This window comes from Daldinia decipiens (assembly GCF_022478715.1).
Source record: "Daldinia decipiens strain CBS 113046 unplaced genomic scaffold F4813scaffold_19, whole genome shotgun sequence".
Taxonomy (NCBI): domain Eukaryota; kingdom Fungi; phylum Ascomycota; class Sordariomycetes; order Xylariales; family Hypoxylaceae; genus Daldinia; species Daldinia decipiens.
In genome coordinates this window covers 154,159-205,862 of record NW_026054562.1, presented here as the reverse complement: position 1 = coordinate 205,862, position 51,704 = coordinate 154,159, and the positions used below count along the sequence as shown (strand labels likewise).

The window sequence follows — 51,704 nt, the reverse complement described above, 5'->3', positions numbered from 1 at the left end:
ATACCACATCTCCATTAGCGCATAGCTCATCGCTGGAATCTCAAGTGATGCAGAGGCCTCGCTCGCGCCGCCCAAGCGTAGTAGAGACAGAGCCCAGCCCGCGACTAGACGGGCTCGAGCTCGAACCCGTGATTACTAGCTACTCTCTCTACAGCGAATCGGCTCGAGGTCGTAAACGCACCGCGTCGGGAGGATTGTCTCATTCCTCGAATTCTCCGAGTTTGCTTTCACGATTCAAGCCGAAGAGAAGGGGAAGTGATAGCCGTCGTCATAGGTCGGCAAGTGGCCGACTAAGTAGTTTAACTAGGATCTCCAGAATAAGTCTAAGCCCGGATCCAGACTCGCCTAAGGATGCTGAGCCAATGTCGCGGTCTGGTTCAGGTGGGATTCGACTGGTAGACGGTAGAGTTGTGGAGTTTGGGTCACCACAACAGGAGGGAGAGACGTCGTCTGCTCCTGTAACGAGCAGCGCTAGGGCTAAGGCCGGTAGTGGCAACGGCAATAGCCCGTCCATATACCCAAGCCCTTCCCGAACATTGTCCAGGTTCAGCCCTCATAGGCTGAGTAGAAGAGGTAGGAAAGGAAACTTGAAGGAAACAGCCACTACTTCCAACGTCGGGCTGGGGATCCTGCAACAGCAAAGACAATCGCCGTGATTTCTCGAGAGCTAGCAGCTCTGTATATACCGTATCAAGTTAGGAGCAAGGGATATTGGCTACGTTCGCTTACCACCGGAACTAGACTGTACATAGACAGACATTTGCATAAGCATGGGTACGTCGTGCATATTTGGCTTGGAAAAAGAAACTAAAAAAAGTCGAGACAAATTGCATATCTAGGATTTTTCTTATACAGCATTATAGTGGGCGAGCATCGGGAGGGGAGAGTTAGAAGGAGCGGAAAGATTGATACCAGATTGGAGCTTTGGGGAGAATAGCTATTTATTTGCTTAGCTTTCTAGATGTTGGGAGGTGTGTACGATATAGGCTGTTATATTAGATAGCTAAGTGTTGAGCATGGGGGAAATATACGGTGTCCCATGTAGAATGCAATATGAACAAACCGTGCGGGTGACGAGGGAATTTGTGAGATCAACTGTATGTAGTAACGCAACATAATACTGGTTCGTAGATGGGATATACCGATATGAAGTCTATGGTACCACCATCTGCAATTCATCTCACGCTACTCAAACTTGAACTCATTTCACAGAAACGATAACAGGTAGTTGATCCGAACAGGTACTGTCAGTAGCGGATCCAAATTGTCAGAGCATACAGTCACGTAGGCCACCACTTGATGACAAATAGGTGCCTATACAGCGGCAATACTTATAACAGCCATAAGGTGGTCAAGAGAAATCCGAAATCCTCAATCATCCCCACTCGCAAAGATAGCCCACGTATAAGATATAATATAAGATATAATATGTACCGACGATCCCGTCTCCCACCCTCATCTCAGCCCCCCGTTTTCGCGCATCGCGTAGAACAGATAGCAGGGCCGTCTAAGGGCGGGAGGGCAAACGGTCAATTCGCATAGAAATCCGAACCAACCCGAGCCCCCTCCCAAATGTTCCCTCCTGGAACCGTCGGCGCGCGCCATGTGTAAAAAGATAATGGCGCTTGGGACACTGGGGCAGAGTGTCCCGTTCAATGTACCGCATGGATTACAGAGCTTCAAGGAAGGTTCTCGCCTTGTGCTCCACCTTGCCGCGCGGAAAAGAAAAGGGGTTTAATGAATGAAAATAAAAAATACGGGGTAATGTCAAGACAGAACTAGTGGCAACGTAATAGAATAATAGACAAAACAAAAAAAGATGACAAAGACGAGGGACTGTCAAAATCTAGATCACGTTTAGCGAACTTCTCATAGATCAAATATGATGACAGAATGGGGACCTTGAGTAATGCTCCTGATTTACTACCTTCCATGAAGAATGACATTCCTAACCTCCCGGTAAACAAACTCCCGGGCGTCAGCGGGGGGTATCGCACATCATATCTAAATCCAACCCCCTTTTAGTAGTACCGGTGTAGGACGCGTTAGTCGATATGGAATGTTTGGACTTATGAGTCAAAGATAACCTTCTTACGGCCTCGGCCTCGTCCGTTATCAAGAGCATCCAATTCGCGGTCGATTTCCATTATATCCAGCATTTCCACCTCGACATCTCTTTCGGCTTCCGTTTCCTGTTGCTCGACGTCGGCTGCAGCATTCAAGCTGTCTGCGAAGGCGAATCCACCTCTTGGCCTTGTTGGCAATTGTAAAGACCTTTGTTCCGTTTGGGCTTGCGCAGTAGTATCGTTCGAAGGCGATTCACCAAATAGACCCTCCATCCCAAGTTTCGAGAGCTTCCTTCTAGGACCGACGGAGAGGTTGTAGGTAACACTACCCGGCTGTTGTGGGCGAGGATAGACAACGATGGCGCTGTTCTCCTTTACGCGATCGCTTGGTCTCTTCCGACGACCGATGACTCCGCCAATCTTAGTGCCGACAACCGTCTCGCTCTCCCTAACAATCACAAGTCTTCCCTCGCCACATACTAATAATTCGACGGGTAAGCCTTCGTTTCCAGATAGGCTTGCGCCGCCATTCTCGACAAAGCGGACGATGGCACCAACACCGGTGCAGCGTTCGCCCATTAGTCCAACGCTCAAATCGTTTAATCGTACCATACGGGTTGGTTGCGCTCCACTAAAGAGGTTGACGCCACCACCAGCACCCTTGCGAATTTGTGCATCCCAGAACTTAAGAACACCGGGTATGACGAAAATGTGTTCAGCACCTCCGATCCACAAGGCAACGCTCTCGTCAGCTGTCGTAGTTGTACTGGCTGGTAGCGGTGTCACCGTAATGCCTCCCCTAACTGGTGCAAAACGTTCAGGTCCATGGGAAGTTGTGAGGGCATCACGTCTAGAATGAGGAGTCATAGGTACGAAATCAGAACTACCGCTCGAGCCCCGTTGGGAGGCAGGGTTTCGTAGAGGGCTTGTGCCTTCGACATATCCAGAGACGTTGAATTCTGTCAATGCATCACCGCGAATACCAGAACCGGGCTTGCCAAACAAAGCAGGTCCTTGAGGGGAAACACCATCGATATCCCAAATGCCCCATTGGCCATCCGCAAGAAGAACGAGAATAGCACGACCATGGGCAATCCACGAAGCCGCAAGTATCGGTTTCCGCGACGAAGAGGGTCGGGCAAAGGGTGGATAGAACGAAATGAGCCAAGAGCCTTGCGAAGGGAATGGTCCCTCGGATAGATCGTCAGGGGGCATCGAGGCAAGCGCATAGTCGTATATCCTAACGGCTTCAGGCGACGCATTACATAGAAGTTGGGTTGAGTGAGTAGGGTTGAAGGAGATAGAAACAAGGGGTTTAGGTAGAAATTCAGTTTGGAACGGCTCGACCCGTCGACCTGTTTTATATGAATCCTCAAGGGGCACGTCCCATAGTCGTAGGGCGCCAGAAGCCTCGGGGGAGTGGGCGGCTACTACGACGCGAGGTAGCGCACTAGACTCTGAACGCGACCGTTCGCTCGACTTGCTACGTTCCGATACGGTCTTCGGTCTAATGAGCGTCATCGCCAAGGAATCGCTGCCTTTTATTTGACCGGCTAGCAGTGTCATCGTCTCACCCCATTTGCCATTGCCAGCCTTTCCGGCTAGGAGAGTCTCTTGTAGCTCGGCTCGGGCTTTGCTTAGGGGAGATGGTGGAACAAGGGGCAAGGTAACGAGGAAGACCTCGCGAGTCGCACACGAGGAAGCGAACACCATCCTATCCTTTAAGATATCCGTACCTCCCCATGCAGCATCTTCTGCTATGCAAGGTGTTAAGGGCAATGCCGCAAGATGAAAGACGGCAGTGCCGAATTCTAGGTCAAGGGTTTGAATAATTTCGGGGTATGGCGCGTCTTCATCGAGCGATTCTTCGAACTGCGGCGTATCAACGAACGATCCTCCCTTCCCGGGGGGCGCAGTATCTTCCTCGTCAGAATCAATGATCATAACGGCATCTGCAGGGGGTTTGCCATTCTGCTTAGTTGTAGGGCCACGCTCAGCTTCTTTAGACACTTGGGGTTTAAATCGCCGTCCTCCACGCCATATTATTGTGATTCCACTCTCGTGGCCATAAATTAAGATGGTCGCGCCCTGGGGCGAGAGAACAGGGTAGGTCTGAACAGCATGGATGCGACGGGTAAGGGTATACCTAAGAAGCCAAAGTTAGATAGAGAAAGGGATGTGGGCCTTATTGGGGAGATGTACGTATACTGAGTGTTCTGCGCAGTCCGGCGGACACGAGGCACTGTGGTCGGGGCCATGATAATGGCGAACAGAGCTTCAAAGGTAGTTATTTCCAAAGAGTTCAAGTTTGTTGAGAGGCAGGACAACAGGGAACCGGATATTTCAGTAGGCCCAGGTTGATACCCACCTAGAGTTTCATCACGTCATAAGGGATCTTTGATTAATTAAATTAAGAATAAGACGTGATGTCGGAAACTAGGTACCTAAGGTATGTAGACAAGCAGATGTTGTCAGGACGATTGCGGTTGTTGGAATTGAAGTCGCGATTTGGATAAATTGACTAACGCGACGAAGCTATGGACAGCTCGAAAAACCCGGGACCACGTGACTTTTAGCTGTACTGACTAAGCTTCATGTACCTACCTGTTCCATACAGACAATGTACTTGGGTACCGTACCTAACATCAATTAGGTACCAATACCTATGGAATGACCTAAGCAACATTATGTAACACTTACCTACCTAGGTACATTACATCACTTACAAACATGACATAAACAAAGTCACATTGAGATACCTAACTAAATACATAATTATTCTGCCATTCTGCCGACACGAAGAATACCATGAAGCAATAACCGAAAAGACGACCCCCTCTCAGATATTCATTCGCCCGGTTTCAGAATTGACGATCACCAGCATCATTCGCGCTTAGCCAAGTTGATCGACATTGCCAGCCGGCTGCCTCTCAAACATACCCAGCGGATAGATCGCCGAAAACCCATCTGACTTAAACTGCTGATAGCAGTTACGTGTGACTGACCAAACATGGGGTATAGGTATGGAGTTTAGGTAAAAACTAATGTTGACCACCACCCCGGATTCGACGTAATACTACTAATAGCATGACATCCACAACCCCTAAGTTAATTATATACCAAACAGTGTTTCACGAGATCCTATAACCAATCTTAATAAACGTCATTAGAAAAACTCATTAGAAAAACTTACAAAGTAACATATACAAACAGAACTACAATACACGCGTATATACCAAAGTCCACGAGCAAATGCATAGTCATTTGGACTATCTGAATAATATACAGCAAAGTCCTCTCAATGATCACTAATGCTTAATCCTCTATCAAAACGCTTCGCGCACAGGGCGGTCACATCCGCTCAAAATTCCCCTGGGCCGCCGCTAGACCTCCGGCTTCATTTTTTTAATTAACTATCTCGCGTAGCACAGCACCCAAAATGCATATCGCCCTATGACGAATGCAGCCTATCTTCCCTTTGGGCCTGGGCCTGGGCCTGGGCCCTAATAGATCTCGCGAGAAATTCCGAAGTTAATGTCAAACTGCAAATTGTGACACGGCCAGTCAACAACGTGCAAAAGAAAAAGGAGAGGACGGCGTAGGAAATTTTCGTCGGTAGTAGCAAGGCCGAGGAGTATCGCCCTATATTGTAACCACCCAATATGTTATTCCTTACACCTCAATACAAATAACGCCAGGGATCGTCTAGTCTGATCGATCATCCAATGACGAATGGCCACCATGAAACGCCGTTGATGCCGATGTGAATAAAAAGTGTTACAAGCGGAAGTCGTTCATCGTGATATCTGCGATGGGTTCAAGCATTGGTAACCTGGAAAAATAAGTTAGCCCGCGTTACTACTTTAGAGCCGACAAAAGCTCATACCCTTAGAATTCTTCGCGAGTAATCTTGGTTGTCGGCGATGCTACCGTCGCTCATTCGTCTGTTCATAACAGGGTCGAGACGAGAGTCGGTCATCGAAACACCGCCGCTGCTACTGGGAGGCTTTCCGCCACTAATGAACGTATTGATAGCAGCATTCCGTCGGTGTTCTTCTTCAATCTCGGCGTTTCTCTTTCGCCGCAACCAGAAGAAAACTGCACCGCCAAAAGCAGTTATCGCAACAACACCAACCACAACACCAGCTGCAATACCGGCTACATTGGTTCCGGAGCCCGACTCGGGCTCACTAGAGGCCGTTACGGTCTCGGTAGCATCTATAACACAAATTAGCACAAGTTCATGATCCGACGAGGAATGGTGAATAGACACATACCAGAAGTGGTGGCTGGAGCGTCTGAAGCGCTTGTACTAGTCTTCGATGGAGTTGAACTGGAAGAACTGGAGGCCGGTGCCTCACCAACTGATACCTTCTTTCCAGTATTGTAAACCGTGTAAGTGTCAAGACCACCGCCTATCGACAAATTAGTACCATACTTAATTGCAAGATCATTAATAGCACATACATGCTTGCGAATCGAACCCGGGACATGGCTCTGTACATTGAGAATCATCAACTAGGTCGCCCGAGTTAGGATATTCGTCGCCGCAGTAACACTCTTCCGTATTGGTAGCAGCAACGAGGTTACCCTTCTGGCGGCATAGGTTGTTACATGCACCCTGCGTGTTGAATGCGATCGTTTGCTCGTGCTGCAACGTTCCCAAGGATTTATAACATCCGTGGACGGTATCTGTCCCTGGTATCGGGGATGTTGCCGGCGACTGTAAGTTCTTCGCATCGGCAAGAGGACCTAGGGCCATAATAGCCGCGACGGCAATTTGACGAAGTGACATGATGTCGAAAATTATTAACGACGATGTTAAGTTGCCAAAATCTTAATTCTCTCAACCCGATCAACGACTGGAGAGGATGAAAATCTAATGTAGGTTGGATTCAATCTCCTCTAGGGAGGGGGGGGAGCCGATAATGTCCTTGTCGTATTTCGTACTGTATCTCGATCTTCGTCGGTTAATACTTGTATACAAGCCTGGATGGCAACGAAGTCGTCCAGATCATGTAGATGGAGATAGCGAATCTTTTGATTACAGTATTCGTGGCAGTGACGTCGGGTTGCAATTGATTTGTACGTTGTTCTTTGTGGTCTTTCGGCGGTAGCAAAACCAATTGAACAGGTGAAAAGAACGTATAAAACAATAGCCGACTAAATCAATAGCTTTTGTTAGAATCCCTTATTTATTAAGTAGCGCCTCAATCTCCTTTAGCAAGTCCTTAGGAAGTTCAGTGAAATGTTGAATGATAGGGAACAAAGTATCTGTTCTCGGGATAACGGAGGTGTATTCGGCAACGTGATAGAATCGAGAAAGGCGAAGGGAAGTGTCGCGTGGCAGTTCTACTCACCCTCTTTTCTGTGTTGGTTGAAGAGGTCAATGTCACGATGACCTGGCGAAAAGGACCTATGAAGGTGCGGTGTAAAGGTGAGGAAAGGGAACAAAAACGACGAATTCAGAAGATGAGAAATGAGAGACACGTCGAGATCGGACGAGGAAACGAGTGGACTGACTGACTGGCCTGAGTAACTTAGGGAGTGTGGGAATGGGGGTTGTTTTGCTTTGGAGAGGCAGGTCGGGGTGTAGGGTCGGAAAGGGAGAGAGGGAGAGGGAGAAAGACACGAGGATGCAGAGGTGAGTTTGTGAGAAACAGAGGCTAAGAACCCAGAACGGGATAGACCCCAGTCACACAGGAACAGAACCCACTTTACTAAGGGTACATACGTTATGTACCTACGGTTAATGTATTTTAGAATATGTACATGTACGTACCTGATTATAGTACTTGCACTTGGGGGGACTGGCAGCTTTGACTGGCTGGTGACTGGTTAGTGGTTGCATTAGTGGTCGCATGCAGTGTAGCCAGGTGTGGTAGCAATCGCGCGGTCTTGAGAAAAAGCTGGCAGGCGCGGCCAGCAGCTCTCGGTGGGTGGTGGGTTATGTATGTACAGTGGAACAAAACTTGGATAGCTGGATAGGCGGCAGGCTCCTTGCGCTCTTTACTAGAAGGAGAATGTGAAGCGAGAGGATGGGAAATTACATCGGACAAGGGGGGTGGTAGAAGAGGAAATTTGTCCAAGTATGTAAATACGCTGCAGCACCGTGCTTAGTAGCTATGCTTGCACAGTGCCCTATTTTTTATCCGTCGCTTACGTGCTCCAAGTTACACAATTATCTTCAATTTAATCCCTTCTTCTTATGTGCCCAATCCTGTAAATACCTTTTTATTTTCCAACCGTTTTTCCTTTAAACCTTTTTCTATTATCACCTTAGAGTTTCGTCTTTTTATTTGCCTGTCTGGCTAATCAATTGACGAATTGACCAACTATTTCCCCCTACTTATCCGCTTTTCCCATTGGGCTTCTCCAGACCCCTTGCAGTAGTGTCAAGCCACTCAGCTGTAGTATGTACTTCAGCTACTTTAGTACTTGAGTTGTCACTTAACCCCTGAAACTTTCCCGGGAACGTTTTTGTACTATGTACCTACGTATTTCCCCACATGTTTTGTTTTATTGGTCTGCATAATGATAGAAAAGGAGAAGACTATGCCTTTTATGGGCTTATGAATTATCCATACACGCACCGTCTTGCACTTATGGTCGGCTTTATGCGTTCATAAGCTTTAAGCTGGTTTATGGATTTATGGAAAGTGCGCGGATATTCCAAGACAAATTACTGTTCCTGATGCTTACCCTATGTACTTCGTTCGCTTAATTGTGTATTATAGGTTAGGTAGTGTATGTGGCGCTACACGTTGTGAAACTCAATTACGCACGTACATGATATGCATCGCATCGGTATATGAAGTGCATAGCATCAATAGTTAATAGTTGCTACAGTAAGGTGTTACAAACCCAGCCCAAGGTGTTTGCTTCCACATACATAGTAACTTCCACATAGTAACTTCCCGATAAGCCTTCGCCACCCATTACTTAACTCATTACTTTGGATTACGGATTACAGATTACGGATTACCTCCTAATAAGATCCAGTATCGCGTGCATTGTCGTCACTTCAATTCTCCCAATCCAATAATCAGTCTCGACCTTGAATTAACTACGAGTACATTTACTTCATTTATTTCGACTCTACGGTATTAATGCTACTTTGTTAAGTCTTGATCTACAGATTGACATTGCGACGTAACCTTTTTATGCACGCTGCATAGGAAGATGGCAAGACACGAGAGCCAAGCAGCCAAGCAAGGTAAAGTAGCGAATTTGCCAAGCCAACCCCGAAACAAGAAACACACGGCAACAGACGGTCAAACCATTAAAGAGTAACCAGGCAGCCTGGCAGCCTGGCAGCACAAGAAGAACAAATTATTTCGAATGCTTCCACAGCCAAGCTATCCGACCAACTCATCACTCTCGGCACTTCGTACTGACTGAAAACTAATTGCTTATCCATGCAATTCCAACAAGAGATACGAAAGAAAGAGATTTCATATTTTATACCTATCCACATATACACAGATTCGTCAAAGCTCGTTATTGTCAACCCGATAAAAAAGAATTTCCTCGTCCAGAGTCCAGATTTCGGCCCTATGACTTGCATAATGCACGAGTGAGGCTGAGCATTTGCATTTGCGCAACATTCTCCATGTTTTGAAAATATTAAATATTTTAACCTAGGTACATGTAGGTTGGATCCTAGAATTTGGATACATTCGAACCTATTCACCAACAACCACTGACTACCTATTCCTTCGTTCAATCGACCATCCATCCTAAACTGAGCTTCCATCTTCGTGACTAGGTTACGTTACCTATATTGACGAGTCTACCTCTTAAACAACAATAGAAACAACAATAGAAACCGAAAAGGTCGTTTCACAACAGCATCCTCCTTTTTCGCCATATAACCAAATTTATAACCAAATTTAGCGTGTCCAACTCCAGAGCTTCTACATTCAGAATAACTCGGATCCTAAAATAGGACGGCCACCAATTTAATCCTTTTAAACGCGGGGATTTTCCTATGCCGCAGCCGCAGGAGCACTGGACCCAAATCTCAAGGGAATGATCTGAATCTACCTAATCGCGTGTAAAGCAAGCATCTGAACTAGCCGACATAACACAACGTCAAACGAACGATATATGATGAATCCATTCTCTTGTTAGCTGGCCAATTCCATACCCCATCTAATCCCGGAGTGTTTTCTGCCAGTGCACCTAAATCATCTTATATTTCGTGCAAATTTCCAGTGGTTTCTTCACTTTACGCCAAGATCTACCATTTTCACATAAAATTCGTGAGTCGGTCGTAAGTCCTAAGTCTTATCGTGGCGCGCCAATCGTACATTCACGCCCTGGGCTTATATCATTGTCCAAAAATATTTATAAAAAGGATACAGGCAAAAACAAGCGCTAGCCCCTATTTCGTCACTTACCCCATTGTATATCTCGGACTTTAAATATTTCAAAAAAAAAAAAAAAAAAAAAAAAACAATAGTTATAGGGTTAGTAACCAATGATAAGAAGTTCTTAATGAATCCCAATTGTAGTCATTATATCATTAAGAGCCATGAGGAGTGTGGGTCAAATATGTAGTGCGCAACTAATAGCTGGTAATGTACAATTACTTACCATATCCAACATGAGAATAAAATTGTAACCGTTTATGTAACATTGAACTAAGATATGAAGAGGTAGTCATTTCATGTTCATGTGTCCAGTTAATGATTATAAGTTTAACCAATCAACTAGTTATGTATTCAGAAGTATGTACAAGTTACAATCACATGAATCGTATAACTAGGCGAGATTACAAACAGTTTGATATAAACAGTTAATTTAACTAAATAAAGATTTTATCAGTAAGCACAAGTGCAGTAAACTTAGCAGCTTAAACATTGAAAACAACTCGCCATTTCTTATCTACTATGGCAACATGGCCTGCTTGCTAAGACTCGGGCGTTACTAACTAACAAAGAGTCAGTACGGCATTTTCTGTGGTAGCACAGTCGACCTGAACAGGGTAATAGCAGGATGTAGATTTGGGAGGGCAGTCCAGAACACACTGGCCCGCGAGCTCAGCATGACGGTGGTGCGAGAGGAATGGGTCACCGTCGATGGCCGACAGGTCAAACCACGACCTACCATGCTGCACAGCCAGCTCGGCTTGAAATACCTTCCTGGAACCAGCTACGTTGGTGCACTTCAAGACAGAGCCGACGTTGTCGTTGTTGGCAGGGAGTGGAGACTTGTAATGCCGGCCGGCGTGTACCTTAACTGACGGGCTGGAGGACCCGTCGTTCTTGGCTGCGTCACACCAGACGTCGAATTTGCAGTTGTTCTGCACGATAATGTCGCTTGCCATGACGGCGGGAGCTGCCAGGAGGGCGAGCACGGCGAGCTTAAGAACGTTGAACATGGCTGCGGTAGACAGATGAGCCGCAGGATTGCTAGAGAAGCTGCGTAATCTGATATTGATGTTTCTCGAAGCTTTTCAAGAATAGGACTGTCCGGCTGAAGATGCTTCAAGGTGCAAGGTGGTGGTGAATTGGGTTGTGTTTGAGTGGTAGGCATTACCATCGAAGGATTAGATGCAAGATATATATAGATGTAGGCTATCTTTACGACAATGACATTCATTCTGTACAATCACTTGCCTAATATTAAATAAATGATTATGGGCGCTTTGGGTCGCAACTACATCTTTGGGGGGGGGCTTTACACTATGGAGTTGACTTGAATCACAAAGGAAGTGTTTGGCTGAGGCCCCGAACAAAATGGTGTTACATTTACTTGGTAGATTAAACATCTACTACTTCGTGAGTTGTTTATTTGATGGTATATATAAGTACCTAATGTAATTAGTTTCGTTCACATGGTATGATTGAAGCTGTATTGAATACTTGGTCTTTCAGATCTAGCACCAGTCATATACTATAACGCACCAACAACTCCGAGGTATGGGATACGATTAACAGTCATATAATGATAATTGAAGAAACGGGTTGGTTCACTCCAAATACGTAAGACTAGATCTTTCAATTCTGTTCTGAGTGAATATTGGATATCCCTATTCTCAACCGAGTTCTGGTTTGCCATGTCAACGAAAGAAGATTTAGGATTGACCTTAAATTGGAAAAAGGTATGACCAGTAGAAATGTTGATAACCACTACTAATACTGCAACTTGCCGATCTGAGTTTTATTAGCAACACATATAAAAATGATGAAAGTTATTGTAGGCGGGAGTTGCACTAAAGTCAATATTAGATCTCTTTGGTTATTAAAACTTATTAGACCTCAGGTATCTTGGTAGGTATTATTCCACCTTTTGATATCTCTCTAACCTATACTGGAACATGTCGATTCAACTTGCTACTCAATCAACCTTACGTATAACAAGTTATTCTATTTACCTACGCACGAGTTGGGAATTGGTGATTTTGATATGTTGTTGTCTCCCCCCACTTATTGTAACCCCTGATTAAGGGGTTAGATCAGGGCTCTGCACGGTAAATGACTTGACTTGACTTGACTTGTCTTGTACGTAGTGCCACCACTTCCAATCAACTTGGTAATAAAACAAAACAATAAAAAAACAGTATGTAACTACCTAACCTAGGTACCTATGCAAATACAAAGGGTCACGATTCCTTTCCACCCCCCACCTGCTCAACGCGACATAACCTCCCATTCTGCGATCCGGCATACCCCACGGCCTGGACCGCCCAGCCCTCGCTCCCGACTGTCGTCGGCGCCCAGAACAACCCCCACGGGTCGCGCTGCTGCTTTATCCGTAGCAGGCGCGCGTAGTGGTTTCCGTAGAACGCCTGCTGCCAGTTCGGCTCGCCCGGGTCTCCTTCGTTCATGTACGACCCGGCGCCCGGCGATACCTCGCGGAGCAGGTCCGTGTACCCCTGCATCATCGCGTCGCGCTCCGTCGACTGGTCCGGCGTCTGGTCCATCAGCATCGCGTGCATGCGGTTTTTGCGCCACGCCGGGTTGACCGAGTTTTCGGCGCCGGGCCACCCTGCGACTTCTTCCGTCGGCGAGGTCATCGTCCCGTGGAAGTAGTAGCCCCGCTCGTAGCCCCCTTCCGTGGCCGTCCGTATCGCCTTCATCGTCTTGTTCCATAGCTCGTCGTCCTCCCAGTTCTCGCGCGGGAGTAGCCGCGACCTGTATCTGGTGTTGCCTGGCGGGGACCCGATTCCTAAACTCGGCAGCCCGTAGAGGTTGGTGAAGAGAAGCACTGGGTTAGTGACGTTGATACCAAGACCGTGCAGGTCATCGTATAATGGCTGCATGAACTTGTAGACTGCCGCTGCCGTGGCGTCAGTGAAGTCCGAGCTGGTTACAAAACTGTAACTGTTGTTCGGAAGGGGATAGATGTAGCTGAAACAGTAACCACCAGCATCCAATATCTTGGCGGCGAATCTATAGTAAGCGCTGACCCCCTGCCAGAACTTCTCGGCATCAGTGAGTACGCCGGGAATAGGGGATGTCATATTCCTTGGCTCCAAAAGGGTGAGACTTAACGACGTCGACGTCAAGTAAACTGGCGGATGCGCTTTTAAGATAGCCGAAGTCACTACCCCATAGGTTCCTATTGTACCCGTTAATAATAATCCAGGAGAGGCTTATCACAAGAAACTATGAAACGCAGATTCGTACCTCCGCCGCCGCCGCGTAATGCAAAGAAAAGATCGGGGTTAGTATACGGATCAGCTGTTACGAATCGGCCGGAAGCAGTTACGACACCAAGAGAAAGTACTTGATCGGCCCCGAGACCGAATTTAGAGGTGATCGTCGTGTGCCCCCCCGAGCTCATCCAGCCGCCGATTCCTCCTACCGTGACCCAGCCGGGCGCGACTACAGTTATGCCGTAGGCCGCCATGAGGTTCCGTTCCTCCCACGACTCAACGCCGGCTCCGAATTGAGCAGCCTTTCCCCAATAAGGCCCAAGTTTATACCAAGGGATGAATTCCATGGCCTTGAGATGATGTGTCCAGATACTGAGGGATCCTGCCCCCACTGACCTGCCACCAAAATCATGTCCTGTATTTCTGTTTTCATGCTGTTAGGAGTCCTCATCCTTTGAAAGTATTAACGGTCTATAGATAAGCGGGCTCATCTTACTTAATTACTAGCCGGATGCGCTTGTTCCTGGCAAAGTTGACTGCTGCTTGGATATGCTTCACGTTCGTGGCATTGACAACGTATTCGGGGAATCCTCCACGTGTACAGTTCCCCTGGGGGTCCAAGGCGAGCGCGCAAGTACCACCTTGCGACCATTCTGTCAATGAAACAAGTGGCTCGTCAATCCAGAAGTGCGAAAGGGACGCATTCATAAATAAGTACGTGCACCTTTCCAAATCATAGTCGGGTCCTTGGTAGCAAGCGGCAGCTGCAGGTGTTGGTCTCAGCAGAGCACCCCCAAGAGTCCTATTCAACCGAGCCCACTCTGCGACAGATGGCCAGTCGCTATCGCCCGGGAAGACTTTACAGCCGTCGACGCTGCTATCGTCCAGCGAAGCTGTAGTCTCATCACCAAAATCTATGGCAGAGAAGTCCCCGATATCTTCTTGGGTGAGTTGAATAGAGTCCGAAAGGAGAGCCTTCGGCTTGAGCGCGATAGCTCCGGAAAGAAATACGCCCGCAACAATGGAAGAAAGACTCGGCTTCATGATTTCGAACATCTGTCAGTACGCACTATACCGCAGCACACCTCACGAAATATCTCAGCAAACCTTATAATAACATTACGGCCATAGCGGCCTATGTATATTGCTCGGTTAGGCATAACCATCCACGAGAAGTGCTCTTTACATATCGAAAATAGGGGCCAGAACTTCACGGGCAGCTTCAAGATTTACCGAGCCACTGGCAAAAACGATATCGTTCAAAGCCATCGTGAAATGGCCCGATAACCATCATTGTTCATCATATGAGGTCCGTCTAGAGTCTCATTTGGAGGCTACCTTGGAGACATAATATCAATCGATATTTCATCGCAGTGTAGGTTGTACTACTGATGATAACCCGGCGGCTCTGGTCTTGGCATATGCCCGGCATTGGCGCTGGAGGACTAACCGGGTGTATGTATACAGTCTTGTACCCGGGTCTCACTGTCGTGTTATACGTTAACCTCGGGAACATAGGCCCACGAGAAGCTGCGAGAGGTTTAGGCTAAATAGGGATGTGCTTGATACCTCGTGTCTTTGGTAGGATTCAAAGCCACATGATGAGGCTAGATGCCGCTTACCTGGTACCAAAACTTGGTCTGGCGCATCTGCTTGGCGTGCTGCTATTCTAATCCCTCCATACCTTTTGGGTATATGTTTTGCAGGTGGCCTAGAATTAAGCGACGACTTATGAACCTTACTATGCGATTGGCACAACCCCAATCATGACCTCAAATCTATGATTTGTCTATCATAACTACTATCTTATTAAGCGAAGGAGGCGACCTCGAACGCGTGGCTATCATACGATAACGCGGTAACCCCCAACATGGCGCATATTCTCGAACCACGTCGATAGCGGCAGAGGCACGATTGTTAATCAAAAATGGAGACATATCTTCGGCATTGACTTTGTTAGGGATTCTGGTTAACTTATAGATTATGAGCGCTCGTTACCGGTAACCGATGTGCCTTACAACACGCGGAAAACGCGCGGCGGCATTATTGGACCTCAAATATGGAGTTGTCAGTAATCTAAGTCATATACGTAGGCGCGACGTTAATATAGATGCGTAAAAGCCGTCCTAGAAGAAGGAAGAATATGGTCCGCCTGGGTAGCGGCCTTGAGGTCCAGTGCAGACCCTCGTTAGCCGAGGCACATGGGTTGGAGAACCTCGTATAGACGGCGTTGATATTATTCCAAGGTAGAAAGTGTACCATAGGGCTGAGTGTCTAATGTTCGTAATTCAGCTAACCTCTCGACAAGCCATGGGAACCGTCGCGTTGTATTATTGACAATTTCTCATCATATTCTGCAAGATCCCGTCTGTAAGTGCATTATGGCCAACTCAACTACGACACATCATAAGCCTTACACTCCATCCGATGCTTCTTCCAATCCTTGCGCTGACATTCTGACGAGCAGTACATGACCTCCTTGCATCTTGAGCATTTCAAGAGATTCCCCCCATTCTTGGCTTCCGTCGCGTTGCAGTTGCGACACTTGTCCATGTGCAAGCGCTCAAGGCTTCCTTGGGCATTAAGTAAATCTAGGTCCACAATATCCTCAATAAAAGGTACCGAGAAGGTCGGGCTGATTGCTACGCGGGTTGCATACTTAGATGCTGTGCTGTCCCAGTCTGGCAGGCTTATAAACCCCTCGGGTAGCTTGCCGTTTCCGCAGCTGCACATGAATTGCTTCCCCATCTCCGTGCTAAGCGGGATCGTGGCACGAGACTTTTTGTATTCGCATTTAGGACCGTGACTCCACGTGCGACACCGCTCGGCGAATGCAGGGAGGACTTCTTTCCAGAGCACGAGCTCTTCGTCGTTGACTTTGATGGCGCATATCTGTAGTTCGCGAAGTATATAAAGGAACGTCTCGATTTCTCCGGAGTCAATTAGCTGCCTGGTGATAGGGATTGCTGCCGCGTCTGCCACCACGGACCCCTCTGCGCCATTGATCCGTATGGCGCGGATGAAGATAAGGACTTGGTTTCCATCTACGGGGTGCTGGAGTGCGAAGAGCCCGGTATTTCCACCTTGAAGCCCCGAAGCTAACATAAAAATGGAAAAGAGCGACTCTTTGAAGTTCATACGCAGTGAAGCTGGCTCGGTTGAGTCTCGCAATCTTCGCTCACGAACAGAAAACTGGTGAGACGTAAGTGCGTTTAGCCACCGATTTTCCTTTTGGTGAACTTGATCCACATTGAGGATCGGCAAAGAGTCTAGGTTGACTTGTTGACTATTGAGTGGTATGGGCATGGAATTTTCCCCGAGAGTGATGGGGTAGATGAAAGACGATAGCGCCCCCGAAGCCAAGGGATCTGCTAGGGGTGCAATGACTTCGATGTAACCAGACGTGCGTGCGATACGTGTCTTGGCGGTTTCCTTGAGAACTGGAGCTGGGAATGACGCGGCATGGACCAAGAGGTTCTCGCCGAATACAATATCTATCGAGAATGGTGACGATTGTTGCAATTCTACAGGGACGCGTTCTGCTAAGAGTTTGCGAGCCTTTTGCGAAGAAAAATCGACATGGTTACATAAGGACTTGATTATATTATTTTCAAAGTTCGCGGCAATTCGGGTAGGTGGAAGTGTATCCGTTTGGACGGCGCTCTTAACTATAGGATTCTTGTAGCTACCTGCCAAGGGGTAACCTGTCATTCCCGGTTCGTATTTCGTGACAAAGACGCTAGAAGTATCAGTGACTATTGTCGCGTGTAAGACCATGGTGGGTAAAAGGTGCTTGAAAGTGCGAATATCCATGGATGTGTTTTGGACGCGGAGACCAACTCGAGTATCTCTTGGTTCAACCTGAAGGCCAGCAGATGGCACGTAAAAGGAAGCTACTAGAGGAGACTTTCCCTGCCAACCCAGAGGGTCCTGATGGATTGTTATCGAGAAATTCTCATCCTCGCGGCGTCCTGATGTTTCAACTTGTCCAAATACGGCGTGCACACTAGCAAAGAAGTTCTCCCAACCCATTGGATTGCTCGACTTGAGTATACCCTCGAGCGTTGGTGCGTTAAGCTTGCTCTCTTCAGTGCTATATAATCTGTCAATATGTTTTCTCGGCACCACTACTGTGACGCAAACCACTTTTGGTATATTGTCCCATGCGTGGAAGCTGCCCACGCTTGGTATCGATCTTATTTCTTCTCTCACCCATTCTTCGGTATATAGGCCTTGGATATGCAGTTGAGCACTCAATTCCTGACGATAGAGACTTCGTATGGTTCTCTTGTCTAGGTTATCCTGGTCTATCATCTGTAACAAGCGCTCCCAGAAGGACGGCCAAGTGGTAGAAGTATTTGCTTGGATATATTTCATGAACAGCACGAAACTGCCTCTATGGAATAGTGGATATCCTTGGCTTAGAAGTTTCCTTGCTAACTCTTCGCGATTTACTTTTAGAAGTGGCGTGGGGTCCTCAAGTTCGAACATTTGTATATAAACTTGAAATACCGCACTAGCCAGCGCATGCGGCTCAACATATAAAGCCTCAAGATCGCTGGGTAATTGCGAGAAAGATGTGCTCAATTTCCAAGCCAATCTTGAATGCGCCTGCTGGGCTCCAGTTGATGTGCCTAGAATGTTCAACAAGATTTCATCTACGCACGAAACGGATGTAGCATTAGTCCAAAAGTCGACTGGGATTAGGCCAAGAAGCATGGATATCGTCGGGGCATGCCCGGGCAGTAGAGCGTCAAATTGCTGCCTTCGCGTCTTTTCTGTTTTGATCAACTTCTCTATCCATAGGGTTGAGCTCGCTGATGTCTTCAACAGAGGCGCGGCTGCTACTAATAGATTTAGTGTGCCGAGATGGTCGGCAAGATTCGAGGTATCAATTACGTCGAATTTGGTTGGTGCTAATCCGGGAGTGGCGTAAGCTTTAGGATCGAATTCAATTGGGGTTATATCAAGTTGTCGGCGAAAGAGACATGTTGGTCTGCCTCTTGAAGTTGAAATGGTCTGCAGGGCGTGGCTAAAGGATAAGGCATCCGATACGGTGAATCTAAGAGTTATGCTCCCTTCCGGTACCTCTCGGAATGCCGCTACCCACTCACGGAACTGAGTCTTCGCTGCGGCAATAACGTTGAGACTCTCGCCGTCGTCTCTTTCGGGACGAAGCGGGGACCCCGGCGCTAGATTCGCTTTCGCGGTTGCGAGATGGAATCCAAGAGTGGGATCTGTGCCATAATGAAGATACGTGTTTGCAGACACGGACTCAGAGAATAGCGGATTGGGAACTGTTCCTGGGTGTTCGGAAAGACTACCATGCTTCCAGAAGCGCCCTCTGGCCTCTAAAATCCCCTCCTTTGACGCTATTGATAATGGGGCCGCGGATCTGAGCCCGGTTAGAATGAGCTCGGGCCGACCATCAGATTGGCCGCTTGTAAGCCTAAATAGCTTTCGAGTATTCTCAAGGTCTTTCTCGAAGCTAGTTTTAGACTTGGATTGAGTTGACGCGTACTTCATCCAGACCTGCCTGACTTCTTGAAGTGAGTTTGCATCGCAGAACTTCAGCATCGAGCCATAACGCCCTTCGCCCCATTGATCTATACTGCCTGACAATGATACTATCTTTTGTGCTTGATCCTTGATGAGCTTTTTGGAGTTTTCATCGATGTAAAAATGGAAATATATATCCCATACGACCTTGGCACTGATACCGTCGACGAGGAGGGTAAAGAGAAGTACATTCCGTGCTGGAATAGTTCAGTATAAGGATATCTAGCCGGGATATGCTCTGCTTACCTATTATTGCAGTTTCAACATCGCAACACGTAATGTCAAGCTTTCTTGCTGCTACTCGAATGTCAATAACATCGATGGCAGATGATAGTATGCTGAAAGACTCTACAGATAACTTCCGCTCGGCACGAAAGGTTGAGTATACCCCGTCATAGAGACAGGAAAGACCAGATGAGAGTAATAGGGGTACTTACGGAATCCTCGTTCGGAGTATGCTGTGAACAGAATATTGCGGACGTCGCCACATCCAAGAAGAAGAATATCAGCATCTACCCCCTGGGGCAAGCCTCTCGTCAAGCTGACGGCGGGAGTATTGCCAATGGGGTAGAACTGAGTAAAGTATGGGATAGTGGCCGGGATGAACATGTTGGTAAGTAGTCCTGCAGATAGACGAGGTAAAGCTTCCGTAAGACTTCCTACGTGAGGAACCTGACGTGAGGAACCTGACGTGAGTAACCTGTATTAGAGAGTTTCAATATGGTGGTATTCTGATGGCAGTTTGTGTTTGTAAGTTTGACCTGGGAGACCAGATGTCACCTCTTGCTGTTATAGTAGTAGACGAGCTTGGTTGGGTATAAACATTAACATAGATAAAAACGGGTTCAACGAAGATGGTGTGTCTTTCATCTTATTTAGGTAATCTTGAGAAAGGTTAGGTATTATTCACGTTGCCTGTTTGCCGTAGAGACGGTTGGAGACATGCAAAAGTGGAGCTAGTGCTACCTAGCGGATGCTGCCGACTGGCTAGACTGGCTACAGTTTTTGACCAATCTTTTTATCTTATACCATCAAAGGTACAATACCTAACCTAACCTACCTAAAAGCTACGGGGCTGGGATGTATGTACCTAGCACACAGCATCAATGGTACCTACACCTAGGTACCTACACCTAGGTACCTACACCTAGGTACCTACACCTAGGTACCTAACCTGACCTACTACCTCCTAAGGCACGCAATATCATAGGCATCACATCATATTCACAAAACATGGATAGGTACCTAGGTACACAAATACTTAGCACCGAAATAAGACCTCATCTCATTATCATCCAGTGATCTACTATCCAAACGAGATCGACTACACCCCAAATAATATTTTTCATCCTATAGAAACTCTCAAGTACCGCCCGCCAAATTAAACAGACCAGAAAATAAAAAAGACGGCCACCCGCGTCGGCGCTAAAACGCCCAAAAACATCCCATCCGATATCCGCCATTGGGGAAAATCCCTTTGCACCGCGATCCTGTCTCTCGTAATTCCACATTATCGTACATGACTTCTTGGCCGAATCTCAGAAGGAAAAAGGGGGAAAGGGGGAAAATAAGGGAGCTCGCAATTACGCTCCGAGGTCAAGTACAAACGTATAAACGTATAAACGTATAAACCCCCAAAATGCTTTTTATTATAGTATGCCCTTCTAATATGTCCCGCTTCGCTTCGTTTCGAGTGAAATATGAAAAGATAAACTGTCTTAGCTGCTGCCGAAGAATAAATCGTCATTATTGGTAAACATATCGACGCTGTCGAACGCCTCGTCAAACTTGCTATCAGAGCTGAGCATGAGCATGCCCGTGTCGTTATTAGTGAATTGGAGCAGCATATCGTCGTCAGCCTCGCTTATCCCGGGAAAGCTTGGAATGCTGCATGTCTCGACGCTAGAACTAATCGTAATCTCCGTACCGCTCGAATGCGGCTCGACATCAAAATACCGGCTGCCGGACGGCGGAGACGACGAGCGAGACAGCTCTGGGAGTTCGTTAAACTGGCTAGCGACGCTCTTCGCCGGAGATCCTGGCCGCGACGATATCGCTTCTGGCAGTAGTTCTTGGCGGAGCGAGATGTGGGATAGTTGCGAGACGTATGAATGCACACTAGCCGCCGACGGCGAGTGCACGCTCACCGGCGCATCGTTACCGAGGCTGGGCATTGGCGCGGATGATGAACTTGGGTTCTGGAGAGAGTTTGGGTTCATCGTCGTCCCCCCCATTGACACGTCCATAATTCCATCTAGCACGTCGAAATCCGGGTCGACGTATTCGGGAGAATTGCCTGCGGAGGTGTCCGAGTATCCGGACTGCGACGACATCGACGATGTCGACATATTCTTCTTGAGGGTTCGAACTGACTTTTCCTTCCGCTCGTTCATATCTGGTCGGTGCTTTCGCGGACGCCCACGCTTTACTACTTTTCTCGTCACGCCCTCGAACGCGCCTATGCACATACCGCGTTGTTTGTGACGGGTGAGTGCATCATGACGCGCAAAGCTGTTGCCACACTCGCAAGGATATGGCTTTATGCCTGTGTGTATCTTTGCGTGCCGTTTGAGGTCGTGTTGTCGAACGAAGCATTTATTACATGTTGGACATCTGTACTGGCGGTCGTTGAGATGGGTCTGTACGTGAGACTTGATATTTTCCTTCCGACCGAATTTCTTATTGCAGTCTTCGAAGGTGCAGGTCCATTTGTTGTCTCTAGGATCGGGCCCTTGGATATATTGGTGGATGTCTTCGAGTGTGATTCCTGTCGACATTTTGGTCTTCTCGATGTCGATACTGGCGATACTCGCAGCACTTGCAATGCTAGCCATTGACTCGTTTCGACGATGGAGCGGGGTCCCTCGGCGGGAAGATGCTTCTATTGAATATCCATCTTCGCTGTTGAACGCATCGGATCCTAAGTTGGGGTGTTGCATATTAGGCTTGTACTCAAAGGAACCATTGAATTCGCCCAGTTGGGGCGTGATGGGAGTCGTATGCCCTGAAATATCTGAATTGGCGCCGATGGGATGTGAAGGCATGGGAAGCTCGTCAAAAGCAGTGTCAACTCTGAGGCCGTTGCCATTTATACGGCCCATGTCCAAAAACTCCGCCATCGGGTCTGATGGGGGATTGAATGTCTCTAATAGAGGCATTGTGTTGGATCGGTTTGGCAATGGCATAGGGACTTGAGCTTCAGCTGCTTGCCGCATCTCATCGAAAGTCGTCCGTGACCGTCCATTTGCGGATTGCCTTGTGGGTTTCACGGTTTCCTCCATTGATTCGTCGTAACCCTCCGAGAACCTTTGCGGTGGTTGACCATGCTTTATGGTCCTGTCATGAGGTGTATCTATTGGCGTGAGTGGGAAGTAGTCTCCTCTAGGTTAGTCTCTTGCTTCTCTCCTAACTCATAGAGTATGCTCACCTGTAGCATCCTGACGGGGAGGCGTCAAAGGTCTCGGAACCTCGCTTCCTAAGTTCTCAAATTTTGAAACTCTATCCATAATCCCATTGCTAATACGACGGGTGGAGCTTCTTCTGGTACTGGAAGTTTCTCCCTCAGAGATCCATCCAGGACCTCCCGTTGGGCTATCCTGGAAGCTCATGAGCGTAGGTGTGGATAAAGCGCTTGGGAACTGGTCGAAGTCCTGAGATGCTGTCATATTACTGGAGAAACTCTCCTGGTTCTTTTTAATAATGACATTCATAGGTCCATTATACATGTCAAGATTGATTTGCATATCATGTTGGCTTGAAAGACCCTCAAACCCTTGTCCTTCAAAATTTTGTGCCCTTGGTGTCCCGTGAGGGGATATTAGATAGCTGTCGTCGCTTGCCAAGTTCGCGTATGCTTGCTGGGAGCCCGGGCGAGCCATGCGTTGCTGCTGCGCTTCTCGCAGCACATGCTGTGATGTGATTGATCCTGTATTGTTAGTAGGGTTACTTACCGTTGAATATTCCTGTCGTATTGGTATCGTCGGGGACTGCATCTGTTGCTGTGGTTGTTGTCGCCGAATATCCAGACTCATGCCCCTGCGGTGGGACATGCGTGATCGTTGCTGGTTCTGGTGTTGTTGTTGTTGTTGATGATGATGCATGTTGGACAGGTTTGTTGCGATCTTCATTGTTTCGTATCCTGTGGGAGTCGAGTTTTGTCGTCGATGTTGTCGGTGCCGGGCGTGAAGACCGCCATGAACCGGATTGGACAGCATCGTGATGAGAGTCGAGCTCGGAAATGGGCCGGTTGTCGATAGATCCTGGTTTGCCGAATTGGCTATCAGTTGGTTCCGAAACTGCATCTATCCGTCAGTCATCGGGTTCCCGAGTCATCTTGTGAGGTCTCACGAAGAAATTTCAATGGGAATCAACAGAGAACTCACCTCACGCAGCGCAAGCCAGTCTGGCCGGGCAATTAAGCTCTTAGGTTGTCCTCAGCAGCAGCAAGCAAACTTGGCAGACGAAAACTAGATGCGTGTAAGTGCCGCCCTTATTCAGGCAGATGGATAGACAATAGACAATATAATACGAGAGACGATGGTCTCGCTTAGTGGTCTGTGTGGTCTGAGTTAGGTAGGTAGTCTTAGTGAAGCTAGAAAGCGGTTTTGAAGATGTGTTTTTTGAAGGTGTGTTTTTGGAAGCTGTTGTCTTCTACAACAACTCAACTCAAAGTGGATAGTGTTCTAGGATGAATGATCTTGCTATGCAAGATAAGGTAGAGAGGTAGGGAATGAATAAAGTGAAATGTTGTAGATAGTGTTCTAAGTTGCAGATAAAATCGCCGGGGTTGACATAGCTCTCTGTTGACAAGAGCTGCGGTCTGTTGCTACAGCGACAAAGTATTCGCCAATTATTCGCCAATTATTCGCCAATCCTGTTGGCCGATATGGTTGGACTTATCAAGTTACGAGTTTTTGCGACAGCCAATGAACGTATGATACAGCATCCTATTTAGGTTAGTGCAGTCTTTATCCCGCGCAAGCTTGACCTAGCGCTCTGCAAGCTGCACACTCATTGTCAATCGGGTTTAGGCTGGGTTTAGGCTGGCATTACATAGCGATGAACCATGAACCCGAACCCGATCTTCGATTTGACATTCCCCTACTTGCATTTCAGGTACCTTAGGTAGGTACCTACATTTCATGAGCCTCAACGTCATCCCGCTTCTTCATTAATAGCATACCTTTGTTACCTACTACATATGCCCGTCTCCTAGGTAATATTTTCTAAAGGTCTAAAATATCATTACATAATCCAAGACATTTGTATGTATATTAAACAGCGAACTGCACGTAAGGGAGAGACCGAAACAACTAGTTAGCCGTATCAATCTATTGCTCGTTTACGTTAATTATGTACGTACATCTTTACAAAATCTACATCCAATCTAAGTACTTATCTTAGGTAGGCATCTTTAATAAAATATACTACCTGCCTGTTTAATACGTTTATTGTTCACATTGATTTTATCGAATATTAACATGACGCCATTCGTCGTGGTATTTAAATAAGAACAACAACCAGATAGAAGTATAGATCTATAGTCTTGAATAAGTCAAGCGTTCTAAATATACGGATTACCTATAGCTAGTATTATAATAACATACCTTACTGAACATGGACTATAAATCCACGTGTTAATGCATGCAATGTGGCGCGTGCTAGGAACAGAGATGCACGTCACACGTCAATGCAGATCGGATTCGGGGTCTGGGGGGTTCGCTTCTTAATTAATGCCTGTCTCCCTAGATTATATCTGCGATGCGAGCTCCACTTCATCTACACATCGTGGTTATGCGATATCTGAGCAAAATACTTGCTACGCTTCGGTATAGGCAATTTCCTGGAGAGGGCAAACATCCATATTCGAAGCCTTCTCATCCCGCACGAAATACCTATTGGTTCTTGTCCAAACATCCTGAGTCCAATACCACGTATCCCAACACTGTTGTCCCTGCTTTATATCCGTGAATATCCGGCATAGTCTAAGACTATGCAAATATGACCAGGTAAAGCCTTGGGGGATTATATTACCTAGTGACGTGCCAGATGAATGAGGTTCGTGATTATTGAAAAACCTAGCGAAATCAAGATTTAATGTGCGTAGTTCAGTAAAGATGGCGAGGCGTTCTCGGATCGCGCCGGCTTTTAAGATTTCGTCGCATCGGCGAATTACCCTTCCCTGATGAAGGGACCAGGGCTGATATATGTTGCTAAATACAAGCTCCAGATACTTGAGGTTGATAATGGGTTTAAACAACGGCATGAGTTCGGCATCACTCGAGTCGAAAAATCCCCAATCGAGGAAATTAACTGCTAGGCCGTCCAAGCTAGATCCTCTATCCGCGAGTGCCTGTAACAGCATTCTTAGGGGTTGGCTCGCGGGTGTGACTATAGGGAGATTCTCGAAGTAGAATCCAACGGGCCGTTCCCTTACAAAATCGCTTATGGGTTCGGTGATATCTAGAACAATAAGTCGAAGCCTTGGAAACCGGGGAAGTAGATGCAAGAAGTATAAGTAATTATACTCATAGCCTAAAAAAGAGCTTGGATGGGGATCATGACCTATCTGAGGCATTGGCGGGTTCGCCAAACGCGCAAAGAAATTCCCCGCCAGTAGTCTCGATAGGAAAGCCGGAAGCTGAGAATACCGTATCTTCCGTACGCCTCTGGCAATATGAGGTCGACTCGAGAGAGTCATTAATTTCTGGATGGGGTCCCATGCCGAGTATCGTACACCAACGCAAAGGTATTGTGCTCCGATTGTTGAGAAGCCCTTGCAGACAAGACGGAACTGCCGAACACTACCAAGGTCCAGAAACGAGCAGATGTGGTGTACGATCTCTGTTGGAAGGCTGTCCATGATGGGCTATTAGGAGCCGGGGAAGAATCCTTAGAGATTGTGTAGTTTCTAAACGATGCGAGGATTTTCAGGTTATAGGTCAAGGCTTGCGAACAAGATTGTTCTATCAGTCTTATAGCAGGACTGTACTTGTTGGTTGATGACAGTGGTTTGCAAATAGCATGGTGAGTCTTGCAAGTTGAAGGTATAGCAATTCAGATAGGCAATGTTCGAGCTCAGTATTTATATAGAAAAAAAAAGATGCAGTCTGGTTCTCTACCTAGGTACGTAAGTAGGTACCTACTTACCCAGTTTGTCAGAGAATAAAACCTTGCGCAAGGTACGTTGAGTACGAGTGTCATACCTTACCCAAGGTATGTGTTCGTATCAACAGCTGTAATCGTTTGGTATCAAACTATCCGCAAGACTAATGCATCACTGCACAGGTTCAAACCCACTTGCAAATGTGTGAAGGAGGTACAAAGACACTACACTGACATTAGCGGGCCAAGGCTTCGAAGAACTAATACAGAGACAAAAACATGGCAGTTGGAAAAACCAAACAAGGTACGTACGTACCTTGATACAATTTACGTCAACGATGTCCATGTCAATCACAACCATCATTACTATCATGTATTATGTGCGGCCAGTTATATACAGGTGCAGAGGGTGATTGTAACAAGGTGTTGACTAATATTGTAAATTCGTCCTATGGTACATATACTAGATAGATATCCCTATATGAGGTAGTAAGCCCACTTAGGAGGTCTGGGCCTGTGATAATATAGAGTACCTAATCAGCTATTGAGTATGATGCCTTTTAGATCAGGGGGGTATAATACTTAAGCGTACCTAGGTACCTAAGGTGTCTATCTCGGTCTTTGAATGCTGTTTACATGTGCCTCTACTTGATAAAGGCAGTGCGGACTCTCGAATGAGTCTTCTTCTCATCAGTGAGCGAATCTAAAATCAAGCCTTCTAGAACCCTGTAACTTGGTTGTCTTCCTGTATTCAACTTGCTGTTCTTCGCTTAAAGAGTTCCATACGCGTTCCTTTTGCTTGTTTCGCCAGATATAATAAAGCTTTGTTAACAAGAAAGCAAGAATGGAAACTAAATTGATCATAAGTAATGTCGAATTACCACGACGGTATCGAGGCTTGTCGTCGTCGCGATATATATAGGAAGCGTATACATTGCTGGCTTGAACGCTCATCTGGTGGGTTATTAGCTTGCTATATCTGTAGAATTGGAAGTAAGACTTACGTTATATAGGGCCGCCGAAACCGTACGCGTGCCGACATTATTAGAATTCTTGGAACACCAACCTACCAATATTGCATCTAGTAAGGCATTAGCTAGTAGCAAACACTATGTAGAACCTAGTAGGGAATACGTACGGCAATATGGATAGGAGAGAAGAACCATCATGATTGCGTATGTGCCCCATTTATCTTCAATCAGCCCTCCCCAGAATCTTAAAGCAAAAATGCAGGGCAGGGTCCAAAGAGGTTGCAAAATAGCCACCAATGATCGTTCGTTCAACCATTCAGACACCCTGGTGACTAGAATGAGGTTAAAAATATGTATTATGTCCTCATTGAAGTTAGCAGAGACCGTTCAGGGGCGCCAAGACTGTTAATCTTACCGCCGGGATGGTCAGGAGGTTGGTGTTGAATGTGCTGAATCCGAGCGACCGAAGCGTAAGGGTGAAATAGGTTTTCGGGGGCGATTGCGGTACGTAAGCGCAGAAGCCAATGGCGTATAGGGGCCATAAGTCGTAGTCTTTTAAAGCTTCCCATAACTTCCTGGGCGTTAATGCCTGTCGATTATGCATGTCCCCTTTAGAAGGGTCATCGCGAAGCACCCGGTTCACGACAATCGCCTCTTCTCGATCCGAGAACCAACCCTTCGGGCGGAACCACGTCTTGGTCTGCACTGCGGATGCGGGCATCATGAAGAACGACGCTATTCCTATACATAAAGTTATACATCCTTCAAGCAAAAATAGCCATCGCCAGCCTTCCCAACCCAGCAAGCCCCTGAGATGTAGCAGCCCAAAGGCTAGTAAAGAAGTAGCAATTCCTGTGATTGATACTGCATGGATCAAGTTAGTGACTCTTCAATATCAGTTTCAGTAGAGGGTTATTAATAATTTGAAGCTTACACGACGCCCAGAAGTAACTGAGTCTTATTGGTAATTCACGTGATGTATAGAAATACGATAGCCATAACACCAGGTCGGGTATGAAACCCCCCTTTTGATAAATTAGATCGACGGCCCAAAGAATATTTAAATCAGAGCATATTACCTCAAGCAACCCGAGTAAGCTTCTGGTCAGTAAAAAGGAGCCACGTCCAGTTAGAGCGCATTGCGAAATGGCGACGAATGACCATAGGACCATCTGCATGGGAATCCAACGGTCTGGGCCTACGGCTTTTGATACGAGCTGCGAAGGAAGTTCGGCCAGCAAGAAAGATACCAAGAAGATAGAATGCCCGTAGTTATAGTCTATATGTTGTTAGTGAAATGATTATGTTTACTGACAGTATGTTATGATGCAGGAAATAGGGCTATTCTGCGAAATTCAGCTGAAATACGTATTCATGATGCTCGTTATAGGTAGAGAGGTATGGGTGATGAATTCTAGATGTATTGGACCATACCATTAGTATCTAGACCCAAGTCATCCAGCATGTTGTCGGAGACTGCCTGTGAAAGATTACCGCGGTCTACTTGTAAGCCGAAGAACATTATGCACTGAACCGGACCGAGGTGTTAGCGCCTATCGAAGTAATAACAGGACGGCTTCGTACCGCCCATAAGCAGACTTTCCAATCAAGCTTTCGGATTAATTCTCTTTCTTCTCTGACTGACCAGGTCAGTTTCGGATTGAAGAGATGTCTGCATTCATATTGGCAATTCTCGTAGACTTGTCGCCAATACTCTGTTGTTTCCGTGTCTAAAAAGGGGTTTTCTATCTCCACCACAGGGTCCTCAATTCGAATCGTCTCGCCTAGTAAAGCCGTGGGGCTTTGGCTAGGTGTTGCCTCTAAGGATCCGTAAGACTTATGGTCTTCCGGGTCATCTGAAGAGAGAGGTTGATAAGACATTTTGGTTGAAAGCCGAGGGAGTGTAGGAAGTGCGGACTCTACGGCATTCAGGTCTAATAACTCAAAACTCAAAAAATCATCATCGTCGACGAACGAACTGCTAGGCGAAGTAGAAACGACCGGTTCAAGCGAGTCGGTTTTTGAGATTGCCGAGTATTTAGAAGAAGACATATCGGCTGGGCCGTATCACTGAGGGGTACAGTATTTAACACCGAAGATAATACATTGTGCATTGTGCAACAATGTGTGGAAAGGTATGTGAGAATTGGTGGGATGGATGGCGTGCTACGTCTAGGTAGGTAGTTACTGCTCACGCGGGCTTCTAAGTGTTGCGGATAGGAATCGGCTTTCCTTAACTAGTAGAGATACTGATCTAACGGGAGGATTTGTTGGCTACTATCCACACACACAACGTCCATAACAGAGATGCTGCATAGAAGTTATGGAGACGTGGATGGGAATGTGTGTCGAGTAGTAGAATGCCATCCGTTCTTGACTGCCTGCTCTGCTGCTCTGCTGCTCTTGACACGAACTTGCAAGGATATTGAGGCTGAACGAATGACATGGCGGGATATGCGATTTGGTGATTATGGTTGAAATTTCACCATTTGAGCATTTTAGCATTTGAGGGACGCGCGGGTAATTCGATATGATTTATGATTTGCACCGCCATCTTTATTAGCCACAGAATACTTTGATAGGTACTCGGGCTTGACACAGAATAATCGGAAGAACTAATCATCCGAAGTTATCTAAGTACCTAACCTACCTAGGTTCAACATATACATATACAGTGCTCGGGTGGACCTGACCCCACTGTAGTTCATATGTATGTGACGTCAGCTTCAAGGCTGTAGCAGGTTCTGCCAAATCTGACAGCCTTCAAGAGTTAGAAGCGTTTCAATACGAGCGCCAAGACTCCACCCGCGAAAGCTCTTACCCACTCATCTTTTTTTACCACTGTAAATCCTTACTGAATGGCCGCTGGAAACAACGGGTCTAGCTAACACAGCCCACTGTCCTTCCTTGTGTCCCTGTATCATGGAACCCAGCAATTACATAGTACAATCTCTAACTCAGCACAGTTCAACGCTGCACAGCCTAGCGATCAATGCGTTTTAAACCAAACCTCTTTGCCTCTCTCCGTGTCTTTCTTTTCCTTGGATAGTTTATCGTCATTTTATCATCTTGTTTTGTATTATCATCTATCTAGATTTTTATAGTTTGAGTTTGTTTCCTTGATCCTCTCGCTTTCTCAAACTATTGCATATACAAAATAAAATAAAATCATCCCTCGATTTACCGCTTGAATTTCCGTCTGTTCCGTCTGATCCGTCTGATCCGTCTATCCTTTTTTTGGCTGGCCAAAAGGAGTTCGATACTTTGAAAAGAAAGGCTCTCGAGTAAGACATTACTATCGCAACAATGCAATTCTCCACCATCTCCCTGTCTCTCTTCGTCGCCTTGGCCGCGGCCCAGAACTCAACGCTTCCGGATTTGGTATCACAATTACCGGCATGCGCTTCAAGCTGCCTAGACAGTTCGTCCAAATCTGCTGGATGCGCGTCGACAGATTTTACGTGCCTTTGCAGTGAAGATAAACGGCAGTCCTTCATTAGTAGTATCAGTGGTTGTATTGGCTTCTCTGCTAAATGCTCTCAAGATGATATTAGCAGTAAGTAACTTCTATAAGCGAATAGGTCAGAGCATAGTCCAACTAACAACGTATTAGAGCTTTCCACTCTAGCTCCCGAGATCTGCGATGCTGCCACATCAAACCCGGACCCGTCTGCCGTTGCGTCGGCGTCGAACATTATCACCTCAGCTATTGGTCCTACCTCAACTCCCGATGCCGGTGTTAGACCTGAAGTTGGAATGGGATTAGTTGGAGTTGCTGCGTTCGCGGTTTTGGCTCTTTAAACTTCTCCCTGGACCTCGTCAACCGATATTGGGAAGCACTACTTTTTCTTGGGGTGGATAGACCTTACGATCTTTAATGACTCAGTATAGGGATAGGGTGTTGCATCTTAGATAATAGACTGGTCGGATGGATTACAGTCTGCAAGGTTGGGGATAATTGGGGGTTTGGCAGCATATTCTCAATTCTCAAGGGAGACATAACTAAAGGTCCTGGTCTTTGCATTATGGAAGATGTTAGGGGTCTAATATGTATTGCATATTATTAGTGGTACCAGGACCACCTTAGACGTATATATTACACATGCCCAAACCATTTATGAGTCGATTCTCGGACTCTTTACATATAGCGATGGTTAATATGTCGAGCACACATCTACGATCCGTTATTAATGTGAGACGGCCTAAGCCATGATGTCGTCTTTCCCGTTACCTCTCCACCTTGAAATAAGCCAATAGAGATACCAATATGCTATATCTTTCCTAAGAATCCCACTTAGCCTTAAAGCTATTCGAACAAGCTGGGACTAAGACATGTGTGGAAGCTTGTAGGTTAATCTAGGTTGATATGTATAGGCAACTGGATATTATGTACCCTCATGTTGCACTTTACACAAATGCCCTAATCCCTTGCTTTCAAGCTTTGCTTTGAAGTCCATGAAACACTTCTCGGAATGTGAAAGACATTGCCTATAACCATCTGGCACCTTTCGCGGATCGAACTGATCGGTCATTTCCCCGTGCTCGCCTGGTTCAAAGCAGCGATGTTTTTCTGGGAACACCGCCGGCATTCTGGGCGGGGGTGAATCACGAGATTCACTTATATCTTCCGCTTCGAATAAGGTTGAGCATTTCTTGTCGAGTAGAGCGTAGAGATGACTACAGTCTTGCGGAAGCCAGTAAGCAAATAAATCCCTCAGGGTGAGAACCCCGCCCCTTTCCCTTGCAAAGCTAACAATGTCTAGTTGATAGTCGATACATATATCCTTGAAAATTTCGAGGTCAAGCGTTGTACGTCGACAATTGGAATCGCCAGCGTGGACTCTCACAAGAAGTCGGTTAAAGTCAGTTCCTTCGTAGCAAGGACCAAAGGTCAAAGTAAAGTCTTCACTGGCGCCGTGCCGGATGAAGAGTTCTATGAGCCGGTAGCGTAGCCGCATCACAGATTTGTTAACGCTCTGGTATAAATGTGTTTCGTGCGGGCCCATCAATACCAGTCGTCTTAACAACCAAGCCCATAGGTCACCATGATCTTTGGTTTCACTAGGATCTTTGGTTCCACCAGAGTGTACTGCAGTTCAGTATACTACTTTGCCCAGGGGAATGTTAGGAGAGAACCCAGCCTCGAAAAGTATCTCAAACATTTGGAACACTCTCGGACCATCTAGACGCATAGAAACCCCTGATAAGACAGCATGTGCTATTAGCTGCCTAAATTCCGGGTCAGTCTGGGTTCGAAGGTCGCATCGCCCATCCTTATCAAAATACTCGAATAGCAGCTGTCCCGCGGCTAGAATAGTAATGAGCTGAGCCGATGGTAATTCTAACATAAACATTTTACAACTAGGGGAAGTTCTATAGGAGGAGTAGTCTGCGATAACGATCGCATTAAACGATCGGATTTTGCGCTTACTTCCTATTCCCTTTTGGAATTCTGGGATTGCAATTTGTTCAACATTTTCTAGAAACCCAAGGAATCGGTTCTTCGACCCGGGACTGTCTTCTGTACCATGGAAACTAAAGAGATCCCCTTGAAAATATTTATGATGAGTATGAGCTGATATATAAATTCGCGCGCTAGAAAGAGGTCGTCGTGTAAAATCTCAGGTTTCGGAACGTAAAACTCATTGATGCTTATCGACTTTATAAAAGCGAGAAATGACTGGCATATTCGATCCATCATGTCGATTCCGCTAAGATAAGATCTGATGAGTCTTACATGGTTGCGAAGAAACTCTATGACAGTCATGTGCATGAATTTTACACCCTCTATGTTTTTATATATGTTCTCTTGCATGGGGCCTACTTCAAGAAAGCCTTTACATAACCCATTGATCTGACGCTTGGTGATATCTGTAAGTATTCACAGTTCCGCCTCTGGTAACGGCTGTACGGGTAATTTGATTGCAAAATCTGGGTCAGTCGATAGGTCGTTTAGAAATTTATGTTGAAGTATAGGCATGGGTTTTGTTATACCTATGTTATAAGTAAGATTTAGAAGCTTGAATGCCTTTTGACGGTCATACTCGGGAATCGAATCGAAGAGATGTTGGTACAGATCATTTAACTCTGTCGGGAAGGCAGCTACCTTACCTCTAAGGTCTCGGAGCTCGTCGCCATTAAGTACTCCTTGTTTGATAGCTGCTAGGACCACAGGAACCCAGAGGAAAACTCCTTCGGCTTTGTCAACGATTGTGCCAGCCAGTGAGTTGAGATCATGCTTGTTGACTAAAGAAGAGATTTCCGAGAGTTCTTCAAATCTGTCTTCAACAAAGATTTTGATATCCTCTCGCGTCTATTCATTGATTCGAACGCTTCGATAGTCCTTAAAGCCAATCTCAAACTTGTTTCACGGCCGACTGGACACACATATTTTGAGACACGCATAATTAATTGTTATCCAACTAATAATCTCTTTTATCAACCTAATGGGACGGCCACCAAACTAGTCCAACCCGTCTATGAAGAATACCATTTTATAATTTTCGAAAGTCCGTCCACTCTGGAGTAGAAGTTTGAATGCTTGTGTGCCGCTAGGATCGAAAGGGACCGAGTTCTCATAATCTGACTCCCGCTGAGATGGGAATACAACTGGGATTAGTACAGGTGCCGCTTTTAAGATTTGGCGAAGTAAACAAGTTGTGAGTCCCGGTAGGTTCTTCTGTTCATCATCTCCTAACCTCCAGAAAAATGCCTTGGCGAAAATGAGGTGTTTCTCACCTGCCCAGGCTTTTAGGTGTTTGAGTGTGATCTCACTTTGGCATAAGAACTTCATCAAAGTTGACTTGCCGGCACCTGGTTTTCCTGTGATATGGAATATGTTTTCCTTGTATGGTCCGTTAGGGGTACTGCTATGACTAGGTATATCGACATGAAGGTGGTCGACCCCCCCTCGTAGCCACGCAGAAAATTCTCTATACTTTTGGTATTTTGCTTGATTGGATGTATTATTTAGGTTGAAACCAGTTGAACCATGGTTATCATCTACCGCATACTCCTGATGCTCTTGGCTGGATGGGGTTTCTGGGCCCTCGAGAAGCCATTCGAAGGTGTTTCGATGTGCGCTCTTTACATTCTCAAACCGATCATGCATTCTCGGGTATCGGAGACTTTGCAAGATAGCGGTTTGCTTGAATTGTATCTCTACAACTTCCTGAATCTTTTGGAAATTTGCTATCGTATTATCCGAATCGACCACAACTCTGTGTTGGAGCTTTTGTATGTGGTCTCTCAGATGTAGCATTTCTTTTTGGGATATAGATGTGGTAGTTATTCAGTGTATGTTCAAGCTTTTGTGCTAGGTCTGAGCTATATTTGAATTAGAATCGGATACTTAGAACTTGTAACAGCCAGGCTTACCGAGACATAGTGCTTATTTGAATCTGTAGCTATTTCTTGTAGTCATCAAGGTTTGCCTGGAGCTCATCCCGCTCGTTCTTCTTTCTCATATTCCTCAGGACCGTTGTTATAATGTCGAGTTTGCTTCCCGGCTTCTTGGCTTTCAGGTTTTCGAGCAGCACCAAGAGCCTATTAGACAGTTCACTGCACTGTTGTGCAAGCCTACATAGAGCCTTTTCGTCCTCAGTCAGATCAGATGATGGCAAGCATTTCATAACTCTCGTGCTAAGTTCTCGCATTTTATGTGCGACGAAAGCAGTATTGTTATTAGTTTGGATTGAATCTTGGCGAGATTCGTGTAACTCCTTTGCCATCAAAACGACTTTATACCCACATTCAATGAGCTGGAGTACATTAGATACCAGCCCTAAAGCCGCTAGGGCCTCCATTATTATTATTTTCTGTTGAGCCTAGAGAAGTAGAATGCTTCGATAATAAAATTCACAATGAAAATAGTGCGCGGCTTGTAGTAGTACCTCTTCAACTTGGTACTACAATTATCCAAACGCGAGGCTCTTATTAGATTAAAACGAATTTGACAGAAACAGAGGGGTTCTCCGTGTTTTTCTGCTGCAACAATAACGGAAAATTAGAGGCACAGAGAATGCATAGTCGCTCAACCCCCCATGCCGCATCCTTTAAATCTATAAATACCTATCTACCCAATCCATACAAGGCTGCCAACCGTGTCGGCTTAAATGATTTCCTTATGGTCGAAAGACGGAAAATCAGTTATTGAGCTGTATCAGGAAGCTTTTCATATCAGCATAGGCCTTGAATATTTATTATTATCAGAGTCATCTAAGAAGTAGGCAGATACAGTGAAGGTAAAAGTAGCTTAATTCATTATGCCAAATAATAATAATAATAAGTCACCATTTGAATGTCACACGGACAACACCGCCAAAAAGGTGTTAGCTGTAATATGAGATGGCTAGGCGCCAGTTAAGCGGTTAAAATAACTATTAGTAAAATTATTGGATAAGACGCATCACGAAAATATGTAGGTAAAATGCAAAAACAACTAATATATATCATAACACCGCGGTTAAGTCCTAGAACACATACTTAAGAGCAATTACAAATAAGTCCCAAATCCGCCTCCTTAAAAAAGGAAAGGAATCAAAGGCTTCAAGACCTTAAAGAATCATTAGGAATTTGAATATATCTTCTAAGCCTATACGGCCCATGTTACACTGAGAGGTACCCCAATATGAACCGAGCATAGTAAAATTATTTCTAGCTGGCGAATCCGGCTATCCAACTCGACAAAGTTAATAATAATTATATCTAGTAGTTAATTGTGAATTTAATGTTGAGCGTTTGAACTATGTGTAGACATTTCGGAGGGATTGAGACTTACCTTTAAGAAAAAAGGGGGGTTAATATCCTAACAATAGGAGTCACGCCTGTGTCGGGGGAAAAATACTGAACTTGTTCAATATGGCCATAAGAGCGTCTGCGGATCATTCATTCATCTACCCGAATTAGAAGGTAGGTAATATTTGCCACTCTAAGGTTACATCGAGGCGGCATTATTGAGATTCGAAAGGTTCTAATTGAATCAATTAATTGAGCTTTGCCCGAAATTCAGGAAAATGACCAGGGACCTGATATAATAGCATCAAAATGCGATCGCATAGCCACAAGAGAAGAAGACATTGTGATGTGGGGTGATCAGTGATCTACTTAGGTGCTATATGCACGTAATATAAATGGGTATTAACTAGGAGGAACTGGCCTGATGTTACTCTAGATACAAACATCAGGTTGGAACAAATGTTATGCTAAGTTATGATATCGCGGGACAGAAATATGTATGGTGCAGAGGTTATCAGGTAGAGTGAAGCTCAAGCAGTTCAAATGTTCGTTAATGTCAGGTATTCGCGGTCACATTGTAGAACTATGTGCCTTGAAAGACTGTTCATGTAGCATCGACTCTCTCGATCATGCCCATCGTAGGTTCCGGAAGGCAAATTCAAGCTGATCAGTGTTATATAGATGTGACCATACATTAGGTACCTAATAGGTATGAGGTATCGAGTTTTGGGCTAAATCTCTAGTCAGAACAGTATCACTTTATAAATAAGCATTAGGCTCCTCAAAATCTCCTATTAGAATAGGATATTGAAGTGGGACTAAGTATATCTGGTATTGTGTCGCTAGATATGGCTATGCCTGAGCTTTAATTAGTTACATATTTATTTATATTATTCTAATAACTTCCCCATATATGGATGTTGATAGGGATAACCTAATATGTTGTCTTAAGAATATTTCTCCTGAAAGATGAAGCATAAGCGACTGATAGGAATCGACCCTAACCTTACTTATAGCTCTATTTCGAGAGTTCCTCGAACACACGTATTGCTTTTAGTCAGCAGTGTCCTTACTAGACCTGTCCGGATACTGACGTAGCTACCAGCTCCCTGTATTGAATGCTTCAGTCATTGATCCATCTCATAGTTTTTGCGTGGGCGATCGTACGGCCTACAATGGGCACCAAGTATTCGAGGACCTTCTGCGCCTGACTGAAACCCATAGCGTCACTTGGCGTGGGTAGTAACATTTCATGGTGCTTAATATCGTATTGGTGTTGATGGGTTGTGGACCGGCCCGGTTCTTTTCGATGATTAGGTACCTTTCAGTCGGTTATCTCATCATACTATCATACTATGAGAACAACATTCATTCAGAGCCGCCTGCATTTGATCTAAGAAGGCTATTCAGGGTGCATATCCGAATCTAATAGACAGTGTCCGTGAGCTTGTAGACAGTGAAGAATGTCCCGTACTCGGTAGCTTTGACAAATGTAGATGGCGGTGGTACGAGCCGATCATCAACATAATGTAAGATGCGCTACGGCCATGGACGTGGGTGGGATCTTCCACTTAAAGGTAGTTCTTGGCCCAATATCAATAAGGCTTGCAGACACGTTCGGTATGATCCGAGACGAATGCCATTGAGCCCCAATGTCTGGAATTTTAATAGGCCGCCACCGAAATAATTGCATAACGCTAGCATATGTTCTGTAGAGTGCCAAGTCGGGTTCACACTGGATCGACCTAACTAGTGTGTAGGTAAAATCTACCGGAATTCTTGCATGCGGAGAATAAAGTACTTCCCGCTTCCGTTGAAATAAGACGGAGATAGCCGCTTGTAGTCGAAAGCAGTTTAGAAGCATCTGTTGCCATGGTTTTGGAGGCACTGGGGGTTGCATAGCGCTATCAAGATATAGAGTCTATACAGACCACAAGATGACGCTTCTCTGTAATATTATATATCTACCTCTTAGGTAGGTCGAAGGATATTTGTATCCAAGTATATAAGATCTTAATGGACGACGCGGAGTTCCTTATTGGGACAAGTATATATCCCTTTCTGGAACTATCAAGTTGCCACGTGCTTAAGCTACTGAAAGTGGCTTATTGTATTCGTATAACCAGAGCTATTCAAATTAGGTACCATATCAAATTGGAGTATTGTGGCTACTGACTTGTGAAACCAATGCTGATCCTGTCCTTGAAAACAAGCACTCCTATTTGCCTGTTTTTTAGTAGGTATCTAGTATTGCGTAGCACAGGATCTGGGCATGAGGTATGATCAAGCATCGCCGGGACGGATCGTTGCCTCGTACAACCGGTATCTGGAATATTTAATGCTAGATTCGCATATAAGAGCCAAGTATGCGCGCTCCCTAGATGGTGGGAATTTAAGCTACTTTGCCCCATCCGTACGGCCGACTGCATCAAGCACCGGTCTGCCGGCCTTCATACTTGATAGATCTACTATTATATCAATGGGCTACTAGCACATGTCCGGGTTTCCTCGGAGGTATCCTATCCGCTTAGCATATACTTCCCATTATCTTATGTTGCTTACTTGTAAATTAATTACGTCTATCACTCGTTTGAGACCGTACCCGATAGTGAAAGGTTTTGGATACGGTCTGTTGTATGTTATCCCACCGTGAAAACGTTGAAAATTGCCGTATTAACAGCCTTGTTGTCTAGCGTGAATTAAAGAACGGTCAATATAGACGCTGTTTTACAAAACTCTCACTTGGGTAATTAGGCAGAGACGATGTCGCTATTCGGACTAGATATCAGATAGAGAAATACTAACTTAAAATATGAAGGCGACAACTAAATAGGGGATTTATAGATATGTTTTGATATTGATGTTATTTCATCGTTATCATAGGATCTACCAAATCTCGTGATATTAAAACAGGTGCTATATCAGTATAACCTCTAACACATAAGCTATAGGAAGTATTAAAGGATAACTATCATCCTATTCATAATTAATAGTTCGAAAATAGAATCATACTAAGGCAATTTGTTTCTCACATAATATATGTAGCTGCAGTCGTTCTCATTATACTTAGCAACCTGACATGACTTCTATATTTCTAACGTAAACATTGCGGACTATACTATGCCTAATGGTTCGGACAGCATTGTTGAATGCGTCCTAACGTAATCATACTAAAATAATGGTGCCCACTATTTCAGATGTAAGGAGGAAGAGGGATATATAGCCCTCGCTCCAATCTGTCCCTTATCCCATAATCTAGCACAGCTAGGATTTATGAGGGGTCTTTACAGAAGTTGCAAGTAATAACTCGCGAGATTATTTACCGACTGCAACTTCTGCAACGCCTCAATGGAACTGCGTAGTGACTTCTCTACACTCTCCATCTCGTCCTTTTCTAGATCTCCTTTTCGGACCTCTAGGTGTGTCCGAAGCCTCACCACACTTAGATATATGGTCAGAGGCATAAACGTATGTGCCCTGAAGTAGCCAAGATATTCATGCTCCTTTGCCATTCGAGATATTTCCTGAGCTGCCCAGAGCCCTCGATCTTGGTATTCCCACACAAGAGATTGGCTTTGGTCGCTTATGGATAACGTCTCTATGATACGGCACAGGTATATGATAGCGGAGTACGCAACCATGTACGAGTAAATAATCATCGGGTTTTCAGCCACAGTCAACGAGGGGTAGTTGACTTGCAGATTATTAAGGCGCCGTGTAAGTATACCGTCTAACCAGTCGTGCCTAGAAGTAAAATCGAGCGGAATATTGCTATACAAAGTTTCTATTGTGTAGATTTGTTTGTGGGAGAGGGCTCGGCTGCAGATGGTGATGAGAATCACACATTCTGCTAGTGGCGCATATGGTCTCATATCGGCAGATGTCATAGTTTCTGCTAAGAAGGGTTCTTGTTGTACAAGTCCTCTTTGGAAATCGTCATCTGGACACGGAAGACGTGTAAATACCTATCAAAATTGGGAATAAGTTTCTTTTCCACTAATGTCTCCTGGATTCCATCGTGATGATTCAAGGATAGATTGGAACTCACTACTTCCTCGCTCAACGTCATAGGAGAACCCTCGCTAACGTTAATGAACCGGTCGAGGCAATAGGCTACCCAGAATGTGCGTCTCTTTTCCTCTAACGTAATCGGATTGTCGTCACCATCCGTCCCTAAGATTCTGAGACTATCCAGCTCGTAGAGCTTCAGAAATTGGACCAGGCGGAAGACTCGGCCAGCGCTAAGCCACCCACGGCGGTAATTGGTCTTAGCAAACTCGTAGAATGTGATAAGAATCCACGCTTGCAGGTGCTCGATGTGGCAAATTGGGGAGTCACTCCCGTTCAGGTCTAGCTGGTCGAGCATGAATCGCGTCTTGGCGTAAATGGCGTCTTGGAGACCGCCAAACTGGCTTGAGAAGGCCGTAGCGGATGTCAACATGGCATACTGTAGACATTGCTGAGGTTCACTGATGGTACTCGTATCGTTTATCCATCCAAAAGTTTTCGATTTGTTAAAGATGGGAGCAATCGGATGAACACGGTCAAAGTAAAGCTGTATTCTTCGAGTAGAGTAAGCTACCTGGAACCAACACTTGAGAGGCTGGAGGAACTCACAATTCTGCTTTAGTGAGGTCTGGCACGAAAATATCGCCAACTGAAACCGGGCTCTGTTTCGGTGATGGGTACGATGCTGCTATGGTGGGTATGACCGGGAGCTCAGAGAATAGCAACGGTGAGTGAGGTGCAGTCGCTGGCGGTCCCCATGCCAGAGGAATCGAACCATTGAGAGGTTGCTCTGGTTGGGACAAGTCCCAATCGGGTACTACTAAGAAAGAAGTTACTACTTTCGCTCTAAAAGCAAGACGCGGTTGTTGAAGGTGTCTCGGATATGTCGGATATAAGACCCCATCCGACAGAGAGAATGGGGGAAAAAAGTAAAATGTAAGCTCAAGGAACATACAGGGAAATTGTGTCGAAATGCCCTCCTTCGATGGTGATTCTGCTGCCAACCCAAGATCGTGACCATTCGCTGTGTCGTTATCATCGGCTTGAGATGTAGAGAGACGACGTTCTAGTGCAACTACCTCGTCATTTAGTATATAGGTAGTATTGGTAAGATAGCTGGTTTATGTTGAGTATGGCATACCGATGCGACTACGAAGTGCTCCTATGCTTCCCTTTTTAGGACCGCGAGGTACGCGGCGGTCGTTGACTTCGCACGGGATTTGGGCATTGGCACATGCACCGCATTGCGGACGCTGCCTGTCACATCGAAGCTTTTTCTTACGGCATTCTTTTCGAAGCCATCCAGTTAGTATTGAACCCTAATGAAACATCGTCGTAGAACCCCGACCGTCGACTCCAGATCATCATTCTCTTGAATCGGCGAGCAACGCCAAAATCCATTTGTGCTGCCAGGGGCTGAGACGTTAGAACATACCTTCACAGGCATAGCCGGGCTGTTGACGTGGCTCAGCCCGTCCATACATGACGCTTTGATTGCTTCACAAGACCTCGGTGTCTCGAACAAGCTCGAAGCGACCGTTGAGGATGAGAATAATAAGCTTATTTCATATCTCTAGCTCACAGGTGGCGATCAGATCTCCATTCACAAGAATCTCGTAAGAAAGACGCTAGGTTGTCGATCAACAGCACTAGTTGACGAGAGAAGAATCTGGAATTAAAGTAGGGAGTTATGCTTCGCCAAGGCCATAGACGATACTGACCTATTTACGCCACTCGGAGAACATACCGTGATGCATATCAAGATTAGCGAGCCTCACTGAGAGTTGATGGAGTGCCATAACATAGGGAGTCTACGCGTCGGGAAACCCTTCATTGGCATTGTGTAGTAGTCAGCTCGCATACCCTTACGCCATTTCTTAAGTAGGAACTACACATGAGGTCTATGCCTAAATTGCTTGATGGTGCCTACGTTTACGATCAGTCAAATCTGCTCAAGGATTAATCCTGGAAACGGTAATCGACATGCGCCGCATGGCGCCCTGTAATCATCACTTGTGTTGCGGCAGAACTGTACAACCTTGACTTGCTATTTACCACGATCCCCCCCACATCTCTACCTGAGCACGGATCTGAGGTCCTATGTCATAGGTGTGTTCATCGATCCGAGATCTGATACGGGGGTAGCACAAACCATTCCCGGTAATGAAAGGGCGCCTGCATTCAAAACCCTGCTACCTTGATCCGACTACCGACATAAACCTCATTCGACTACGCCTACCAAGGCATCTAATGACCTATTGATAAATCGGCAGCGCTACCCCCGAGCCCCGTTGCGCTAGTCATAGTATTTGAAGAGTTCGAGGGTAGTTTGAGTGTTTAGGGGGTTTCTTAGGCTAGTTTTTTCATTTTAATAACATCCTATTGGATTCAAATGTCTCAGATAGGAGGTTGAATCTCTGCCACAACTTTCAATAGCCAACCACTTCACTCCGATTTAGAGTTGATCCATAAATAATAGAATCTCCCTAACCAACTAGACACGGGAGACTCTCATCATATTAAGCATGGAGGTGTTTGTTCGTGGGGGTAAACCCATTTCGCCATTGCAGGTCTTACCCATGTGCCTAAGATTTACGCATAGATAGGCCGGAACCAATGAACTGTGTAATTATATATGCTTCCCTGCTCTGAAATTAACCCCCGGTGTGCTACTTCATATACTCTACCTGCTTTCCAAGATTCTAGAATCTCTAATATCATGAAGTGTGGGATCGACGCGCCTAACATGCGCGGCTAGGTACTAAAAGTCTTAGTTTTGAGACAAGGCTTTCAAAAACGTTGAAATTGAAGGATTTGTCTCTGACAACTATGAGTGCCGGTAGTATCCTGTTGGGTGTTAGAGATAATCTATCCAGCATGGAATTTCATTATAGTAACATACATTGTCAAGAGGTACCTATATTTAATACGACTTGGGATTAAGCACACTTGGTTTCCTTTGCACAAAATGCGTTGAATAATGTAAGTGCTTGATATTTCATCATGAAATACGGTTTTATTGGATAATGAGAAGACTTTTAAGGGACCGTGAGAGGTTTTGATAATTTATGTAGATTATGCACCTGATCTATAAAGCGGGAGCTATATCCTATTCTACTCTAATAAATTGCTTAGGTGTAAAGACTTAAATGGATAAATCTAATTAAGTTTCAATCTCCCCGTTTCAGATTATTGGGTTATAAAAGCGGAAGCGATTTGAAGGGTCGTATTTTGCCTTGAGGTTGCGAAGCCTCTCTAGACGCCATGCTTCGTGGCCGTACATCTGCTCTACGGGCTCAAAGCCGTTGGCATAATTGACATAAGCATTGGGAGCTCGTCCTGGCTGACCTTCGTTCCATTGGTCTCTAACCTCGATTGCCCATTCCCAAGCAGCCTTTTCTACGCTTGGGTTATTTTGGGGGACGACCGTCTGGAAAAGCATTAGGTGATGGTCAGCACGGAAAGGGTAGGCGGAGTCGTCGGGGTTCTGAGCTGTAACGGCTTCGGTAGAGTAGCCTTCGTGAAGAATATTACCTCCTGCAACGAGTACAGGATTGTTGGCGACGCGGTTTTTGAAACCATCATATATGAGGCGTTCGGCCGTTACGTTGTATACTTCAAGACCTGCAGTAGCAGCGATTCTAATTTGATTTTCTTGGCAGAGGGAACTGTCTTCATCCGTGCCTTGGGCAACAGAAATCCTTGGATATGACACATCGTCGTATTCTTCGTAAACCGCTTCGATTGCGTTGAATAGAGTCAAGTGCTTCTCGGCTTCTTCCGCGGATCCACGATAGGCAAAAGTCCAGAAGATGACCGGTTCCTTATCAGTTATGGTCGTGTTCATTTGGAAGTTTCCGAAGTTGAAAGCCATATTAACAGGTGTCGTGCCGTTACCGTGGAAAATATTAAGAGCTTCAAAAATTTCTTCAAGCTTTTCACCTTTCCAGATGTAATTATGATAATGCCATGTTTCCGGGCCTCGGGGGAAAATATTCATCTCAAAGCTCGTAACAATACCAAAATTGTGACCTGCGCCCTTCATTGCCCACAGGAGGTCACTGTATTCATTGGAATTGACTCGAATAGCACTGCCGTTAGCCAAAACAACATTGAGCTGAAGGATATTGTCGCTAATCATGCCATGAGTACCCTCGTGTCTTCCGTGTCCGCCGCCAAGACCTGGACCCCTTTTATTTCAAGTTTGTAAGCATTTATCGCCTAATAATAAGGGATAATAAGAAGGACAACGTACATCATGCCCACGCAATCGCAGGACCCAGTGGTAGTAACATATCCTCGATCCCAGAGGTAAGTCGTGGCTTGACCATCGTAGACGCCACCTTGAAACCAGGCAGATTTACCGCTAGGTTGAATGTCAATATTCCTAAGATTCTTCATATTGATCTGAACGCCGTTGAAGGAACCAAGACTTTGGGTGTCGCCATGAGCACGATTTACAGTCAGAAAGTCGAGACTGTTTTCATTACAATACGTAACCTTAGGCCATTGTCAGCTTATAAGACTAGTGTAATAACACTTATAGCACTTACAATAGTTGATATATCAGATTCCTCGCCAGGCTCAATGACAACTTGAATCTTAGGCACTGCAAAGATATTCCACCTTGTGGTAGCCTCAGTAAAGCGATCGTCATCTGGCCCGAAGATGGAAGTGGTGTTTGAGAGCTCACTACCGAGCTCCTGCTGAACCTGTGTAGCATTTAACTGGCGCCGGGTAAAGGCGGACGGTTGAAAGTATCTAGGAATGCTCGCACCAGTCGCGAGGGTCCCAAAAAGCACGAGATTACACACGAGAGAAACAAACTTCTTCATCTTGAATACCATGAGCAGGCAGACGTATTAAGATTGTGGTGAGAAGGTGTGAGTGCAATGGGAATTTGCCGAACAAGTTTTGACACAATATATATTTCAATACCTCCTAAGCATATCTCCTAAGTCCTAAAAGTTAGTATACGTGAAGCATAGCAACATTCTAATCAAAAACATACTAACAAGGTAAGAATACAAATTTGAGTACCTTCTGACTTATTGAAAAGTTGTTATATCACATCAGCATCAATATCCATAACCGCAAGGGTTGTCTTGACCTTGACAGTCAACACCAAATAGACAAGAATCCTATTTCAGGGGTCCATGCTCTCTCTCTACTTGGGTAGGCATATGCAGGCTGAGATGTTAATAAATTTTGATTGATCAGCCTTGAAGGTTCAGGTTAATGTAACATATCACTAAGTGGTCGGAACCTTGAAGTAGCTAAGCACAAAATCTTTTGCATGAGTTGCGGCTGGAGGCTATATCACAGTTACAAATTAGAACAACGTTCCATCTAGGCAGTTAGGTCATGCAAATCAATCTTATTAGAACTTTTGACTAATTGGTATAATCATTATTCTATTGAGTTGCTTAAAGTCACTACGATATCCCCAAGTATTTCTACCTAGTCTTACCAACCCTTGGCCCAACGAATTGATAATTTGGTATAGGATTCGGCTAGGTATCATCACGAGGAAGTAAGCAGCCGCTTACCCCGTTCCTTCGGGTGTTGGCTCCAGGGGCCGCTGGCTAGACGTTGGTATGCTAATTCGCTCATATCACTTAGGATGACAAGTAGCTATCCCGGCTAACGCCTCTTCTATCTAGATACGTCCGCTTATTTGAGTAAGAGTCACATTGACACGCCGCTTACTCGAGTAAGATTCACACTAATACGCTTACTTCAGTAAGATTTGCATTCAATTTACAAGGCTTTTTGTGCCCGATAAGAAATCATCGGACCAACTCGCCTTGTTCTAAATACTATAGTAATTCTACAGTCCCAAGCTAGTAAGGGAGGACGCAATTATTTGGTTGTAGTCTTCGGGTATGAATTACCTAGATATACGGTCAGCTATCTCTTGAACCAGGACTATCAGTAACAATGGTATTTAGACATAATGCTTCCAGATCCCGATGACATATGTATACACCCCACTTATATTAGCGAATCAGGACTCGGGAAAGACTCAAAATATACTACCTTAGGAATGGTGGAGAAAGACTTAACCAATCATATTTAAATGGGCAATGTACAGTATTATGTTGGTATCCGATAGACAACCATATGTTAGGCTCTTATTACGTCAACTACTGTCTTCTATTATTATATATATGAATAATTGCTACTATAACGCGTGCTTAGCATCGCGTACAATTCAGACGCAGCGGGGTCGTGTTTTAGAGATGATTTCAGCATGATCAAAGAAGCCAGTATGACGGGAGAGTTTTGTGTCTGGTATGCTAAGTACGTGATAAAGATGAACTCACTCATCTTCCAGACCTTCATTCAGCCCTTCTTCAAGCCCCGGGTTCATATTGCTGACTTTCGTGAGTAGAAGGATATTCTAACGCGTCGCGAAAAGTTTGATACCTAAGTCATCTTTCTTCTCGGACAGGGTGGCTTATGATGGGTGACAAGTTTAAATCTAATCGACAACTTATCCACGATCTCATGACCGCCGGGTTCCTGAACAGCTGTGACTTTGAGTATGCATTTCTCGATAGATCTGCGAGCAGATATTCTAAGCAAGCCAATCTCTTCTGATGTATGTTTTAATACCTAAGTATGATTAGCTGTTTTTCAGCTGTTCCAATTGTCGATTGTGGAGTCCCCTTACGACACCCTAGAAATCGTAGAAAAGATGATTAGTTTCATTATATCAAACCTACAAGCCTAGTGGCAGTCAAAGTCGTCATGGTATAAGGAAATATTCAACAAGAAAAGTGCATTGTGAAGAACAGGTCGCAATTAGGTAATAAAGAAAGGCCAAGGTTTTAATTTTGAAAGCATCGTACTTCGAGATGGAGTGCGATCCCTTTATAAAGAATGATGCTGTTAAGTAAATACTTTACTAACTTGCTTCGAGTCCAAAGTAAGCTGCGAGTGACGCAAGTCTTTGTCAAATAGTCCAGGCTTCTTATTCCCGCCTATTCCCGTCGATGACCCAAAGCGCAGCGAAATCTCATGCGGGGCTTAACCTAACGCTATACTATGTATGGGACGGTATTCGGGATTTGACATTGAACACTGGCTCATGCGTAAAACTATAGCTAGGGTCTGTTGGCAGATGATATGAACTTTGCTAGAGCGGCAAGGCATGTTCGCCGAATTATTTTTTAAAGCTATTGCTAATTTCGCCTTTGAAAGAATTAACCGTCTCTGTTTCTTCCAGGGCGACCTCCTATAAAAAGATTAATTGATCTACCCAGCTAGTTTGATAGGTAATATAGCCTTGTACTTCTCCCCTTGTATGGTATCAGTCTAGTTCGAGTGTATAATATTCAGACTAATATCAGCGTACGATAGCACGACTTCTACTGGGAGAACGAGATATTAGATGGAAGAGCGCTGGGAAGTATACCAAGGAGTAGCTGATGAGGAAGATGTTCATCTCGAAGCTAGGTTGAGCCAGGCCGAGTAAAGGAGCGAGTAACTGGGATAGGTGCTGTGAGATTTCTTGTCGATAGCCTTCTTTTGGTTGGGAGGCTGATGTAGTAACTTTGGAAAGTTGGTTAGAATACCCTTGGCCTCGTAATACTGCCCGTAATACTGCAACATCCGTTAGATCCCATTGGGTTTCGCGAGCAACCAAACTGTCAACCGAACGTATTGTCATCAATGAATGCGATCAAGTCGACATCTACTCAGCCCAACGTACCCGATGATTTGTATACTAGGAGGTAAGCAGTGAGGTAGTTACACATTTGGTTATGTCCTAACCCCTATGCCCGAGTTTATTCTACACCCTGTCATATGATGACCATTATAGGTAACCTCTACCTCACACATCTAGGATCCGCTTCCTTCAATAACGCCTCAAACCTTTGGTGGCGTGGCTAGACCTGGCTTTGGAATAATGATATTGTTGGTGAGTAAAAGTGTATTTGCGCTGCTGTTTCTAGGCTAGAAATGAACGACTTAAAGATTGTGACGATATGGTTAATAAGAAAGCAGCTGCATCTTTAGGAAATTTACTTCGGATTAAAGAAGCTGTATTGTAAATATTCCAACGCCGCGTCGGGTGAAAAATCGGTTTAGATTATACTTCGAATGGATTTGCCTTAAAACTAACATCGCAACCAACAGCCCCTTTTAATATCCCGTAATTTCCCTATGAGCTAGCACCAACCAGAAAAGCTCCAACTACGGTGCAATTTAGAGCGCACCCAAGTCGTAACAAGTATAGTAGAAGCTATCGATCGCATTCTTAGACCGTCGATCAGATGTAGAAGTTCTTCTAAACATGTTAGGGTAGCATGAAGAGTGCGGTACTCTGATGTTTCAGGAGTATCTTGAGAATTGCGCACGAATGTAGCCTCAGCGAGCTTATCTTATTCTACGGGAAACATTGAGCCATATTCCAGGCGAACTCAAGTATGTTCTGGCGATAGTAGAGTGTCCTAAGCATTTGAATCAGTCTGTTTATTCATGATTGCTGGGACGATATTTTGACATAAGTTATTATAGGTAATCAGTTTCTCGTAACCATGAAGCGATGATTTCGTGGGACAACTTCAGTATTATTAAACTTCTAATAAACGTAACTAGCAGCTCCTGTAATTCGAAGCCTTTAAACATGTATCTAGTCAAGTTAGGAGGTAGTCATGAGGAAATGGCCCATAGTATGTTCTTTAAAGGAGAGAGACGACAAGGAGAACTCCAAGCACCAAATAATAATTAGAAAAAAATGACATGTTGTACTCAAGGAAGTTGTGCTGTTGCTTCGTACTGTGCTCAGCTAACCAACATACTGAGTAGCTGCCCCCCATTCCTTATCCTGCCTCAAGCCTTCTATATCCCTCTCGCTTAAGCATACTATAACAGGCAAGTATTGGGACTCATCTTCGGGTGGTAAAACATACATGACACCGCCAAAAGGAGCCAGATTAGGTCGCCGAATCAGCGTGGGCTTACCCAGAACGCCAAAATCGAACAAGCTGGTGGCCAGCTGGGAAACAGACGAAGATCCAACATCAAGAGACTGGTTGAGGCCACCGCCGTATACCAGTTCCCCCTTATCAGCAACACCAGCCACAAAGGTAGCATAACTGCGCACCGCCCACTCGTTAGACGACTGGTTGAGCTCAGCTCGTAGGCGTGATGCTATAGCGGACAATGTCAATTCCGGCGACGCTAAGTCTCGGTATGAGAATCGCGTGATAGCGTGGTGAATCATTTGCCCCATATATCCCGGTGGGCAGCGGACAGCAGAGCGGACGTCGATAGCTCGCGCGAACTTGGACACGGATGAAAGAGCCACACTACCGTTAGCGACGCGCACGGCGGCCAGTCGCTTCCAATACAATGCGCACAGGGCGTCATTGCTGGATATGTAGGTCACCGAGCTATCGAATTCATCCTTGATCGATGCGGCTGCCTTAATCTTAGGCATGGCCTTCTGGAAAACCCGGAAGCATGCCCATCTTAGGGGCGAAGCTGGGAGTTTTGATGGTGGCGCAGGCGTAGGCGTAAACGCTGACTTCAGGAGGTAACTATGGTCGCGAATTGGCTGTCCGGGGTCCAGAAGAGGAATGACCTTGGTTCGGTCTATGTTGGCTTGGTCGACATAAGCCTGTGGGATGTCTTTGCCCCGCATTGCTGTTGCAAGTAAAGAATTGAAGACGAATGCCCCACTGGTATCTACCATGTTATGCTGGTTGGAGGTGTTAAGGATCACACCACCCTTAATGAAGCTTGCTTGGACTGCTACTACGGGTGCAAACCCCATCTTCTCGACATCATACCCCATAGGGAAGCCAGGGAAAGGGCATAGAATATTGCCATCGAGTGAAGAGAGAGGGCCTCCTCGCTGTATTATCTCCTCGTAAGAAGGGCAGAGGTTTGTACAGTCCCTTACATACAGGATATCGCCGCTAGAAATGCCTGAGGGCAATGGTCGTGTTCTGATGATGCCCGAATTTCCGGGCCCTTGTCCTTCATGGACTACCTGCTCACCGAGCCAGGGAATCTTGGAAATAATTTTGCTTATTGCATCCTTCAGCGAAGCAACGACGGAATCCTGAGATACCCCCGGGTTCAAGGGGAAGATAGCTAAGGCATGGCTATATGTCTTGAGCTGAGGGAACTGTCCGACAACGTCTTGAAAGCGGCTTGACGTATCGTCTATGGCGTGGGTATCTCCCAACCCTAGAGCGGATTGCGGTAGAATAGGTCCAGACTGCATAGTGAGTTTAGATATTTCAAGATAGTATCGAAACGGGTATACTGAAGCGCAGTGTATCTTAGATTCCTTTCACACCTAAATCCATTATCATCGAACAGTCTTATATACTATACGCCACCATATATCATCTACCACCTGTTCTGACATCACTCAATTCACCCAGCACCAGAACCAAAGAAATAACTCCGGGGCTAACACTCACTACCAAGAAAACGGGATGTTATACCACACGGGAACTCCCGCAAAGGGAAATTTGTTGAACGAAGAGCCTTCTCAATGAATCCCGTTCCAGTACAGTTCCACATATCAAAGCTCCTCGGACATAACCCTTCCATGCCATCATTAGATAAGACGCATTTCTCGTAAAAATGTTGATCTTAGATCTCCGTGATAACATCCTCCGCCGAGAAGAGAGAATGAATAGTCCGAATGTCCATGAATGTTACTCTCTTCAATAGCGACACCATAAGCCTCACATTTTCTGTGGAGGTATTGGTCACAACATCGATTTCCTACCACTCTTAGCAAGGTACATTTCGTAATCTGAAAGTGGCTTTAGTTATCCCCTTAATACGGAATAAGTTATAGAGACGTCTGGCTCTCAAGTTCGTAGAAGCCGTCGTCGGATCCCGGAGAGAAATAATATTGCTGTGTATTACTATGGAGATAGATTCGAGTAGGAGCGTGACATGTAAAATATATAGATGACAGAGCTGTTCTATATAAGATATGTGATGTGTATAATGGGGGTGGTCCCCGTGTTGATGTCTGAAGGTGATTTAGTAACGGAAACCAGCATTTGCTTATGATACTATAACACTTTCATTGTGCGGCATACAATTTGCGATTGGAAATAGTACCATATCAAATGCATAAAATCCCCATCGGACATAGCGGTACGAGCTTTCTGTTGGGATACAAGTCACCTCGATTGGTAGCCATGTCTGTGTGATCAGAAGCGTGATATACACTGCGGCTGACTATTACAGTTCCAGTACTGGCTTGATAGTGTAGATATTCCTATTCATGTCGTTAGTACTATCAATGAAGTAACTATGATATTGCTATGAAGATCTATTCCGAAAATACGAAGGGTAGATAACGTAACAATGATCATGTCGGATAATCTACTTTAGTAACATAACTCAAAAGCTACGGCGATCACGGAGAGGCTTAGATACAAACTCCGGAAACCCTGCCATCACACCTGTGGCTTTATATAGTATTGGCGAGATGAAATTCATTGGGGTAGGACCCAGATTACGAAAGGGACATATTATTGGTAAAGGAGCTAAACTGATATATTCAAAGCCATCCCGGAGTTGCATCAAATTCATTAGAAACTTTCGTGCAACAGAGTAAGGACATACCCCAATTTCAGATAGTTCGCCGGCATCATGAATCTCCCAGTC

At 45.4% G+C, this 51,704-nt stretch overlaps 13 protein-coding genes across 13 annotated transcripts in view; 1 reads left to right on the top strand and 12 right to left on the bottom strand.

Annotated features, from left to right (window-relative positions):
- The window catches only part of F4813DRAFT_396578 (uncharacterized protein), a gene marked incomplete at its 5' end in the record, with an annotated part of 5,275 nt that extends 4,298 nt beyond the window's left edge, over nucleotides 1–977 (top strand). Inside the window, one exon of the mRNA XM_049247842.1 lies at nucleotides 1–977. This exon is cut by the window's left edge and continues 1,950 nt beyond it. Within this exon, the coding sequence (XP_049099016.1) occupies nucleotides 1–656 (656 nt within the window). The 3' untranslated portion in view covers nucleotides 657–977.
- Nucleotides 978–1,805: 828 nt separating this feature from the next.
- F4813DRAFT_89558 (uncharacterized protein) lies at nucleotides 1,806–4,481 on the bottom strand. Its single transcript, XM_049249013.1, has 2 exons — nucleotides 4,269–4,481; nucleotides 1,806–4,212 (listed from the first exon to the last, which is right to left on the bottom strand). The coding sequence occupies exons 1-2, from the start codon at nucleotides 4,322–4,324 to the stop codon at nucleotides 2,070–2,072; spliced, it is 2,199 nt and encodes a 732-aa protein (XP_049099015.1). The 5' UTR covers nucleotides 4,325–4,481; the 3' UTR covers nucleotides 1,806–2,069.
- Nucleotides 4,482–5,253: 772 nt separating this feature from the next.
- F4813DRAFT_89339 (uncharacterized protein) lies at nucleotides 5,254–7,409 on the bottom strand. Its single transcript, XM_049249012.1, has 4 exons — nucleotides 6,534–7,409; nucleotides 6,344–6,481; nucleotides 5,953–6,284; nucleotides 5,254–5,898 (listed from the first exon to the last, which is right to left on the bottom strand). The coding sequence occupies exons 1-4, from the start codon at nucleotides 6,859–6,861 to the stop codon at nucleotides 5,884–5,886; spliced, it is 813 nt and encodes a 270-aa protein (XP_049099014.1). The 5' UTR covers nucleotides 6,862–7,409; the 3' UTR covers nucleotides 5,254–5,883.
- Nucleotides 7,410–10,961: 3,552 nt separating this feature from the next.
- Nucleotides 10,962–11,451, bottom strand: F4813DRAFT_396576 (uncharacterized protein; the record flags this gene model as incomplete). Its single annotated transcript, XM_049247841.1, has 1 exon — nucleotides 10,962–11,451. One exon carries the CDS (start codon nucleotides 11,449–11,451, stop codon nucleotides 11,002–11,004), a length of 450 nt encoding a protein of 149 aa, XP_049099013.1. The 3' UTR covers nucleotides 10,962–11,001.
- Nucleotides 11,452–12,453: 1,002 nt separating this feature from the next.
- Nucleotides 12,454–15,019, bottom strand: F4813DRAFT_89220 (FAD-binding domain-containing protein). Its single transcript, XM_049249011.1, has 3 exons — nucleotides 14,168–15,019; nucleotides 13,703–14,094; nucleotides 12,454–13,634 (listed from the first exon to the last, which is right to left on the bottom strand). Exons 1-3 carry the CDS (start codon nucleotides 14,725–14,727, stop codon nucleotides 12,676–12,678), a joined length of 1,911 nt encoding a protein of 636 aa, XP_049099012.1. The 5' UTR covers nucleotides 14,728–15,019; the 3' UTR covers nucleotides 12,454–12,675.
- Nucleotides 15,020–16,065: 1,046 nt separating this feature from the next.
- Nucleotides 16,066–19,839, bottom strand: F4813DRAFT_390017 (uncharacterized protein; the record flags this gene model as incomplete). Its single annotated transcript, XM_049246945.1, has 3 exons — nucleotides 16,066–19,427; nucleotides 19,477–19,578; nucleotides 19,668–19,839. The coding sequence occupies 3 exons, from the start codon at nucleotides 19,837–19,839 to the stop codon at nucleotides 16,066–16,068; spliced, it is 3,636 nt and encodes a 1,211-aa protein (XP_049099011.1).
- A 499-nt stretch (nucleotides 19,840–20,338) lies between these two features.
- F4813DRAFT_361395 (uncharacterized protein) lies at nucleotides 20,339–24,047 on the bottom strand. The gene is made up of 3 exons (XM_049243522.1): nucleotides 23,613–24,047; nucleotides 22,658–23,525; nucleotides 20,339–22,606 (listed from the first exon to the last, which is right to left on the bottom strand). The coding sequence occupies exons 2-3, from the start codon at nucleotides 23,442–23,444 to the stop codon at nucleotides 20,949–20,951; spliced, it is 2,445 nt and encodes an 814-aa protein (XP_049099010.1). The 5' UTR covers nucleotides 23,445–23,525; nucleotides 23,613–24,047; the 3' UTR covers nucleotides 20,339–20,948.
- An 893-nt stretch (nucleotides 24,048–24,940) lies between these two features.
- Nucleotides 24,941–26,434, bottom strand: F4813DRAFT_361394 (uncharacterized protein). The gene has a single exon (XM_049243521.1). It carries the CDS (start codon nucleotides 26,090–26,092, stop codon nucleotides 25,049–25,051), a length of 1,044 nt encoding a protein of 347 aa, XP_049099009.1. The 5' UTR covers nucleotides 26,093–26,434; the 3' UTR covers nucleotides 24,941–25,048.
- F4813DRAFT_361388 (allantoate permease) lies at nucleotides 26,432–29,855 on the bottom strand. The gene is made up of 10 exons (XM_049243520.1): nucleotides 28,890–29,855; nucleotides 28,740–28,833; nucleotides 28,385–28,584; nucleotides 28,240–28,330; nucleotides 27,721–28,169; nucleotides 27,473–27,668; nucleotides 27,339–27,415; nucleotides 26,927–27,288; nucleotides 26,651–26,867; nucleotides 26,432–26,559 (listed from the first exon to the last, which is right to left on the bottom strand). Exons 1-8 carry the CDS (start codon nucleotides 29,355–29,357, stop codon nucleotides 27,025–27,027), a joined length of 1,839 nt encoding a protein of 612 aa, XP_049099008.1. The 5' UTR covers nucleotides 29,358–29,855; the 3' UTR covers nucleotides 26,432–26,559; nucleotides 26,651–26,867; nucleotides 26,927–27,024.
- A 1,247-nt stretch (nucleotides 29,856–31,102) lies between these two features.
- On the bottom strand, nucleotides 31,103–35,110 carry F4813DRAFT_381115 (uncharacterized protein; the record flags this gene model as incomplete). The annotated part of the gene is made up of 10 exons (XM_049245636.1): nucleotides 31,103–31,144; nucleotides 31,712–32,366; nucleotides 32,442–32,840; nucleotides 32,948–33,059; nucleotides 33,090–33,165; nucleotides 33,217–33,587; nucleotides 33,693–33,727; nucleotides 33,770–34,552; nucleotides 34,683–34,711; nucleotides 34,784–35,110. 10 exons carry the CDS (start codon nucleotides 35,108–35,110, stop codon nucleotides 31,103–31,105), a joined length of 2,829 nt encoding a protein of 942 aa, XP_049099007.1.
- A 3,991-nt stretch (nucleotides 35,111–39,101) lies between these two features.
- On the bottom strand, nucleotides 39,102–41,533 carry F4813DRAFT_396571 (fungal-specific transcription factor domain protein; the record flags this gene model as incomplete). The annotated part of the gene is made up of 6 exons (XM_049247840.1): nucleotides 39,102–40,006; nucleotides 40,090–40,603; nucleotides 40,659–40,866; nucleotides 41,005–41,115; nucleotides 41,191–41,337; nucleotides 41,485–41,533. The coding sequence occupies 6 exons, from the start codon at nucleotides 41,531–41,533 to the stop codon at nucleotides 39,326–39,328; spliced, it is 1,710 nt and encodes a 569-aa protein (XP_049099006.1). The 3' UTR covers nucleotides 39,102–39,325.
- Nucleotides 41,534–43,233: 1,700 nt separating this feature from the next.
- Nucleotides 43,234–44,933, bottom strand: F4813DRAFT_396565 (FAD-binding domain-containing protein; the record flags this gene model as incomplete). Its single annotated transcript, XM_049247839.1, has 3 exons — nucleotides 44,603–44,933; nucleotides 44,305–44,549; nucleotides 43,234–44,239 (listed from the first exon to the last, which is right to left on the bottom strand). The coding sequence occupies exons 1-3, from the start codon at nucleotides 44,894–44,896 to the stop codon at nucleotides 43,234–43,236; spliced, it is 1,545 nt and encodes a 514-aa protein (XP_049099005.1). The 5' UTR covers nucleotides 44,897–44,933.
- Nucleotides 44,934–48,613: 3,680 nt separating this feature from the next.
- On the bottom strand, nucleotides 48,614–49,864 carry F4813DRAFT_361370 (transferase). The gene has a single exon (XM_049243519.1). The coding sequence runs from the start codon at nucleotides 49,855–49,857 to the stop codon at nucleotides 48,847–48,849; it is 1,011 nt and encodes a 336-aa protein (XP_049099004.1). The 5' UTR covers nucleotides 49,858–49,864; the 3' UTR covers nucleotides 48,614–48,846.
- Nucleotides 49,865–51,704: the final 1,840 nt, after the last annotated feature.

Coding starts and splice junctions, on each gene's coding strand:
- F4813DRAFT_89558 (XM_049249013.1), bottom strand. CDS start 4,324: ATGGCCCCGACCACAGTGCCTCGTGTCCGCCGGACTGCGCAGAACACT. Junction 4,213..4,268: donor GCGCAGAACACTCAGTATAC/GTACATCTCCCC, acceptor TTGGCTTCTTAG/GTATACCCTTACCCGTCGCA.
- F4813DRAFT_89339 (XM_049249012.1), bottom strand. CDS start 6,861: ATGTCACTTCGTCAAATTGCCGTCGCGGCTATTATGGCCCTAGGTCCT. Junction 6,482..6,533: donor CGGGTTCGATTCGCAAGCAT/GTATGTGCTATT, acceptor ATTTGTCGATAG/GCGGTGGTCTTGACACTTAC. Junction 6,285..6,343: donor CGCTCCAGCCACCACTTCTG/GTATGTGTCTAT, acceptor TTTGTGTTATAG/ATGCTACCGAGACCGTAACG.
- F4813DRAFT_89220 (XM_049249011.1), bottom strand. CDS start 14,727: ATGTTCGAAATCATGAAGCCGAGTCTTTCTTCCATTGTTGCGGGCGTA. Junction 14,095..14,167: donor CGCATCCGGCTAGTAATTAA/GTAAGATGAGCC, acceptor GCATGAAAACAG/AAATACAGGACATGATTTTG. Junction 13,635..13,702: donor ATTACGCGGCGGCGGCGGAG/GTACGAATCTGC, acceptor CGGGTACAATAG/GAACCTATGGGGTAGTGACT.
- F4813DRAFT_361395 (XM_049243522.1), bottom strand. CDS start 23,444: ATGCTGTCCAATCCGGTTCATGGCGGTCTTCACGCCCGGCACCGACAA. Junction 22,607..22,657: donor TCCCCGTCAGGATGCTACAG/GTGAGCATACTC, acceptor AACCTAGAGGAG/ACTACTTCCCACTCACGCCA.
- F4813DRAFT_361394 (XM_049243521.1), bottom strand. CDS start 26,092: ATGGACAGCCTTCCAACAGAGATCGTACACCACATCTGCTCGTTTCTG.
- F4813DRAFT_361388 (XM_049243520.1), bottom strand. CDS start 29,357: ATGTCTTCTTCTAAATACTCGGCAATCTCAAAAACCGACTCGCTTGAA. Junction 28,331..28,384: donor GCTTACTCGGGTTGCTTGAG/GTAATATGCTCT, acceptor ATTTATCAAAAG/GGGGGTTTCATACCCGACCT. Junction 27,416..27,472: donor TCTCTCCTATCCATATTGCC/GTACGTATTCCC, acceptor ATGCCTTACTAG/ATGCAATATTGGTAGGTTGG.
- F4813DRAFT_361370 (XM_049243519.1), bottom strand. CDS start 49,857: ATGGGGTATGATGTCGAGAAGATGGGGTTTGCACCCGTAGTAGCAGTC.